This window comes from Vanellus vanellus, assembly GCF_965231255.1.
Source record: "Vanellus vanellus genome assembly, chromosome: 1".
NCBI classification, from domain to species: domain Eukaryota; kingdom Metazoa; phylum Chordata; class Aves; order Charadriiformes; family Charadriidae; genus Vanellus; species Vanellus vanellus.
The window spans coordinates 82,337,962-82,410,050 of record NC_138905.1 but is presented as its reverse complement, the minus strand read 5'-3'; the positions used below and the strand labels follow the sequence as shown (position 1 = coordinate 82,410,050).

The 72,089-nt window shown below is 40.0% G+C and overlaps 2 protein-coding genes across 2 annotated transcripts in view; one reads left to right on the top strand and one right to left on the bottom strand.

The window, feature by feature from the left end:
- Nucleotides 1-3,657, top strand: part of MANSC4 (MANSC domain containing 4) — a gene marked incomplete at both ends in the record, with an annotated part of 6,673 nt that extends 3,016 nt beyond the window's left edge. The window contains 2 exons of the mRNA XM_082498293.1: nt 1,830-1,964; nt 2,975-3,657. Coding sequence (XP_082354419.1) covers nt 1,830-1,964; nt 2,975-3,657 — 818 coding nt within the window. The remainder of the gene's footprint in view (nt 1-1,829; nt 1,965-2,974) is intronic.
- Nucleotides 3,658-12,166: 8,509 nt separating this feature from the next.
- On the bottom strand, nt 12,167-41,649 carry MRPS35 (mitochondrial ribosomal protein S35; the record flags this gene model as incomplete). The annotated part of the gene is made up of 8 exons (XM_082480072.1): nt 12,167-12,692; nt 24,436-24,505; nt 26,142-26,251; nt 34,229-34,368; nt 37,601-37,661; nt 38,064-38,231; nt 39,460-39,503; nt 41,496-41,649. The coding sequence occupies 8 exons, from the start codon at nt 41,647-41,649 to the stop codon at nt 12,414-12,416; spliced, it is 1,026 nt and encodes a 341-aa protein (XP_082336198.1). The 3' UTR covers nt 12,167-12,413.
- Between the last annotated feature and the right edge of the window lie 30,440 nt (nt 41,650-72,089).

Genomic DNA, 72,089 nt, shown 5'->3' with positions numbered 1-72,089 from the left:
AGCACTTCTGCTGTGATTTTTTCTTTCATAGAGCTGCTGAATTTGTATTGTTCAGAGTGCATTTTCATTGCAAATTTTTATTCAATTAATTATATGCATTTTTTGAAAATAATGCTTCTCAGAGCAGATAAGTTCATTATGATGAAAAAAAAATTCAGTGCTTGCTTTCAGTGTGTTCAATCTTTGATGCGGTATTGAGGCTAATAGATGAAAAAAACCACAAAAAATACAAAAAATATAGTAAGCACGGGTTTAGTGTATTTTCTTCTTTTTCTGGTTTGTAGATAGGTTAGGGATTTATGTTTTTTTAGTTACACATAAAGTGGAAAGAGTTTCAAGACTTTTTCTTTTGTTCATTGCATAAATATTACAGATTGTTTTTATTACTTACAAATGTGAGAAAAAACATTTGGAATAAATATGTAAGTAAATAGAATACATTTATAAAGCTAGGTAGTTTCCTAAAAATGTATGTAAAAAGAAGCTTTTTCATAAGGGTGTTACACAAATATACTGTAACTAAAATACTTTTCCAATATTTAAGAAAAAATAAAGATCACAGAACTATTTTAGAATTGTTTGCCTGAAGCAACTCTTCAGCTCTATTAATTCACGTTCTACACAGTTACCTTAACAAATACAGATCTTATCTTAAAAACTTATTTCATACACAAATTGTCCAATTTAGAGTTGGTATGCTAAGTCGATAGAGTAGGTATGCTACAATTTTCTGAAGTGCAAAGCTTGAGAGTCAGACTCAGTATCACAAAATTCTCCTTAGCTGTTTAAATAATTTACAGCATTTTTTGATATTGGATATGACCCCTGCCCTGCCCATACTTTTTTGAATTGCAGGTAGCCATTCAGGTTATTAGTTCAGGTACAGAGGTTACATTCAAGGCAGGTAAAATAAAAAAAGTAACCCCAAAATACTTCATACAACTGAAAAAAAAAAACCCTCACATTAATCCTGCTCCAAGCACATTGATATAAAAGAAAATTAACTTTTGACTTGATATTTTGACTTGAGATTTTGATGACCCGTGAGACTGAAAGAAGAATCTTTCCTGCTTTTTATATAGTATGACTCTAATTGTAAATAATGTAGCATATATTTTCAATCTAAATCTTAAACCACTAGCACTTGGCAATCTACATACTTTTGAAAATTGGGTTTCAGTGACAAGTTGTAAAGGCATTTTTTTCATTATTACTTTTACCCTGATTACCTATGTGGGAAGATAGAACTGAACCTCCAAACATAAATAAAGAATTGTCTAAACTACTTTATTCACAGAAATACAACAGCCCTAAGGCAAACAAGAAAAACGATTGGGAACTGGCAGCAGGGCAGAATGTCACTTACTTATTGTAGTTCAGGATGTTTTTTTAATAATCTGGGTTAAACGAATGGTTGGAATCCAATTTTAAGTAGACACATATATTACACAGGAGCAAACATCTCAAAGTTGTCTTCCTTGATAACTTTACTTGTCAAAATGGTCCACTCACAGCAGCCGAGATGTGAAGGAAGGCAACTCATAGGAAGACTACAAGCTAAAGCCTATGATTCCTTTTTATCAGAGGCACATTTTGAATTCAGATGGCTAATCTATTCCTTCTTCTTAAAATAAGAATATAGTTATAAGTAGTTCTGCTTTACTGACTAGGTGATTAATTAGTTTGCATGATAATGAGAGAACCACAGATTTAACATAGTATGGAGCTGCCCAGTATTAATGATCATCTGATGTTAAATAATGTAATATCATGCAAAATGCAATGTTCATTATGCTGACAAGCTCAACTTTATTCTTTTTATATTACAGTTTCCTGCAATCTAGCAGTGTTCTACCATGGAGCTATCCATGAGAATAAAAATTGTCTGCACATGTGTTGCCCAGCATTGGAAAGTTGCATACTAAAGGCTAGAATCAATGTCATTTTGTACAACATCACAACAGGTAACTAAGCATTTCATTTATAAAGGCTGAAAACATAGCAACTGTAGGAAATGTTAAAATTATACCAGGTCAGTTACTGTGCTTAAAAGGTCTTCTGAAGAAACATGCAATGCTAAACAAGCGTAAGACTTTTTTCCTTTTTCATTCATGCACCTACTTTTAGATTACTGCCCCCTTTTCTTCCATTCCATATTTGAGAAAGGACCTTGAAGATACACCCTGCCTTCAAGATTCAAGTGACTCTGATACCTAATCAACACTATGCTTGAGGAAAATACCATACCAGATCTGAGAGACAGAGAGGCGAGGCTGTCCACTGCTCCATGTCCCCAGACCAAACCAGAAGCAAGGCTGAAAATGTATTCCCATTAGGCACATGCACAAAGAACACACATACGTACCACAAGTATACATATATAACATGGCCAGCCACACAGGTTACACAGATATTGCATAAAGGAGACACAAGAACATAGGCAGCAACCAAGAGCTGCATCCCCTTTTCTGTGGCTGCATAGGATTGAGATCTGCTAGTGAAGTATGTATATACACATATGTGCAATGTGAATTCCCCCCAGCAGCTAGGCTCAGATGCTCAGTCGGTTCAGTAGCTACCCCTGGACCACAGTCTCTCCTGTTGCTGTTGCCCAGACATATGAGCCCCTAAGAGCAAAGCCCCTCTCCAGTTGCTGGTGCAGACTGTCACTCACACACACACACAAACAGAGCTGGCCAGGACTCCACTAGCCCCCAGTAGCCTGGATCTCTCCCTTTCCTCACCTTTTGTTCCTGCCCTAAGCATCCCACAGTAAGTCCTATGCAATCCCAAAATGCACTTTATCTTGCATACCATAAGGTGTCCCATAGTCCTAGGCCGTGACCCCCCAGTCCAGAAGGTGTTGATGGGTATTACCTGGGCTCCATGACCTGCCATGGTCTCCATGTACTCCTTTAGTCGGTGTGCAGATGAGCTTTTATCACGTAAACTAACATTGTTCATGATTTAATAGGGATTGACCCAGATCTTCTTATTTTTGCAAAAATGGCATCCAAGGAGCCAAATACTCACTCCTCACCGAATAAGCATGAAAGACAAAACAGTACAAAGGCCACTGAATGGGAAAGATGCCAGCATCGTAATGCCACGTCGAGTTCTCTTCTGCTCCAAGCTCCATCTTCTACCACTAGCCATGGCTTAACAGCAAACGCTTACACTTCCAGGACAAGCCAGATGGTCAAAAAACCTGAAATTACTACTTATGCCAGGGCAGAAACTATTCCGGTGGATGATTATTTTGCCGAGAGGACAAGCATAACTTCAGTAAGCACTAAGTCAATCACCAGCTTGGACAAAAAGACTGTACCCTCAACTTCGATATCCAAGTCTGCCGAAGTATTATCCCACATGCGCACTCCTCCTCGTCAGAACAGCAGTAAACAACACTTAAATGAAACCAAAGGCTACAGCGGTAGGAATTACACTTCAGATGAGGCACCTGCTTGGGAAGCTGCAGCTTTGGGTGTCTGGTTGATTCCTGTTGTTCTTTGCTCTTTTCTCATCTTCCTTTGCTGTTGTACCGTTGCTTTCACAGCAGGGCATTGCAGAAATAGGAGAGGCCAGTATAAGCCCGTAAGGAGAAGAACAATGTTGAGACAATTCACAAAATATACTGCTGTCAAAGGTAATTTGTAAAATACTGTCACCATCCTTGCTTTGGAACAAAACGCTTTTTAAAAAATAATTATATATACCAGCTTATTTCTTTTACAGAATCAAAGATAATTGATGATTCCAGAATCTTTCAATTGTAATTTAATTCTCGACAGATGAAACGCAATTCCCCTGTCTCTTCCAGTAAGAAGTACACACTTATAGCTCCCACTGTATGCTTACAGGTGTTAGAACACATTTTCGTTCATAATCTGACCTACTGACTAATGCCTAACAAACAGTATACACTAACTTAAGAAAGCAGATTCACTGCAGCTGTATGTATTCTTTCCCCCGACTTCAAACCAACCTCAGAAAATTAAGTGCAAGTGCAATCAGTAAAACTGACCGAAGCTTTATAGTATCATAAAATCATTTAACTGTAATCATCCTTTAATTGTCTCAGATCTAGTTGTTTCTACAAACTGTCCATTTTTCTCCAAGTTCTAGATTGACCTTTTTTCCCCATTTATCCCTAATATTGAGACAAAACAATTTAGCCAGCACTCTTTACTTCTTCAAAGAAAAACACCAAAACTGATCCAAGTTCCCAAAACCACTGAATCCATTAACTCATACCCAAATGTCTGATCATTTGAACTTTATGCTTTACTTTCCCTTCCCTTCACTTCACTCTTCTGATGACAATCACTTCAAATGTTTTTCAAGCCCCTCTAGGAGCACCTTCAGAATTCAACTGCTTTTGTAAACTTACTTGCTCTGCAATGCATTGACAAATCCATTGTTACTGGCTAAGGAAAACACAAATGTGGTCAACATTTGTTCATGCCTTGCAATTAGCATATGTTATCCACCTTGACTTGTTTTTTCTTGCCTACTCATATTTATCCTTTACATCATTAGCTTTTTAGAATAGGAATGTATGTATTTAATGTATGTTGCACACGAACAGACAAAATGTTTTGAAAGCTCTAGAAGTTAGCTTTATCATAAAAAGTCCTTTTTTGTCTTCTCATCCTGTATATTCTGTTCATAAAATGCTCCTCCTGAACATAACTCAAGTGACTAGATCAACAAGATGGCAAGATATTTCCTTGCCTTACCTTACTCATGTGCTCATCATTTTAGGGTAATAGTCATGGACCTGACCCTGAAATGGAAAAGTCTCAGGTCTGATTCATTTCATTAGAAAACAAAGGCACATGTATGTCAGAAGAGGAACTTGGTTTCTCAACCTGTAGGTTACTGTGATGTGCTTTATATCCTTTTGCCACAACTTGCACTGGAAATGGTGATGTGCATCAAGACCGTCAGTACGATCTTTTTTTAGACTAGGAGCTGCAGACTCAGTGGATTCTCTTTGTACATTGCTCTACCAACAAAATTCTGAAGGAAATGTTCATGGCTCAGTGAGACACCTTTCTGTTAAAGACACGGGCAGGCATAACTGATTTCCATCTACAAAGTCTTAATCAGAAAATGAAGTTTGCAAACTACATGTTTTGATCTCTGCCACAGATAACATTCAGGTGCTTCACACATCATGACAACCTGATCAAATATATTAAATAAACAAACTGATTAACCACATGCTCCAAGTCAAGTTGTGGTACTTTTCATCTCACTCAGTACTGATGACAAGCACATTTTGTCAAAGGATTCTCCCACAAAACACTTCAGCCAGCATTGTCACATCAATTTGCAATGAGAGTGCTTTTTAAATTACTTTTTTCTCCCCCTAATTTTTAAAATCATGTATCCAAGAAAAACACATTTTAAAAACAACGTAGATCTAAAATCTAAAGATATCTCAAAAGCAGATGTAAAATCCAGCTAGTCACCCTTCTGCTTGTCTATTTGCTACCACATGAATGAATAAACACCCAATGCAATGCAGTAATGCATAAACGTCTTAAGAAATTGTCTCTTTGTTTGAAATGGTCCAAACAATAAAAATGGTGAAGCATATGTTCACTGCCAAAGACAGACTCAGTAAAACCTGCACTTTGAAGAACTTTGCATTTTTATATGAATAGGAGTTAAAAAGCCTAAACCTAGACTCAGAAAAATACTTTGTAAGAGAGCTAGATCTGCACTTTGTGATACCTTTCTTTAAGCTGCATGGAGCCATTGAAATTCTGCTTGTGTTCATGTTATAGTCTCAATAGCTCCGAGACAGAGGTGTTACTTGAGAAATTAAGGCATTTCAAACTGCACAAACTTTATTTTGAAGACCTTGCAGCACTGAATTCCACATATAACTTATCCTGAAAATCAGGGAACATACTAAAATTATTATTGCATGTAATTTTTTGCATACAGGTCCAATTCAGGTAGAAAAATTGTGTTCTGTTCCCTAAAAATTCCCCCCTACTTTCAGCAGCATTTCATTTTCCTTAGCCTAGAGGTTGCTAAGCATTGTTGAATATTATTTATCTTCAGTTACAGAGGCATATGCATTTTTTGTTATATTTAGTTATGTTATAGTTTGGATTTTTTTTTATTTGAATATAAATATTTTTCCCCCATTTTCCAGGTTTCAAAGAAAAGAGAGTGTAGAACACCTCTTTCTTCCTGCTTCACTTAATAAGATTTGCTGAACTGTTTAACAGTTTGAGGCGGTAGTATTGTAAGAGAGTGCCCTTTACCCATGAATTTATTGTACTGAGAAGAATGCATTTCTGATTCAACTCATTATTTAATCATGCCTATAAAATATGGGAAGATGTTTAAATCCACAATATATATTCATAATATATCGCTGAACTTGAAGCCACATAAGCAAGATGTCTAAGACATGTCTAAGACAACATGTCTAAGACATGTCTAAGACAACATAGTTCTTGCAGTATTGGTATCTTGCAGTACCAATATGATACTGGGTAACATTGAAAACAGGAAACATCAGAAGCAAAAGTGAACAGGGGACATCCCCTCTCTCTTCTTCCTGTACAATTAAGATATTGCTGTTTTCAGATAAATATTATGCAATTTAATTAAAAACTGAGACAGATTCTAACATATTGCAATACCTTTATTGTACAAGACTTGCACTATTTTCATTCTCCAAAATCCTTAGTATCTATTGTTACCCTGACTTTAACTATTCAGGCTGGGCTGCTACCTAAAAGCCCCATGAAACATCTGCTAACGGTCTGGAGTGCTGCAAAATCAATAGTGCTATACTACTTCTAGCCTGTTTAAACCTTCCTTTGCTATACATGATCCTCTATAGCAGCTTGAATCAAGAAAAAAGAAGAAAAGCTAGTTGTAAGGGATGGATGCTACTAGCAGAATTGATTTTTTTAATAAATAAACTACTGAAAAAGTGAGAACTTGCTATTCTTACACCAGTGATGTTGTGTACTTACAAATGAAAAGACTAGCAAAGAAATCCTTTCACTGGACATGATACACTCCAACATGCCAGAAACACAAATCTCCGCAAGAAGGCATTAGTTTTAATAGAAGTCAGTCATAGGTAATATACTATTTATTTTAAAACAGGTGTGTTTTCACCTCATTTCCTCTCAGAAAGGTAACTTCTACCTGACCTATCAGTTGTGTGATCTGCAGCCAAGTCACAGTCATCCTTGCTGTCCGTGGTTTCCTAATCTTCAGACTAGTGACTGTACAGTGCACTTCATAGCACCTTGATGCTCCTCTGATACTCACCCTTAACTTCATGTTGTGTAGAATTCTATAATGGAACTAGGACCCCAATACTCACAAGAAAAAGCAAATGAGACAGAAGTGAAAATTTCTGTGTCCTATGCACAAACACTTCTGGGGCAGGACGGAATGACTAGAACATATAAGACTACGTTCTGCAGAGCATTCTTGATTTGTTGGCATATAGAGAAAAAAAAAAAGGCAGGAAAAGGGTTATATGAAGCACTGTAGCAAAACTATTTAATTATAGACAGGAGAGTCACAAGAAAATAAATACATGCGTTTTTAAGTATAAGGGAAACGGAAAAATGGGTAGAAGGAAGGTTTGTCCAGACAGCACATCCCTTTTAGGCAACTGTCCCTTTATCCTCTACTTGTGCTTGTAGCAATGCTATGCGTGAAAACAGGGCAATAACGGTCAACTCCAGTCAGGAGTATAAATTGGTTCCCTGAAGACCATGTTATCTGTAGGGGTTTACCTACTCTTCACACACAGCCAGTCACATTCAGGTCTTGGGGCTCGGTGAAGTTACAAGTAGTTGTAAGATCAACCCTCCTTGCCAAAGACTGAACTATGTCTCTGTACAGGCCACCTTGTCTAATCTGAGCAAGAGATTATGCTTAGTGTCCGATAGCCCTTCTTTAAGGGGCAAAAGTGCGACAGAACATAGACAAACAACCTCAAGAAACTATCTAGCAACACTGAACGTTTCACTTCACAACTCTTAGCACGCTGTTTACTAAAGACATCTTATGCTGGTGATAACAGTAGTTTCTAGATGTAAAAAGTTAGCCAGAATACTGACAAAGCAAGTTCTTTTCCACTTTGACCAAATGCTAGAGCTCAAGCTTTCTTTGGAATGTTTATATGGGAGACAAAAAGAAGGTTAGTCTCCTCAACAGCATCAGCAAAACTATGCATCACAACTATTCCAGGTGGCCAAGAACTTAATTGGTGTGAGTTTTCTTCCATTGGAGGCAGCTTAGTTTTCTTTGCCATAAGGAACTTACTTTTCCAGTTTGCGGGGGCAAGTGTTTGGATTTGAAATGAGACATCTGCTACTTGGAGGTTAGAACAGTGACAGCAAAGAATCACATATAGTAGCCTTTCTGCTCAAGTTTCAAACTATGATGGACATGGTTGCCTCAGGTCAAGGCTGTCATGAACTAGCTCCATGTTCCTCTTGGCCAGTAAATACCAGTAAAAGAATTACCTGTGGAGACAGCCAATGCCTCTAGATATTACATGTGTGTCGTGGTTTAAGCCAAATCCACCACTGGGGACCCGAGGGACCCCAGACGGGACCGACAGATGCCCCCCTCTACAAAGAGAGAGGCAGAGGAGGAAAAAGAGACTTATGAGTTTAGAAGAAACTAAACTACTTTAATGAAATATTAATAATAAAATAAAAAGAAATAATGAAAAATATATACAAAACCGTATAAAGCTCCCGAGATGACAATCACGTCACCGGCTGGCACTGGGGCAGTCCCAGGCTGGACTCGGTGACGGACGGGAACTGGATTCTGGATCTGGATTCCAGATCGGGATCAAAGGCAGACAAACAGAGTCCTCCTCAGACGTCGGCCATTGAAAGAAGAGCCCGTGACCCTTTGATCCCTCAGCTTTTATACTGAGCATGAGACAGATGGGATGGAATACCCTGTTGGTCAGTTTTGGGTCACCTGTCCTGTCCGCTCCTCCCTGCAGGTGGGACCCCACTATGCTTTTCCGCTTCCGACCCTCCAACGTGGCAAATAACAAAGTTGGTTGGCCTTGGGTGGTATAGCAATGAGTATAAGCAGGAGCCTCTCTGCATACCATGCCTGGGCATCAGCTATAAACAATTGGCCTTATCACTCTGAGAGAGTGAACATTGTCTGCACAATATGCAGTTAATTTCAGTTGTTAGAAGAGGCCCAGCTAAGAAGCGAAGTTACTGAACAAAATTGGTTCTGTTTTACCTCAAACCAGGACAGTGTGGTTTTTCACTCCTCCTTCCTTCTGAATTTATGCACTGGGGGGCCTAGCCTGCTTCTTAAGTGTTATTTATCTACATTTCTATTTAAAAGTAACATGAGCACTTCCGTGTAAGAGAAGAATGTACATACACACAGGTTTGTATAGATAGATACACACCTTAGTCATGCATTTATGTTATAATGTACATGATACATTAATAATTGACTATTGCTAAGGACGCACTTATTACTGTGCTGTATATTTGCTTAACCTCTAAGTCTATTACTCTTTAACTCTTCACAGTTTTTAAGCTTCAGTGCAGGTTTCCAATGAGATGGTCTGCAAGAGTATTATAGGAAATTAAAGATGCGTAGTTTAGTTTGTATAAACACATGCTACATTATACATCAACTATGTTGGAACACTCCCACTGGAGTCAAGATCTCAGTGTTCTAGGTATTCTATATTCTCTACAGAGAAATGCCACCACCCTGAAACACAAACAGTTTGGAGGGAGAAACAGAAAAAAAAAAAAAAGAGAAACATCCGAGATGACAAAGAGCTCGAAACATAATCCAGGCTACCTTTGATCCAGTTCACTGCATTAGACAAGTCCTGTACTATTTCCAGCAGCTTGATTGGGCACTTACAGGATTAAAAACCTTTTTAATTTTGCTCCAGTGTTCCTTAGCAAGGAGAGGAAGCAAAGACAACATTGAAAACCCAGGCTGAAGAGCAATCTTGCAGATTTCTAAGCCCAGCTGGCTAAGTGTTGTATAGACATAAGGTGACTAAGCCAGATACTACTGGAAAACTAGTATCTTTAATTCATTTCTGGTGGTACGTGTTGGATGTGGCTAGGGACCACAGTGAATTAGTCCCTACATTGTTCTTGGCCTGTTGGTATAGACTATTGCTGGTAGAGACATTTGGGTATCCTGGTACTCAGGAGATAGCCACCTTTTATCCCAACTGTTTTTCTTGAAACATTTATAGAATGCATATAAGCTAGGCTTGAATGCTTCAGAGGGAACTGTAGAAGCCTGTGCATTTTAGGTTTTCCATGCATTAGCTGTGAAACTAATGAAATGCTAATGTAATAAAACGGAAAAATCGGTTTCCCTTGCTGTGCTGTTCTTTCTACCAGCCATTATTATTAGTAAAGTCAAACTGTTATTTTAACTACAACTTTCTTAGAGAGTTCTGCTTAGGTCCATTTAGAGTCTATGAAGAGCAAAGGAAAATTGAATTGTCCTCTGTTTTATCAGGTCCTCATACGTCCTGAGTACATAAGGACAACTTTATGGAGAAAAGCAAGCTTATGGGGTTTTAGGTTTCTTAAACCATTTAAGGGCATTACTCATGACAGTCCGGTACGAGACATGCCACTGTAAAACAGAAGTTAGTTACGTATGCTTGCTAGTATGCCAGTCTTTCTGCAATCACTGACAAAGCTAATTAAGGAAACAAATTTCTCTTATGTATAACTCCACTACCCATACCATTCTCCGAGTCAAACTGAAGTTACTTCCCCAGTAATTTTGGTTTCATAGCTATCCAAAAAAATTAGGACAGAGGTACTATTTCAAATGAGAATTTTAAATTATCCCTGAATAAAGGGACAACCTACTTCTGCTAAAACTTCACATTAATACAAATCTAAGAGGAAGGACCACTAAATAACCAAGCTGATAAGTGCAAAATTGGGATTACAGGAAAAACTTTTCTCAAACTTAGCTGCAGCTCTAGCAAATTCTCATAGGGAGTAAAAAGCTGCATCAAACTCAGTCTCCTGCCATATGAAAACAGTTGCTACCTAAGAATAATCCTTCCAAAACTAACAATGTCTTAGAAATAGGAATACATACACTCTTTGGCTGTATGTAAACACAAAACAAACAACGCAAAATCCTACTAGTGAGTTGAGACACAGAGAACACTCCGCAAAAATCAATTCCTCTTCAGCTTTTGATATCCTTATTCTTATGCTGTTTCCTCTGAACAAGTTGCTGGCAGGGCCACAAGCTAGGTTCTTTTATAGGAATGCAGAATCCTTAAATCTGATGAATAAAAACTCCCTCTGCCCCTTTCAGAAAATGAAGGCTTCCTCTCTAAGCTGAAACCATAGTAAGCTAGGAAGGTACAATAAAAGCAAAAATGGAGTTATTTATGTCCTTTCCAGCTGATTTTTTTTTTGCTTAACTGTGAGAAGGCAATAAAAATTGCCTGATTTCAGTGTTTCAGATCAATTCCTTTCAAATACAAATTACCAAATATAAAGATAAACATCCATATGATTTCTCTGTGCTTCACAGAGATGCTACAAATGTAGCAGTAAGCTAGATGCTACGAACGTTATTTCCTTGAAGAGCCAGAGTACATTCAAGAGACACCTCTGCATGCCTCAGGGTACCAAGAATCAGTCCATTCCTATTTAAGGTCGCCTCACTACTCAGCAGCTCTCACTTTCAGCAACTCTCATCATTCTTCCTTCCCCATGTACTTTGGTATCCTATAAATAACTGCTAGTTCACCTTCCAACTACCATCCCATTTTATTTTGTTCCATCATTTTAGAGACAGGTATTTTTACATAGGGTATTTATTAGTCCTCATGATGACAACCGAGAACCATACACTGCTCAGTGTGCTTCAACACCTCTCCAAAAGTTAAACTACTTAGGCAACATTATCTTTGTTTTACAGATAGGAAGTACAGATAGAGAAAAAACTGAGTGACATTTGAAAAGCATTTAGGAAGTTTAGAGCTCTTAAATTTCAGACTCTTCATTAACAGAACTCAGAGCTTAAGTAATTTCATTGTTTTTGACACCGCTGCTCCAGGTTATATGCCAAAAGAAGTTGTGTGAATTCAGAATGTGGTTAAGCACAGAACAGAATATTCAAGTCACCAATATGACTCAAAACGTACTTTATTCAAAGAATAAGATTCATGGACAGGAAAATTATGTTCACAAGAAAATTCAGTAGTAAAGAAAAATCTGATTGCTAATGAAATTAACTCATCAAGTTTCATATTTTTGGTTAAGGTTCCAAGTAATTATATATCCACGTCATATAGAAATATTAACATAGTAGTTTAATATTTTTGTAACAATCAGATATACCTGCAGAGTCTGCTCTCACAGTAATGCTTGTATATTCAATAGTTTCTTCACAGATTCCTTATACCGAGACATGTTATCTTCTGTTTCACCTTCATTTTTAAGTGCAATTACAGAGTTTCTGTAATTCTTAACTACTTCGGATGCAAGCAGCTCTTCCTTGGTTACATTACGGACATTCTCTGAGGCTTTTATTCGAAGTAGTGTTTCTACTGCGTTTTTCTGAGAGCAGCTGTTTTCCCAGATATACTCTTCCATGTCTTCTTCTGTCTTCTCACTCTCCCACATCTCAGTTTTCTGAAAGATATACACCATCTTAAAAATCACTCAGGAATGAAACAGAGCTACAATAATTTGAAGAAACTTCTCTCTCATACCAATTCGCTTTAAAAATTACTTTGGTCTGGGAAGATATTTCCCCTTCTTGGACTTTAGAGTCCAAGAGTTTCTTTCCTCCCGCTTATCAACTTCACTACGTATCTGGCAGATATAACTAGACAAGTCAAAATGGGAAGAAAAGCTTACGGATTATACATAATGAATAAGAAAAAACCTTGTAAAAGTATTAATTTTAAATTAACCCCAATGCTCAAGCTTTGGAAGTAGTCACATAGCACGTGATTTTGGTATGCCTAGATGTGAAGTAAGACAGCTCAGAACAAGGAACCTATGATGAGACACAGCAATCCTTCACCATTTGGGAAATGTTTTAATTGTGACTCATAAGGAAAAGGACAACCAATTAATCCATTTGATCTTCCTGCAAAACAAATTGTTCTTCAAGAGAATCTCTATCCACGAGGTGCTAATTTTTACCTAATTGGTGTTGCAAGATTAGACAGGATCAAAAGTTGAACACAGACAGAAGACATCATCCCCGTGCCTGTAAATACTTGGCTTGTGCATTTGTTCTGTATAAATTTTGTATTTGAATATTTCTCCAGTTCAGCAGGCCTTCCCCTAGCTTCACAGACTAAGGGATATTTCAAACGTTACAACCTGCTATTTTTGTATATTTAATTTTTATTGTACTTTTGTAAATATATATGCTTTGTAGATATATTTGTATTTTTAGATATTGTACATTTATTTGTACATTTGTAATTATTTAGTACTTTACTGATGTAAACAATACATAGCATCCTTATATTATTTCAACTATATAAGAATCACAATTTGAAGTATTTTTGGTGGTCATGTTTTTCTTACAATTGTTGTAGAAGTCATGTCTAAACAAAACTTATCTTTTTCTGGGAGTAAGTTCAAGAAACATTATAGTAAAGCATTTACACCATATGGATTTTTTCCTTTCTTTTCTTTGTTTTTTTAAATCCCTTGCCAGAAAGAGCTCTTCAGTAAATTTTTAGCTATGCTATGCAGAATCCAAATAAACCTGGCAATCATGAGAGGGTTGGGGTGTGTGTTTTTTTGTTTGTTTGTTTGTTTTTTTTGGGGGGGGGGGGGGGGGGGGGGGAGGAGGTAGGTTGTTAATGCTTTTTCATTTGTTTATTTTACAGTATTCTGTCCACTAGGCAACAAGGCCGCTGCAGTCAAACCATAACATTTCATAACATTTAATTAAGACCCAAGATTATTTTTTACCCCTACAACTCTGTGTGCTTAGGCCTGTCTATCTGAATTTAAAAATACTTTAACAAATGCTGCATCCTGCAGCTGGTAAATGGAACCTCTTGTCTTTTAAATCCCCGAGTCCACATGTTTAGTCAGAAACAGTGATTAACACTACTAAAAGGCTCATATGACTGACATTAAAACCTGGACACAATAAAGCACAGAAGTAAAAGAATTTATTCAATTTCTACAGAGGAAAAACAAAAACAAACAAAAAAAACCCACACAGAAGTACTGTAGCCTGTATTGCTAAAACAGTAGCAGAACAACTTGTTATAGTAAACTATTCCTTGAATGTTTGAAAAACACTGCAATTCAATGTGGAGATTTACATAGTTTCAAATTAACGACACCATCCTGTTTTACATATCCCTTGTTTATCTGCATAATGGCTATCCTAAATTCCAAAAGAACTTTAAAGCAAACGCTTCTCTCACAGGGATAGAGTTTCTCAAGAGTAAGGGAATATGGGTATCGCTCCTGGTCACTCCCTGGATCAAACTCATGTTTGAAGTTCAAACAAAAGATCATTGTGAGGCTTTTAAACACCTTCAAGTTATAACAGAGACAAGAAGTACTAGTTACAGTTATTACATTTATCTCTTTGGGAAAATTCTTCTCTGCACTCACAGGATTTCAGAGATGCACACTGACAAACAGATTAAGATCTCCCTGTCTCTTTTGAGCTATACAGAGTAAGAAGATTTTAAAGGAGGCCAAAGAAACTGTTAAGTATTTCTTTCTTGGAATCCTTCCCAGCAGAATGGTGTGTCAAAATGTCTTTTAAAATAAAATCTGACTTCGGGGGGGGGAGGGGGGGGGGAGGAAGGGAGATTTGACACTAGGGGGAAAATTTCAAAATCCATTCCTCAGCCCTGCTACAAGAAGCCAGTATCTGTTGCTGCCATGTTGATGGCCATACCTCAAAATGAGAAGTTATCCTACTGTACACAGGTCCAGATATACATCACAAACAGGAAACTGAACAGAAATAACATTTTTGCATATTGAGTAACTATATTGAGTGAAACTTAAATACCTTTCCAACCAGATTTAGTCAAGAGAAAAAGCGAATCTGGAATTATATTTTCATTTGAAAAAGCACCCTAGGTAGAAAAGGACCTATGAACTCTGAATACTGGAAATCTTACAAGTATTATAGCCTCATTTTAAAGTGTTGTGAAGAGAACTGGTAAGACAATGAATGAAACTTCAAAAATGAGGTCTTAATCACTCAGAGTTTTGTTAGTTGATTATTTTTGTCCCCTGCAAATTTTAAATGTTAGTAAACACTACAGTAAGTCTTACAAATGAAATAAAACTGTGAAACCTGGAATATAAGTGTAGCATTGTGTAACATTTTTCTAGAATACCCACTTAGAGAACGAGGTTAAAAATCAAGAATGTATGTTTCTTCAATTAATTCACTAAAAATGATTACTTCATTCTATCACACCTAAGACAGATTCTCAGTAAGTATTAAGCAACCGCACTGAAGATGCACTCAGACGATAATTTCAACTGTTTCTCTTACTAAAACTAAGAACATCTCCCTTCCCTCCCCCCCAAAAAAACCCCCACCACCAGAAAGCAACTTTTCATACAAAGTCAAAGCACATAAACCTATTACTAAATAGGCACAAAAGAGTGACTGTTTTTTTCCACCTCCTAATGCAAACATATAGAATTATTTTTTAACACTAAAAACAGAATAAGAATTTCTTTCTAAGCAAGTATTTTATGTGACAGTTTAAGCCAGTATTTTGGAAGGTTTATAAGCCTTTACAGTGCTTAATCTGAACTGCTGACACAGTATAAATACTAAAATAGTACCCTGGCTAGTGAAATTGCTTTTTATGTTAAAGTCATTAACAAAAAGCTCCAATATATATTGCACCCTTAGGCATAGAAAAAAGGAAAGCATTTCACCATCATTTTTCTTTGGTTTTCTCCCAGTCTAACTTTCATAATTTTGCTGTCACAGCCAGGATTAGAATTGTCAGTTCTCTGGTGTTTCTTTTGGGGAAGACATTCTAACTAAAATTTGTAAGTAGCAAACAGAAATCTTCAAGGCAACTAAAAACATGACTCATGTTAGTCAATTTTCTTGTCAGTGGTTTGAACAGTTAAAATTTTAAAGCTGTTTAGCAAAGACTAAGTATTTTAGTGGGATTTTTTTTTTTTTTTGAGGGGAAGGGAAGTTTTCTAAGTTGCAAGTCAAATTTCAACCTCTGTATAGCCTGGAATAGATACATTTCTCAGTACTTCATTGAAATAAATGATACACTGTGTGGTACAATAATCACAGATTTTCAGGTAATAAATGACAGCTATGATAGCATTTTCCAAATTATCAGGTACCTTCAAGCCAAAGAGAAGTATCTAATTGTTTTGGCAACTCATCTCTTTGGATTCATTACACCTTTGAATGGTATTATTTAGTTAGCAACTTAAAAAGAAATATCAACATAAATTTGTAAATAGGCAAAACACATTTGTATCTGATGAGATTGGATACAAAAAGTTTTAATTGCTTGGTGATGCAGATAGGTTAAAATACATTCTTCTGAACGAGTAGAACATTATTTTCTAGGACACAGAAATGACACAGGGCGGATAAGACCTCTAGAGCATGAAGGAAAATCAAGAGAAGGACTGTGAGGACTAAACATTCCAGCAAAGTAAAAATGTAAAAGAGAAAAGAAGAACAAGCAGAGAAGAAAGAACAGAACTTTGCCTCAAGAAATAATATTGGATGTAAGATACTCTTACTTGATACTCACAGGCTTAATCTCTGGTTCTGTCACTAACTTAAGAGTCCTCAGCAGTCACCATAATCTAGATTGCCTCTTTCAAAAATGAGGACACCACCTACTTTCTCTGGGCTGATGTGGCTGCATGTATTTCCTGGGAAATCCAAGCTTCTGTAAGGGTCATTTGAAAGGTATTTATCTAACTCTGTTTTTTGAATGCTGATCAGATAACATTCTGACCTCATCAAAAAAGATCAGCGATATTAAGAATCCAAATCTTTGATGATTTTCTGTTCATTGTGTTAATATCTATGCCCCATAAGACTTCAGTTCACTCCAACATTGAGATTGAAAATTAAACAGCTGTAAAAAATATATTTATGCATTAAAAAGGAGCCTTGTTTCTCCAGCAACTAGTAACATAGGGCTTAGACACAAGGTATTGCAAAAAGCCTACTACAGTCTGAAATAGTACAAAACCAATTTTTAATTCAACCTTTTGCCTCAATTTTCATCCTTTGTGGTTCCAAGCAAGAAGTACAAAAAAGTTTAACTTTCTCTAAAGTTTATTAAATTTAACATCTACCATGCCACTTAGCTTTATCTTTTCTGACTCACATTAATAATGAAGGTTCTTTCAAGTTGTTAGATTTTGAGCACTGGTAAGTGCATGATGAAATGTAATACACGCTTCAAAATAAAGTATATATTACAGCATTTAGAGACCATCCTTACTTCAGACTCAGTTTCCATTACTGAAACCATAATGACATACTGAGAAAGAACACTACTGTGGGAAGGGTACAATTATATCACACTTAATTATTCTAATATCTCAAAATCAAAATCAGGATATTTACACTAAGCAGTCTTCAGTTAACACTAAATGGTGCCCAGAGCTCTAAATCTATCTCTCCCAGGTACATGCTCTAATTACTAGGCTATGGCCCTCCTTTTCAGTTCATTCAGTCTTGAGTTTTCTTCTGCCCAGGGAGGCGGTTTCAGCAAGACTTAAGAGTGTCTCCCTCCACCTCCCATTTTTATCTTACAACCCACAGGTCATAACATCCTGAGAGTTCAGAACACAAAGTTAAAGCACGCTTTTGGAACCTAAGTAGCCAGAGACCTGCTCAAGTTTCAAAAGTGGACTCATATCCTTTCACATATTTCAGGCTGAATTACAAGGTAAATTCCTACTACAGAAACTGCACAACCTGAAATGATAAAAATTATGCTTACTTGCAGTGGCTTAAAATGACTCTAGATGAAAAAAAGACAATACAATTTAAGTGTTAACTGAAGTCTAGAGAAAAGCTATACACAATGGACTAGGATTATCACCAACAGTTATGTAAAAATATTCATTCAGCTGCACGCATACAGACTCCCCACCCTACCAGTGCCTTACAGTTGGATGCCATCTTGAATAATGAATACAAAAGCAATGTGGGACACTTTCCTCACATTCAAACTACACAGCTTTGGTGTTCATAAATTTCAGTTAAGCCTCTAGTTTCGCACTGTCTGTCCATTCTGTATTTTTTTCCTTCCCTGACCTTCCTGCTTCAACTTCCCTGTACTTTCATTTCAAGTATTATTAACTTCTACAACCCAAGCACATTGCAAAGAGATGCACCCAGAAGAATCTTCAGCTACTGCTGTACATTTTCAGTAGCCACATTCCACTTATCTCTACTTCTATATTCCTCCTTCCTTACTGCTCTTTTTAAGTCTTGAATCTATTTTATCAGACTCCTGCAACTACCCTACCAGAAAAAGCAAGAGAGAGTTCAAAAGTGCGTACAGCATTACTTTATTGTTATTCTTAGTATGTCAGATTAGACCTTTTACTGTAAGAAATACATTGCAGAATAGAAAATGCAAGGGCAACTTTTCACTAATCATCTTTCAAGATCTCAGCTGTGTAGATGATACTGCCAATATTCCGAACTGCTTCCCATAGTTGTTATGCTTTACCATGTATCTCATTTGAACTTGTGATAACAGAGGGTAGATCAAGAATCAGAGCATGAATTCACATTTTTCCTCTCTCTTCCTTCACTTCCCTTATTAAAACAAGCAAGCAGAATGATATCCTCCACTTTTCATCATCTTGCATTTGCGTACATTGAAAATCATGTGGAATTGGACCAAGCAAAATTGTTGTCTTGTCCAGTCTTGACTGGTTTAAAATAACTGTGAGTTATTTCCTTCTCATTCTGTCTTTTTCAGATTCCTCCCTTTTACAATGACTATAAAGTTTTTCCTTGCTGGAAAATTAACTTCCTGTTCCACTTGTTTCTCCTTCCTGCTTTCAACTCGTAACAGAACTTTACTTTTTAGTGATAACTATTAATCTGAACAGAGTGTGAAGAAATCAGTTTATGATCTTTTAAACAACTTGAGGGCAGCAAACACTTACACCATAAAATTTTTTTTAGAGCTGGTGTTACAGCATTCAAGAAGCACCATCAGGTAAAGTAGCAGAAATACAACTGACTGAGCTACTGTTTAACAAACTACCTAATCTATCTCACCTTTCCACTGATGAACTCAATCCAGGTGCAATCCTGGGGGAAAATTTGAAAGGAATCAGAGAAAAAATACTAAGATAAGTTCAATTCTTGCCAAGGTGGTGCAAATCACATATCTACCGAATATATTCTAAACCTAATAAAACACAAATATTTGATTAATAACCTGAAAACTATTAAAAATGAAGCAAAAGATCTCCAAGTATTCCAAAATAATAAATGAACATTCAAAAAAATAGATGAACATCCTTGAGTTTTAAAATGTTAATGTTTTTAAGATAACCAAACTCACATTCCTGACATCTATCCGCATTTATCAAAAATTAAGCTGCCAAATACATCAGTCTGGGATCTTAAGGTACACTTCTTGCTTCTTATGCATCTCTGCAAGTACCAGACTTCATCTAAATTGAGCTCTCCATTCGATGTAGGCAGACTCATTAGCTAAGCTGTAATGCAGATAACTCGAACAAGAACGCAATACGTAGATTCCAATTAATACTGCTCCCACTGTTCAGATCCTTCTCAAGAAACAGCACAGTCTTACCAAGCGACTACTATCAATCCACCAATATACTGCCAATATTCCGAACTGCTTCCCATAGTTGTTATGCTTTACCATGTATCTCATTTGAACTTGTGATAACAGAGGGTGGATCAAGAATCAGAGCATGAATTCACATTTTTCTCTCTCTTCCTTCACTTCCCTTATTAAAACAAGCAAGATATTTTTTTTCTGCCAGAAAATAACAAGCACTATAGATTCCCTTTGCCAAAAACAAGGGTAGCATTATCCGCTAGGGGAATGCATTCTAGAAGATGAAAGAAAATCATCACATTTGTTTCTTCAAAATAAAGGGGGGTTATTTAAATACAGATCAAATACCAACTGGTAACACTGCACTGTGTATTGGTAAATTCTAACACAATCCTGAAATGTCCTGAGCACCCTCATCTTTTGCAGGATTTTGCATGGTCAAGTCCATTGATGGCATTTCTGCATGAATATAAGATAAGAAAGAGAGGACAGTTTCAGACCCAATACTACTTTTAACCACCAATCCATAGGGGTTATGTAGCCCAAAAAGCTACCCAGGAGTATTCCACTTCTCCTACAGGTAATCAAATAGCTTCAGCTACTCTCTCCCAAGTCATTCCCAAGTCATGAATGTACTTTTTTGCACTCCTGTCACCTTTGTCAGCTGCTTCATCTTAACTCTGTATTCTGACTATCTATCAACAGTCTGACAATTCTTATCCCTTGTCCATCCCTCCCTTCCACAGCATGGAAACTCTGTTTCTTCTGCTAACACTCACAAAACCAAAACAAAACAGACATTCATTTAGTCCTTCCACCAAAAAAAAAAAAAAAAAAAAAAAAAAAAAATCAAGTAAAATAGCTTCTTCCTTTCAATTCCTTCCCTTTTTCCTATTTCCCCACGCATTCAAAAAAGGGATCTCTCTTACACACGACTATAAAATCCACCTGAATCTCTCTGAAAGCTTCTCTACACCAGGTTCAATCCTCCAACATAACTTCAAAGCCTTCCACAATTTGGCTAGTCTGTCTTCTTGCATCGTCATTGATTGCTAGCAGGTTAAAGGAGACAAAAATGCTAGTTTCATTACATTAACCTATCAATATGCTTCCCTCACTTTGGCTGTGGTACCTCTCAGAAACCAGTTTGCCAAATTTGATTTGGATAACCTTTTATTCATTTATTTGAATGCAAACAAGTTCTCTTCCCCACATTGCAATCCACAGAAAAAGGTTTTCCATTCTTAATATACTTGGAGCCTTAAGGCAGAGGAATACTTATACCATTATCTCATGTTGAGAGAGTTGGTAGGCAAAGTTTTGAGGATTGAGGGTAAAATTTACATGCAGCCAGCTTTCCCTTCACTTCGCAGGAATGGAACACTGCCCTCATCTTTTTATTGAATTCCATCATGCACATCCATAAAAACACATTGTGGCACTACTCTGCTGGGAAAGTCATCAAATGTTGCAATTAGTTATGTAAACAGGATTGCTGTTACTGTCTACATGAAAGGCCAGGCCCCATCCATCCCCCTGTAATTTTAAATTTTGTACAAATTAAAGTAATACATACATTGTTTGCTTATGGTTTACAAAACTTATCCAAACTATCTTTCAGCAAGTTATTAAAAGCATAACCACATGGAAAAAAAGAACAAACACCACAAACACAAAACGTCACACAAAGTAAAAAAAACAAACGTCTCAGGAGACCATTAATTTTTTCACAGAAATCAAAGACAATTACAAGTGATTGATGAACTCATCAAATATTAACATGGAAGCTGAACGGTAATAAAAGGGCAAGAGACTTGTGCGTATTCAATACACAGTGAACGTTCACGTAGCAATATCGTATAGCCCTGTCTTCCATCACTGAGTAATGCTAAAGCAAAGGACAGATGTGGTGTTAATCTGTAATTAATAAAATGAGCAGTGTCTAGTTCTCTTATCATTGCTTAATACTAGAAACTGATCTGTCATTAATTTAAGATTTGTAATGCAATGTAATGCTGTTGGGGAGAAAAATATCCATGTGTACAATGCACTTAAAATCTAAAGTAAATGTATCTTTTAAGATATTAGTGTAAGTTGAATTTAATTTGATACACTCTATAATTACAAAACGTATCCCTCAAGGCAAATTCCAGTGAAAGGAAAATATAGCTCATCCTCCTTATTGCGTTTTTTTATGCCATCACTGCAATGATCAAAATCAAGAACACTGAAGTTCATAAAAATGTTAAATATGGAGATTTAATTTAAATACTATAGAACAATTGCATCAAGAAGAGCGTGGCCAGCAGGTCAAGGGAGGTCATCCTCCCCCTCTACTCTGCCCTGCTGAGGCTGCCCCTGGAGTATTGTGTCCAGTTCTGGGCTCCCCACTTCAAGAAGGACAAGGAACTGCCGGAGAGGGTCCAGCAAACGGCTACTAAGATGATTAGGGGATTGCAGCATCTTTCTTATGAGGAAAGGCTGAGGGTCTTTTTAGTCTGGAGAAGAAAAGACTGAGGGGGGATCTTATCCACGCTTATAGATACTTAAAGGGAGGGTGCAGAAGGATGGGACAAGTCTTTTTTCAGTGGTGGCCAGTGATAGGACAAAAGGTAACGGGCACAAACTTGAATATAGGAAGTTCCATCTTAACATGAGGAGGGACTTCGTTACTTTGAGGGTGGCAGAGCACTGGAACAGGCTGCCCAGAGAGGTTGTAGAGTCTCCCACTCTGGGGACATTCAAGACCCGCCTGGATGCCGCCCTGTGCAACTGCTGTAGGTGACCCTGCTCTGTCAGGGGTGTTGGACTAGACGATCTCCAAAGGTCCCTTCCAATCCTGACCATTCTGTGATTCTGCATAATTGAAAACAGTAAGTTTGAACTTTGGCAGCTCATCAACTACAACTTATTTAAAAGAGTACATCTATGGAAATATAGTGACAATGAAGGCTTTCAATGTCCATCTCAATGCGACTAATAACATATTACATTTAAAACAAAGTTAAGTTATCCAGAACATAACTACGGGTTTTCAATAATAATTTTGTTTCAGACTGCTCATTTGTTTTCTGTAGAAAATGGCTGTAAAATTGTTGAAGGCAATACTTATAACCAGCACAATTAACCACGAAAATACAGGAGACAAGGCTGAAAAATTCACTGTAAAAGAAAGATCCGTGGTCTAAAGATATCTTTTTTAATTTAGAGGACTACTTAAGAATTGTAGTAAATTATCAATAAATTACAATAGTATCTTTAATACATTTACATTTGATATTTCACATGAATAACTAACTGGGAAAAAATCCAAATAGGCCATATCCTGAATGATTATATAAAAGTTTACATTACACTTGCTTTGGTAGAAATATTTATATTTAAGAGTTACAATAATTTTATATATTTCTGAGGACACTAACTCCGATGCAATGAAATCCTAAAAGTAACAGAAGGAGGGGAGGATGCCCCTTTTCTTAGCAAAAGCAGCCTAAGTCCTCACTCCTTCCAGCTTGAGGTAAGACTTGTGAGAGAGCATTTGGGTAGCAGAATACTTCCAAATTACAGCCATGATTTAGCACAGCTCCAGAAGAATCTGTCCTTGCTTGGGCTCTAAGTAACAGATAAAAGTTTGGAGTCAGGCAAAATGTAGATACTGTGCTGTATGTTAGTTTTCATAGGTTTAAAGCCAGTAACACACCCCTCTGCTTTTTTGGAATCAGCTTGTTTTCATCTTTAAACGTGGTCACTGTTAAAAATGGACAGATGACAGGTGATAATCACAGAGTACAGCATTTCTCTGGATTCTCAATTCATATCTGAATACTGTGCACAGGCAGCCCAGCATGCTGCCAAACTAAAAGTACGTGTAGGAATCCTAAGAATTAAGGTGTTTTCTGCGAGGGTTAGGGTCAATTTTAGGCTCGTTGTGCGAAACAAAGTACCGGGAAAGGATCTCTTATTAAGGTCAAAAACTAGAGAATTACTGAAAAGAGGCAAACTATACAGAGTAGCACCTGTGAAGTTAAAGAAAAGCACTCTAAGTTGCCTGGGGAATAGGATTCAAACATAAGCAACTTATCTTGGTTGAATTTGAAGAAAAGTGAGGTGGAAGAGGAAAAGAATCTAAGATGATTCACTTTAAGCTGCACACAGCCATAGAACTTTTTATAAGCTAATGTCCCGGTTCCAGCAAGGATGGGGTTAATTTCCCCAAGGAGCCGGGAGGGGAGGCAGGTATTACATACCACAGTGACCATGCCCAGCTATAAGAGGAGCTAGCCGGGGCGAGGGGGGGGCAGTTGCCACTCAGGGGCAGGCTGCAGTCGGTGTGCTGCGAGGCGTACTGTAATCGCGTCCTTATATTCCTTTACCGGTGTTATTGTTTTCCTTTCTTCTTCCCTTTGGCTGTTCTGTTTAATTACGCTATTTCAACCCACAAGTTTTGCATTTTTCTGATGATTTTTCCCATGGCTGTGGGAGTCGAGCAAGCGGCTGCGTGGTTCTTTGTTGCTGCCTGAGGCCAAACCACAACAGCTAGGAGAGAGCACATTAGCGTGCGTGCATTATTCACAATTGCTTACCCAAGATTCATGGTACAAAACCGTGAGGAGGTGTATGCCATAATCGTAGTTCTGCCTTCTTAGTGGACACCTGAAAATTCAGAAACAAAGCTAGTCTTTTTGAAATCAAGCCACTGTAACATCCTTTTGAATAAAACATTAAACTTGCCATCAAAATTTCTCATTTATAATGTAGGAAATCTTAGAGAAATGTGTATTTGATTCACAGGCGTTTCAGAATTACACACAATCAAGAATAACATCATGAAAGCATGAATATTAAGAACATTGGAGAATGGGCACCTGCAAGTCAGGAGGAAAATATACATAATGCAAGAATTTACAGATCTTCGGGAAACATTAAAAACGTTTTTGCCATCCGTGCCATGGTGGAGTCCAACGTACTTTAGTCTGTACTTGCTTAAAACCTTATTTTATTTTTTTTCCCCAGACCTAAAGAAAGGATGATGATTGGTGAAAACAGCCATGAAATACAGTGTAGAACAGAAGATCTAGCCAACAATTTAACAAGAAAAGTTTATGTCGATATAGCTGTAAGTCAAAACATGATCACAAGTAAAATCTGTTGGGATAAGGCACAGTCCTGCAAAAACAGCTTGTGTCTTAAAACTTGTCATCAAAACCTTCTGCTGAGAATTTAATGACATTAATCTCTTCCTCGTACTAATCACCCACAGCCTCCTGTCTCTTTCTCACACTCAACTCTTCCTGCAGGCTCCTTCACCACCTTTTTTGACACAGAACAAATTGAATCATGCGAGACTACACCTCAGATACTCTAAAACCACTCATCTGAATGACTATGGACTGTGACTATTTCAGCAAATAAACTTTAAAAAAGACTCAAGCTTTTGACCTGTATTTCTTTCATAGTGAAAGAGCCTCAGTTTAAAAGTAATCTAAATACCAGCCTGGAAAATCCCATATTAAAGAAATGGATGTCACTCAGAGCGTAGGCCTTAGAAATATCAACAGGGACATTAAAAGTTTATTCTGGAACACGGCATGACAATTCACAGATCCTCTAGAATGTAAGCTCCTCTCAGCTATCCACACGTTTTAGCCACAAAGAAATCTTGCTACAAAAATGAAAACTGTTGGTAGCACAAGCGGTCCCAGTAAACTACCCCGATTTCCAAGTCTAGTCAAAAGAGATATGCAGAATTTTATCTTCCTACCACTGAAAGCAGCTGTGAAATAAAGTGTATTGCGAGTTTAGGAACACATATGTATTTTCTAAAACTCTTCAGAATTCAACACAGAAAACAAGTTTCTCCCATGCAGCCTTCTGAACATAACTGTAAATAACTACAGTGATTTATCTAGAAAATTAAAACATTGAGAAATGTCTGGACACCGATGTCCCAATTTTTCTTGCCTGAAACTCTTCAAGTCATTATTAAAACTAACAAAACCTGTTTGGGAAACATGACGACGACTTTAAAATAACAATTGAGACTTCTAAATACAGAGCTTCAATAACTAGCAATATTTAACAAGAATTAGATTTGACCTTATGTAATTTGTCCATTGCAGTTTTAACAGTTAACAACAGGAGTCCTAGTATGTTTATCTTAAAGTCATATTTTAGCCTTAAAAATACAATAATTTACTAAGACAATAATTGATACTACTGGAAGACACACAGCCCTTTCTATACTGTGACCATTGCTACAGGCATTTTTTTTTCCTTCTTGTAACCGTACCTGTCTGTTGTAATGTTGAGCATATCTCTATCCTTACAGTACCGCTCTCCTACCAGTTTAATGAGCTTCTTCTTTGCATGGTCATCCAAATTCAGGTTGGAAAGTTTAACCTTCAAGTACAAGAGAAAACACCTGTAATTACTTGGATAAATCCAAGCTCTGCACCCTGAAAATATTTTGAGATAAGCACATTTTTTATCAAGAATTAAAGGGAAAGCTGTTAAGTATGCATTTGCAGAATTTCTCCTCATTGTCTCACATGTCAGAAGCGTTAACACAGGCAAGTATAACCTCAACGTTCAAACAATAAATTTCATTTCATACAAATACCAGAGGGGCTGGGGAAGAATATTTCTACTCAAACTGTTTTTTTTTCTCCCCACAAGAAAAAAGAGCTGTCAGTTTAGTTTACGGCTGTATTTCATATTCACATGTACAAAACACCTGCAGCTGGATCTTGTTCTGGTACTGGCTTTCAACAACAAGAGATCGCTTCTTACATTACACTAATGTGTAAAAATAAGATAAAATTCAGAGTGTCTTCTAAGTAAGAATGTTCCAGTGAGAATATACAGCAGGACTTCAGGAGTTCTGTAAAGCTGTCTAGGCCATTGCTTAGTATTTCTAGAATTCACTAAAGATATTAAGCATTAATATAAACCAAAGATTTATCAAGTTTTACATATTAACACCATTCTCCATTTCGTCTTCATGTGCATAAACTGACTTACAAGGTTTCTGTCATAAGGATGCAGATATAGATACAGAATTCAATTAATTAGTCTTAAGTTTGGAGCAATTATTGGACATTGCTATTAAGAATTTTGGCACTTTTTTTTTTCCTTTTTCCACCCACTGTTAACAATGGGATGGATATTCTGTAATTTAAAACTTGTAAAATTAACAAAAATCTTGTGGAAATCTGCAATTGAAAGGTTTATTTCATAATTAGCACTAGTAAGTGAGCACTATCCATCATTCATAAGAATGCACTCTGACCACCAATTGTGTTGAAGTGGATGAAGTCGTCGTGACATGCTGTATTAATAATGAAAAGGTGAAATACATTACAGGTATGTTGTACTTTGAAACAAATAGACGAAAGCTTTGCCTCCACCTGTCTAGAACAGGCAAGGGAATCTTTGGCAGCAGGCTGGCCAACGTGGTGAGGTGGGCTTTAAACAGAAGGACTCAGGGAATGGGGTCCAAAATGGCAATGATCATGCTATCGCATCCAACTGGGGAATAAGACAGGCCAACTAGAGCAGTGACAGAAGTTCCTTAGGTGACTCCCAAGATGAACCAGAAGGCCAACCACCTCAAAGGTGTGTATGGCTATGAAGGATCCTCTTGCACCCCTCCAGGGAAACCTGCATGCTCGATTACCTCTCCGAAATGCCTGTACACCAACGCACACAACATGGGAAATAAACAGGAAAAACACAGAGATCTGTGTGTGGTCACAGGGCCATGATCTCATTGCAATTACAGAGACATGGTGGGATAGCTCATGTGACTGGAATGCTGTCATGGATGACTGTGTACTTTTTAGGAAAGACAGGCCAGTGGGGCGAGGGGGTGGAGTTGTTGTCTACGTGAGAGAGCATCTGGAATCTTTCAAGCTCTGTCTAGGTGTGGATGTTGAGATTTTATGGGTAAGAATTAAGGGGCAGGTTAACATGGGTGACACTGTTGTGGGTGTTTACTACAGACCACTGGATCAGGAAGAGGAAGTTGATGAGGCCTTCTACAGACAGAAATAGACTCACGATCACCAGGCCCTGGTTCTCATGGGAGACTTCAACCACCCTGATATTTGCTGGAAGGCAACACAGCCAGGCACACACGGTCCAGGAGGTTTCTGCAGAGCACTGATGACAACTTTTGACACAAGTGGTGGAGGAGCCAACGAGGAGAGGTACGCTGCTGGATCTTGCGCTAACAAACAAAGGAGTAGTTGGGGGTTTGGAGGTTGAGGGTAGCCTTGGCTGCAGTGACCATGAGATGGTGGAGTTCAGGATCCTGCATGGAAATAGCAGGGCAAAAAGCATGATTACAACCCTGGACTTCAGCAGAGCTGACTTTGGCCTCTTCAAAGAACTACTTGGAGGAATTCCACCGGTTAGGGCTCTAGAAGGTAGGGGGGTCCAAAAGAGCTGGATAATATTCAAGCACCACTTCCTTCAAGCTCAAGATTGGTGCGTGCCTGGTAAGAAATCAAACAGAGGAGGCAAGAGACCTGCACAGATGAGCAAGAAGCTTCTACAAAGAAGGAAGTTTACAGAATGTGGAAAAAAGGACTGGCCACTTGGGAGGAATATAGGAATGTCGTCAGAGCATGCAGAGATGCAACAAGGAAAGCTAAGGCACACTTGGAACTAAATCTGGCAAGGAATGTCAAGGACAACAAGAAGGGCTTATTCAAGTACCTCGGTAGCAAAAAGACGACTATGGAAAATGTGGGCCCACTGCTGAATGAGCTGGGTGCCCTGGCAATGGAAAATACCGAGAAGACAGAGTTACTGAATGCCGCCTTTGCTTCAGTCTTTACTGCTAAGGCCAGGCCCCAAGAATCACAGACACTGGAGATAAGAGAGAGAGACTGGAGTAAGGAAGACTTGATTGTCAAGGACAATCAGGTTAGAGATCATTTAGGAAAACCTGACACCCACAAATCTATGGACCCCGATGGGATGCACCCATGAGTGCTGAGGGAGCTGGCAGATGTTATTGCAAAGCCACTCTCATGGGAGAGAGTTCTCATGGAGAACGGGAGAGGTGCCTGAGAATTGCAGGAAAGCCAATGTCACGCAGGTCTTCAAAAAGGGCAAGAAGGAGGACCTGGGAAACTACAGGAAAGCCAGCCTCACCTCCATCCCTGGAAAGGTGATGGAACAGCTCATCCTGGATGTCATCTCCAAGCATGTGGAGGAGTGGTCAACATGGATTCACCAAGTGGAAATCATGCTTGATCAATCTGATAGCCTTCTATGATGGCATGACTGGCTGAGTGGATGAGGGGAGAGCAGCAGATGCCGTCTACCTCAACTTCAGCAAGGCTTTTGACACTGGCTCCCATAACATCCTCATAGGTAAGCACAGCAAGTGTGGGTTAGATGAGTAGACAGCGGGGTGGATCGAGAACTGGCCGAAGGGCAGAGCTCAGAGGGCTGTGATCAGCGGCGCAGAGTCTAGTTGGAGGCCTGTAACTAGAGGTGTTCCCCAGGGGTCAGTACTGGATCCAGTATTGTTCAACATATCGATCAATGACCTGGGTGAGGGGACAAAGCGTGGCCTCAGCAAGTTTGCTGATGATACAAAACTGGGAGGAGTGGCTGATGCACCAGAAGGCTGTGCTGCCATTCTGTGAGACCTGGACAGGCTGGAGAGCTAGGTGAAGAGGAACCTAACGAAATTCAACAAGGGCAAGTGTAGGGCCCTGCACCCGGGGAGGAATAACACCATACATGGGCACAGGTTAGGGGCTGACCTGCTGGAAAGCAGCTCTGTGGAAAGGGACCTGGGAGTCCTAGTGGACAAGTTGACCATGAGCCAGCAATGTGCCTTTGTGGCCAAGAAGGCCAATGGTGTCCTGGGGTGCATTAAAAAGAGCAAGACCAGCAGGTTGGGGGAGGTTATCCTCCTCCTCTACTCTGCCCTGGTGAAGCCGCATCTGGAGTCCTGTGTCCAGTTGTGAGCCCCCCTGTACAAGAAGACCAGGGGACTACTGGAGAGAGTCCAGCGGAGAGCTACAAAGACAATCAAGGGAATGGAGCACCTCTCTTCTGAGGAAAGGCTGAGAGACCTGGGTCTGTTTGGCCTGCAAAAGAGAAGACTGAGACGGGATCTCCTCAATGCTTATGAATATCTGAAGGGCGGGTCACAAGAGGATGGAGCCAGACTCTCTTCCGTGGTGCCCAGGGACCAGACAAGGAGCAACGGGCACACGCTGGAACACAAGGAAAAACTTCTTTACTTTGAGGGTGACAGAGCACTGGAACAGGCTGCCCAGACAGGTTGTGGAGTCTCCTTCTCTGGAGATTTTCAAAACCTGCCTGGATGCGTTCCTGTCCAACCTGCTCTAGCAGGTGAACCAGCTTTGTCAGGGGATTGGACTAGATGATCTCTAGAAGTACCTTCCAACCCCTACCATTCTGTGATTCTGTGATATGGAAAGCTGGTTTTAGCTATCTGATTATACAATAGCAAATAATAAGGCTGTGAACCTTAACAGTCTAAACATATATGGTGCTAGAAATAAGTTCCTATTAAGTGAGAGTTGCTGAGGAACATTAAAAATATGAAGACATAATAGTAGTCTCTTACTAATTTGACCATCGTTTTTTTCCTCTATATTCTTTCTACTGTGTCATCACTGTACAACAGAAATGTTAAAAAAAAAAAAAAAAGATCAAGAAACCTCCATCAGAAAAATTAACAAAAGTTGAAGGACTAAAAGAAATTAGAAGTTCCAGTAAAGATCAGGGAAAAAAAATACTACCGGAAAAGTAATAACCCTACTACTAAAAATAGAAATCTGAAGTACCAAATATAGATATAAGAAGGGAGGAGACAACAGGGTTTCTGTACTGAAACTTCTAATTTTGAAAAAACAAAAACAAAAACAAACACTCTAACTACTAACCTCACTACTCCATGGATTATATGTAAAAATGTCTCCTTTTTAAGGAATTACATGCTTATGTATTATGCATGCCTGTAATACTGGTGAGCAGGAGTTCACCTAGCTTTGTTCCTTAGCTCATATTTTGTCAAATCTAATTCTAACAGACCTATTAGGCGCATCCATTCTTTAAGGCAATGATGAAGCTGCAAAAATAGCTGTATTCTTAGTGTGGCCTAAAATGACCATGAACAATCACTTTTGAAGGCACTGTATATTCCAAGGTCCCTATGCACACAACAACCCCTTTTAAGGGTCTGGCAGCCTGCACTCAAGGCTACCTTGCATACAGTGCCATTCCATGCATTGCAGCCACGTAGCCTTGAATCAGTGGTGATAGAAAAAGAAGCTAGGAGAACGTGGGCATACCCCAGCTTTACTGAGAAGCTGCATCTAAGCTGAGGCACTCAGCCTTGGTCTCTGCCTCAGCCACAGCATAGCCATGGCCCACACTGACCCAACCCTGATGCACATCCTTGACTTCCTGGTTTGACCTCACCTACTGCATCGCTATGGCTTGGCTTGACAGTCACCAGACTGTTGACTGATCCTAGTTACTGTCACCAGATCTAATCCTGATCCACTGACTTGTCTTCCCCCTTCGACCTCATACTTGCTTATCATTATGAATTTTTCAGGTGATTAACGGACTGTTGTAGGGACAAGGTTACTATTACCAGACCAGACCTGCTCACCTTGCTCAGGTAGTAGCTGCACCCTTTTTGGGGTGGTCCCTGCCCCTGCCTGCCTTACTGCCCCTGGACCATCTGCCCCAACAGAACAGCCTACCCTCACCGCTGCCTAGCAATGCTCACCAAAATTGATGAGAAACACCTTTTTGTAAAACGCATTGCTCCAAAGTCTAAAGGGTTTCAGACACAACTCTCTAGCAAGCATTGAGCTGCTACTGCATGTACGTACTTCATGATCATGACTATCTAAACTTAATGGGATACTCCAGCCAGCATTAGCTTGCTTTAACCAACAATGCAAAACAATTTAATTGAGTAGTACCTTTTGCACTGTCTTAAAAGGATAGCATTATCACAGTTGTATCATGCTGCCTTCATACAGTGTGATCATCTGAAATTTACTGTTAGGAGAGCTATGATTTTATTCCACACAACTTGCTTTTCCTATAAAAACTAAAAAGTTATCTGGTCTGTTGCCTATAGTACAGGATCACAAAAAATATGTTGTTCTTACTAATCCAGAGTCACTTTAAAGTGACAAATATTTACATGGCTACTTGCTTCAAAATGGGACAGCAATTGGACAGCTTATAATTGTTAACTGGAATGCTGCAGACTATTTTATGTTGAATTTTAGAAAAGCTAGAGTTCCACAAAGAACAGCAGTTGATTTAAAAAAAAAGTCTCATTTTACATCCTGTAGTCGTCTGGCACAATGTGGACAATTCCACTTGGGAAAAGAGTAGGATAAATTTAATGACAAGAAATATTGGCATTAGGCTATGAGAGATGAAAAACTAGCATTTCCATTATTATACCTGGTAGAAAAAAAGGCACATTTTTTAAATTAAGATTAAAACATTTAGATTTTATACAACATTTAAAAATGGAAATCTTATGAAGATCCACCAGAGAGTTTATGACAGCCTGTAACACAGCACACAGTAAATGCTCTCTCATTGACAGAAACTCAACCATTATCTGACCCAGTGCCATCTGCTTTCACCTTTAAATCCTTCTCTTCCCCCTCCCTAGGCAGATTTTGTTGTCAGAGAAACAAACATCTGTTGTCATTAATCAGAGAAAGAACTTATTAATGAAGTCGGGGATCAGAACACCAGTAACCAAAAAAGCATATGGATAGTTGTTCTGTTTTTGTCTTACGCTCTAACCCCTCCTTTTTTAAATACACATGCCTAACACATATCCACATAATGCCTTACAGGTACCAAGGCCAGTTAACATTAATGGACAGATTTAGATAGGATAATACAGATATGGTTATTTGTATATCATTTTGAACTATACTCTTCACTGCACCAGAGCCAACCACTAGTCCATCATCTTGCATCTCAACAACCACGTTTAACAGAAGATATAAATATCTAGTAATGTTTTACGTGATTCAGAAAGCAGTAAAATTACAATACATTCACCCCCTGCTGTTTTTGATGGGAGGAGATTCAAGGCTGTTCGAGCAGCTGAGCTCTTCCCCCTACCTGCGATACCATGCCCAGCACTGACTTGCAAATGTCAGTATTACTCCATTCAAGACAACTGAATATGGGAGCAAGGGGGTGTCCAATGTGTGCCTCCTCCACACACATTCACAACCCAGCATGAAGTCAGGGGCTTCTGTTCTCACAGATACACTCAATTTCCTTTTATTTCTAATGCATACAAATTTGTGAAAATTTGCTCTTGATGATGGATCTGAATTAGGAGACAAAAGGCTAAACTCTAGTAGGCAATGACTACAAGGGGATGGTGAAGTTACTGTTAACAGCGGTGTGAACTGGTGTGGAGGTAAGTCAATGACAGACCAAATTAAATTTCAGCCCAGAAGGTTTTCCATAAAGGGAAACAAAGGCAATGTGGAGACTCCTTCAGACAAAATGAACTACTACCATTCAAAGTTGCCATGATTAGATGTTATTTAAGTGTTATGAGCATGTGGTATCATGCAGTATTTTGCCTTCTATACTGACAGAGTAAGAACACAGCTATACTGACCCCACTGCTGCTGCTCTTAAGATAGGCTCAAATTTCATCTCAAAAGGTGTGTTCAAAAGCCACAACACAATCCTAACTTTACTAACATTCCTGGACATCTCCAGCCCTGAAGGTTGTCAAGACCCAACTGCATTAAGTCCCAAGTAACCTGGTCTGATCTCATACCTACCTTACTTTGAGCAGAAGGTCAGACTGGAAAACTCCCAAGCTCCCTTCCAACCTCAAGTATCCCATGATCCTGTGATTAGAAGGATGCTGCTCTTACTGCATCCTACTGACGCCCGGAGGCCTGCCAACTCAATACTTATTAGTAGTGCCGCATTCATATGACCTATCTTTCCATACTTGCACGCTTCTAGGGTCTATAAATTAGCAATGAGAGGGTCTAAGCAAGACATTGAGTACAAAGGCACTTACAGCTTTTTCTATAAGTAGATTCTGCAGAAGGTACACTATTTTGTTTATATCAGAGCTTAGTCTTCATTTATAAATACGTATACATAATCTTACAACCTCAGTTTTAAAATGCTGCAATACACTTAAGGAAATCCACTGCTTTTTATTCAAACATTCAGTAAACCATTTCCCTCATTTCCTTACAATGTATCATACTTGTACATACTTGCACATGCTTTGAAATGAAAGCCAAGCATTTGAGTTTTTGAAACAAAGGCTGTTTACAAAAAAATACTACTTACTCTTAAAGTCACCACTCTTGCTTTGGGATTACGAATAGATGTCCCAGCAGAAACATAATCTACTGTTTCAATTTCAATAGGAAAATGCTGTTCGCATTTCTCATCACTGTCCAAAGCACTTGGCCATTCAGTGCAGAAATCTATGAAATAAAGACAACGCACTCCAATTAATATCTGTTGGTTTGTGTTTTTTTTTCCCACATTTATTGCAATATATCTTTTATAAAGTACTATTTATAGAAACCATACTCATTTAGATCATGCCAAGGTCTCTGCCAGACTTGTTCCAGTATTTCAATGTCTTTTGTACTGGGTTCCCCAAAACAGGATAAAGTACTCCGGATGCAGCCTCGCAATTGCCAGACAGAACCACAGAATGGTTTGTGTTGGAAGGGACCTTCAAAGATCACCTAGTCCAACGCCCTTGTCATAGGTATGGACATCTTTCATCAGATGAGGCTGCTCAAAGCTCCATCCAACCTGACCTTGATTACATCCAATGATGGGACATCCAAAGCGCCTCTGGGGAAGCTCTCCCAGTGTCTCAACACCCTCATCATAAAAAAAAAAAATAAATCTTTCTTACGCCCAATCTAAATATCTACCCTCTTCCAGTTTAAAACTGTTGCCCCTTGCCCTGTCACTACAGACCTTGGTAAAAAGTCTCCCCGACTTTCTTATAACCCCTCTTTACATAATGAAAGGCAGCAATAAGGTCCCCCAAACGCCTTCTCTTCTCCAGGCTGAAGAACACCAACTTTCTCAGCCTTTCTTCACAGGTGTTCCAGCCCTCTCATCATTTGTGTGGCCCTCCTCTAACAGGTCCATATCTTTCTTGTACTGGGGACCCCAGAACTGGATGCAATACTCAACAGAAGGAAAAGAGTTAATTTCCTGACTGTGGTGGCTACACTCATCTTAATACAACCTGGTATGCAGTTAGCCTTCCTTGCCACAAGGGCACACTGCTGACTCACGTTCAACTTTCAAACACCCACCAGGCTCCACATGGCCTTTTCTGCAAAGCTTCTTTTTAGCTGTTTGTCCCCCTGACCTCATGCTCGTACTACTGCATGGGTTATTCCACCCCAGATAAAGGACTTAGCAGTTGCCTTTATTTAGCTTCACAAGGGTCCTCGCAGCAGATTTTTTTCCTGCCTGTTGACATCCCTCTGAATGGCAGCTCTGCTCTCCAGTGTAGCACTTGTTCCCCTCCCAATTTGTTATTATCTGAAGACCTGTTCAGATTGTACTCTCTACCATTACCCAGATTGTTATACAGCATGTTTTGCATGCTTTGAAATGGCTTCCAGAAAGGTTTGCTTCATAATCTTCTAGGGAATGTGATGAGGCTGACTAACCTGCAGTCCCCTGCACCTTCTTTCTTGCCCTTCTTGAAGATAGTCAGGCAAAAATCTGTTCCTCCTGGGCAGTCTTTACCTGCTTCTACATTCCATGTACTTCCTTTTTGCATCTCGGGTCACTCAGGACTTCCCTGCACACCCATGCTGCCCTTCTGCCATACCTGCTCAACTTTTTGCCCACTGGAGTGGGCTATTCTTGCTTTTTTAAGGAGGTTGAACTTAAACATCCACCAGCTCTTGTGGGCCACTTTGCTTCCCAGGAGAGTCCGCCATGAGACCTGCCAAGCAGATTCCTGCACAAACCAAAATCACTCTCCTGAAATCCAGACTGTAGTTCCACTGTCTGTCTTGCTTGCTTATCTCAGGTTTTTAATCACCACAGTTTCATGACCACCATTACCAAGGATGCCCCTAACCTTCACATACTTGGCCAGTTCTTCCTTGTTTCTGAACAAATCCAACAGAGCATGTCTCCTAGTCAACTCATCCATCATCTGCATTGATAAATTGCCTCACTCCTCTCAAGATCTTAAACTACACGATCTTCTTTGGCTGCCAGCAACCTTGACACCTCCAACCAGTTCTTCCATACTTGCAAGTGGCATGTGCAACACAGCACCTTCCATAGACAGTTTGTCCAGTTTCTGCATCAAAAAAACACACTCCAGAAATCTCCTTGATTGCTTCCATCCCATCCTGTTACCCTTCCAGCAGATGTTGAGATGGCTGCAGTTCCCCATGAAAACCAAAGCCTGCAGCTGTGAGGGTTTTTTTTCAGCTGTTCATCCGCTTCCTCTTCTCAACCAGGCAGTCCGTGGCACATGCCCACCAAGACATCCTTTTCGGCTTCTCCTCTGATCCCAATTCTCAAGTTCTTAACCAGCTGGCTATGCATCTCATGGCAAAGTTCTGCATCTGAGCTGCTCTTCTGGGTACAGGCCAGCTCCTCCTCCACATCATCCCTGCTTGTACTTAATCATACAAGCTTTCACTCTGCATTTCTATGACTCCTCAGACTTCTAATTCCTCCTGTTTCCTACGCTGCATGCATCTATATATAGGCAACTCAAGACAGGCCTCTTATCTCTTATAATACAGGCCAAGGGGAAACCTTATCACTCTCTGCAACTACATGAAAGGAGGTTGTAGCAAGGTGGGTGTTGGTCTCTATTCCCAAATAACAAGCGATAGGACAAGAGGAACAGCCTCAAGTTGTGCCAGGGGAGGTTGTGATTGGATATTATGAAAAATTTCTTCACAGAAAGGGTTGTCAGGCATTGGAACAGGCTGCCCAGGGAAGTGGTGGAGTCACCATCCTTGGAGCTATTTAACAGACAGGTAGATGTGGTGTTTAGGTTTAGTGGTGGACTTGGTAGTGTTTGGTTAATGGCTAGACTCGGGGATCATAAGGGTCTTCCAATCTAAATGACTCTATGATTCTATCTCCTTCCAGTCCCATTGTGTCTCCAATTCTCTTTGGACTACCCTCCACATTACATTCTCCTTGCTGTCTGGCAGGGATGCTCTTGGTCTTTATTAGACCCTGTATCTCCCCAGCAGACCTTGCTCTCAGAGGGTTACATTTATTAATAGCATTTTTTAAAAAAAAATCATGCCAGAATGACTACTGATTGAACCCTGGTTTAATCACAAATAATCTTCTGAGAACTGAGTCACATTCATTACTCATCTTCCTAAACTATAAATTCTCCAGTACCCAGTGGAAAGGTAAAATTAAAGTCTTACTAGTGTGCTGAAAACCTCCTAAGATATATCATAGAATCATATTTGCCTACCGCCTGTATGACTCAATGTAGCAACAAGAAAGCATACAATACTAGCCAAAGCCTGACAAATAACCAGCTTCAGATGTGGACCACGTCTCCCTTTCTACTCCATCACATACAGTTACATTTTGCATAGTCTTAAAACTCCAAGAGATGTTTTTTCAAAACAGAAAAAAGAAAAAAAACAAGCAATCAAACAAAAAACAACCCCACACCCTCACCTTTAAGAGCTGCACAGTGTTTCTTTATTGCAGGGGGAGTCAGATGCAAAAAATTGGGAATCTGAAACAGACATATTAAGAGTTAGCAAAATAATAGCTTTTTGTCTCTTCATAAATAAAGGGGCTTACTAAAATCTGATTACACTTTTAACATGTTAAGCTAGTACAATATGCTTAATAAAATACTCAGATAAGAAGACTCTTCCCAAGTCTGATTTAGCAAAAGACTTAAGTTAGTCCCATTACAAAAGTCACAGGCATGATAATCCTAAAAAAGTCTCCTGATTTGGTTAATTTGTTACTTACATTTGTATTTGTTACCATGTAATTTAGAAATTAAATAGAGTATTATCCTATTTAATCATATAAAACAGTACCCAATACAAATATTACAATCAAAGCAGTGCAGTCACAATGAATACTAATTTTGAAAGTTACCACAAACCCATGGCATGTGTCTTACCTTTATAAGTTCTAAGTTGCCTTCTTTTGGTGGAGGTACTCCTCTCTTTACTGGGTAACCCATTCGAATTGGGAGAGGAACAGAGGCAGGTTTAAAAGCAGCTGCTGTTGGATAAACACTGCTCCAGTCCTGATCAACAGCCATCCTCTCAGTTCTGGGAGGTACATGCTAATAAATTGAAAATTATAGAAGTTTGATGGGAGATACGCTGTTTTGTGAGACAAAGCAGGAGCAACACACATAAGTTATTTCAGGAATAAATTCACACAGCTAGAAATTTCAAGATATTTTTACATCAAAAGTTAGTGCTCATTTGTAAAGGAATTTTTAAAAGATAGCCTCTCAAAGCTTGGCTAGCTCACCTTTCCTAATCTTCAATTGCATTTTATTTCAGGAATACTTAGAAAGAAGAACTTACCATCTTCTTGCATTGTGATAAATCAGCAGGGGGAAGAAGGGGAATCAAACCAGTATTTAATTGTAAAGTCTATTTCCTAAAGTGCCTAAGTATTTGGTGGGGGACAAGAAAAAGAGTTTTAAAATTCTAGAATCCTGAAATTCTGAAGAAGTTCATATAAAAAGAAATAGATATTAATAACTCCAAAATTACTTGCTATGGAAATTCCAGTATAGGAACAATGTATTACTATATTACAGAAATAGCTTATATCTTCCAATAACTGACCAAGGTTTCAGTCAAATGCTCTTCAAAAGAAAAAAAAAAAAAAAAAAGAAAAAAAGCAAGTCACTGTTTCTTTCCCCAAAACCTTAATTTTTAATTTAGATACGGTTATATAAGTGGATATATGCAGTCAGCTGGTCTGACTAGTTTGGTGTATCATTAAATCTGCTCTCGGAAGTTAAACAAAAATTTAATACATGCCAGCTTCACTTTTACTATTTGCCTTTAAAAATCGTGACACATAATATGCTATTTTGAAATTTATGTGTAGAATATGAAAATTTTCAGTAATTACATGTTCAGATATCAGTTTTCATTCTACTGTGCCAAGAACAATTTCACTTATGCACAGTATCAGATTTTTATTACACCAGAAAGGAACCACTACAAATCCTGTAAACTCATACTGAAAACAACATTAAAATGACTGTTTTTATTTTAAATCCAACTTTAAGTTACTTTTAAGACCTGCAATACATGGTGTCGATACAATCTAACTGTTAGCTTGCTATTGTTAAAGTTTTTGCCTTATGTGAATACAGACTGAAAACAGCTGGGAGATTAAAGAAACTAGGTGCTGGTTCTGGAACAGTCACAGTGGATTGTTTAACCAGGTTTTGACTGCAGAGGGGTTCCTGTACAAACTGTTAAGATATAGCTTAAAAAACTTTTTCAAACACCTCTGAGTTAACTGCAAATAGTTCCAGTACTTACTGATCTTATGAACTGTGGTGCCCTGCCTCTTCTCCGTGTTGAAGCTGAAAGAAAAAGAAACATTTTCAATACAAACTATTATATGGTTTTGTGGGGGAAAAAAGCAGCACAATCCTGTATGCTTTTTTTCCTTTTACAAAGACAATATATATTAATACTTCCCAGTCTTTATGTAGAAGGGGAAGATCAGATACTTATACTGCAGACTGCTTATTTATTTTTTGAGACTTAAGATAAAAAAAAAAAAGCTTGGAAGCCATTTTGCCTGGGTCTATCCTAGAAACACATTAACAATAAATTAGTCGTTACATGCCTAATTGCATTTTTCTAACATCAATTATTCCAGCCTGATGCAGGAGGAAATAAAAATGAGATGAGTGGAAGTACACTTTTGCCTTCATTACTATGCTTCCTTTGCTCTTTCCCACATAGCTGTTAAGTCACAAATCACCTTCCACCAGCAGTACAAAACTGCTAAACCTAACAGTTCACTGTTACCACAAGGAGAATCCCATGGCTCCATTCCATCCTTCTGAGAGCAAATCTTCACACCCTGCTCTGTGCCACTCTCAAGCTCATCTAACCTCTGTATAAACAGTCTAGCACATCAAAATGTTTTTCATCTTGAGTTGCGGATGGGAAACAAACCAATGGGTTTGTTTTCCACCATTTTACCATGTTGATCTGGTTTATTGAGCAGTCCCAGAGAAGTGAAAGAGTTTACTCCCTTTTAGCAGGCCTGAGCCACCATTTGGCTGAACTTTTTAGCCAACTGATTTCAGGGACTCAAAAGGATGCACCAAGATACCAAATACCACTAGATTTTCAATCTAAATGGAGAGTTTCACTTCTTGTCTTAATTTCCTCCCCCTCTTCAAACTCTAATTTAATTAATTAAGCCCCTCCTCAAAAAGAAACCCAACATCAAAACAACATGGCCTGTGTAACAGTCAGATAAATGAAGGTGAACCTGACGACATCTATTTTCAAGTGTCTGTTTGAGCTTGGGGGCAGAGGGTGGGGTGTTTGGTTTTTAATTGTTGCCACATTATGATACAGTATACAATTAGCAAGAAACAGTTTAGGAGCAGATGTTTGGGTCCTATTTGCCTCATTTGTTTGTCTTACAACCCTATCCTACATAAGCCTTGAAAAAACTTCTGAATTTCAGTTCTTTTATTTTCTTTATCTAAACATTTTATGGATCCAATTCTGTTTGTCCTCTTCTTACTATATAAAAACTTAAAGTGAAAAATACATATTGGGCTCTGCAACAGCTAATACACAGCATTCTTTTATCCCTTGATTTACCATTTTTTGTGGTGCTTTCAAAACCAGACACACTTAATTCATACCAATCTTACTATTTCTGTTACAAACATCTATAATTCCAGGTCAGGACATCTTTTACTCCTGCTATCAGCCACAATATCAGACATCACTTAAAGGCCATTTCAGCAACCTAGCCTGCTCCTGAATCTGTAGATGACAAATGCCCACCCAGACGTTGCAAAAATGTTGGCACAACTCCGACCAACAGTTTCCATTTACACTTGGAACAGCCTGAGCAGCTCAGCTTGAGTCCAGGCACGAAGTGAGTTTAGTGTGAGTATATATCCCTTAGAAAACGATGAAATTCTCACTGGGAATACCTAAAACCAGACAACGCATTGAAAGTCTACTGTACCACTGTAATCCTGAGCTGAAAATCTGTCTAGCAAACACCCATTTACTCACTTCTTTCTTCAGACTATTTATAGTACTTACACAGCTAAAATATATACCCTACACGGTAAAGTTCTTCTATTATTGTTATTACCAAAGACTCTCTGGCCCAGGAGCTGTAACACAAAACATGTTTTTACAGAGTCCCCTGCACCCAGGAAGTGAGGAGGGACGCGTGCCCGAGCTCCCCCGCCCGTCCCCAGGCCTCGCCATCCTGGAGCCAGGCGCAGCCTGAGCCCTGAACCCCCCGCCCCCGACCGGCTGCACGCCTGCCCCCGCCAACACCGAAAAGCCGGCCGGGCCGCCCTCACCTTCTCTCCGCTGGCCTTCCCTGCTGCTCACCGCAGGCGCGGAGGAGTAAGCCGCGCTGCCGAAGACAGGCGTCACCACGACCCTCCCGCAGCACCGGGAGAACACAGCCCAGTTCCCCGCACCTGCCAGCGCCGCCCCACTAACGGACGCCATCTTCGGAACCTGCCGCGCGCGACTTCCCCCCCCGCCGCCAATAGCCTCCCGGCAGGACGGCAGCCGGCTCGGGCCAAAATAGTTAGAAAGGCGAATGGTCGCCCTTCCCCGCCCACTAGCGGGAGGGAAGAGGGGAGCGAGACGGCCGGCGAAGGGAGGTGCAGAGCCGATGGAGGCGCCCGGGGCGGGACAAAACCCCGGCAGTGAGATTAATGCCTCTGGGAGAGGGGCGGAGGGCGAGTAAGGAGTGGAAGAGCGGTGTAGTATCATGCTCAAAAAGTGCCTTGCTCCTGCGTCTTGGTGCCGGCTCTCTTGTCAAGTAGCTCCTGCTCTGGCCTTGGGATCACAACCAGCCTCCAGATTGGGATGGGGATTTCTGCCGGTGGCTTTTTCCCGAAGTCGTTTTTTTTTCTGTCACAGGTGAAAAAACAACTTATCACTCTCCACGTGCCTTTGTATCCCCAAAGTGCGGACAAGCTCTTTCAGCGACCATTGTAAGTGAAGCTCTGTGGATTTCTCCAGCAAAATGCAAATGGGTTCAGCCTTGTCATACAATAAAAAAAAAAAAAAAAAAAAAAAGATTTTGCTGTCATGTTTGTAAATCTGGGCTAGATAGTGCTGCTTTTCTTAAATTTAACCTTTTTTTTTTCTGCTTCTCAGAACCTGTATGTGCAGGTGTTAGAGATTTTATAGCAACATACTTGCATCCCCTGCCAGGCTGAAAGCTTTCCATATCACAGAATCACAGAATGGTAGGGGTTGGAAGGTACTTCTAGAGATCATCTAGTCCAATCCCCTGACAAAGCTGGTTCACCTGCTAGAGCAGGTTGGACAGGAACGCATCCAGGCAGGTTTTGAAAATCTCCAGAGAAGGAGACTCCACAACCTGTCTGGGCAGCCTGTTCCAGTGCTCTGTCACCCTCAAAGTAAAGAAGTTTTTCCTTGTGTTCCAGCGTGTGCCCGTTGCTCCTTGTCTGGTCCCTGGGCACCACGGAAGAGAGTCTGGCTCCATCCTCTTGTGACCCGCCCTTCAGATATTCATAAGCATTGAGGAGATCCCGTCTCAGTCTTCTCTTTTGCAGGCCAAACAGACCCAGGTCTCTCAGCCTTTCCTCAGAAGAGAGGTGCTCCATTCCCTTGATTGTCTTTGTAGCTCTCCGCTGGACTCTCTCCAGTAGTCCCCTGGTCTTCTTGTACAGGGGGGCTCACAACTGGACACAGGACTCCAGATGCGGCTTCACCAGGGCAGAGTAGAGGAGGAGGATAACCTCCCCCAACCTGCTGGTCTTGCTCTTTTTAATGCACCCCAGGACACCATTGGCCTTCTTGGCCACAAAGGCACATTGCTGGCTCATGGTCAACTTGTCCACTAGGACTCCCAGGTCCCTTTCCACAGAGCTGCTTTCCAGCAGGTCAGCCCCTAACCTGTGCCCATGTATGGTGTTATTCCTCCCCGGGTGCAGGGCCCTACACTTGCCCTTGTTGAATTTCGTTAGGTTCCTCTTCACCTAGCTCTCCAGCCTGTCCAGGTCTCACAGAATGGCAGCACAGCCTTCTGGTGCATCAGCCACTCCTCCCAGTTTTGTATCATCAGCAAACTTGCTGAGGCCACGCTTTGTCCCCTCACCCAGGTCATTGATCGATATGTTGAACAATACTGGATCCAGTACTGACCCCTGGGGAACACCTCTAGTTACAGGCCTCCAACTAGACTCTGCGCCGCTGATCACAGCCCTCTGAGCTCTGCCCTTCGGCCAGTTCTCGATCCACCCCGCTGTCTACTCATCTAACCCACACTTGCTGTGCTTACCTATGAGGATGTTATGGGAGCCAGTGTCAAAAGCCTTGCTGAAGTTGAGGTAGACGGCATCTGCTGCTCTCCCCTCATCCACTCAGCCAGTCATGCCATCATAGAAGGCTATCAGATTGATCAAGCATGATTTCCACTTGGTGAATCCATGTTGACCACTCCTCCACATGCTTGGAGATGACATCCAGGATGAGCTGTTCCATCACCTTTCCAGGGATGGAGGTGAGGCTGGCTTTCCTGTAGTTTCCCAGGTCCTCCTTCTTGCCCTTTTTGAAGACCTGCGTGACATTGGCTTTCCTGCAATTCTCAGGCACCTCTCCCGTTCTCCATGAGAACTCTCTCCCATGAGAGTGGCTTTGCAATAACATCTGCCAGCTCCCTCAGCACTCATGGGTGCATCCCATCGGGGTCCATAGATTTGTGGGTGTCAGGTTTTCCTAAATGATCTCTAACCTGATTGTCCTTGACAATCAAGTCTTCCTTACTCCAGTCTCTCTCTCTTATCTCCAGTGTCTGTGATTCTTGGGGCCTGGCCTTAGCAGTAAAGACTGAAGCAAAGGCGGCATTCAGTAACTCTGTCTTCTCGGTATTTTCCATTGCCAGGGCACCCAGCTCATTCAGCAGTGGGCCCACATTTTCCATAGTCGTCTTTTTGCTACCGAGGTACTTGAATAAGCCCTTCTTGTTGTCCTTGACATTCCTTGCCAGATTTAGTTCCAAGTGTGCCTTAGCTTTCCTTGTTGCATCTCTGCATGCTCTGACGACATTCCTATATTCCTCCCAAGTGGCCAGTCCTTTTTTCCACATTCTGTAAACTTCCTTCTTTGTAGAAGCTTCTTGCTCATCTGTGCAGGTCTCTTGCCTCCTCTGTTTGATTTCTTACCAGGCACGCACCAATCTTGAGCTTGAAGGAAGTGGTGCTTGAATATTATCCAGCTCTTTTGGACCCCCCTACCTTCTAGAGCCCTAACCGGTGGAATTCCTCCAAGTAGTTCTTTGAAGAGGCCAAAGTCAGCTCTGCTGAAGTCCAGGGTTGTAATCATGCTTTTTGCCCTGCTATTTCCATGCAGGATCCTGAACTCCACCATCTCATGGTCACTGCAGCCAAGGCTACCCTCAACCTCCAAACCCCCAACTACTCCTTTGTTTGTTAGCGCAAGATCCAGCAGCGTACCTCTCCTCGTTGGCTCCTCCACCACTTGTGTCAAAAGTTGTCATCAGTGCTCTGCAGAAACCTCCTGGACCGTGTGTGCCTGGCTGTGTTGCCTTCCAGCAAATATCAGGGTGGTTGAAGTCTCCCATGAGAACCAGGGCCTGGTGATCGTGAGTCTATTTCTGTCTGTAGAAGGCCTCATCAACTTCCTCTTCCTGATCCAGTGGTCTGTAGTAAACACCCACAACAGTGTCACCCATGTTAACCTGCCCCTTAATTCTTACCCATAAAATCTCAACATCCACACCTAGACAGAGCTTGAAAGATTCCAGATGCTCTCTCACGTAGACAACAACTCCACCCCCTCGCCCCACTGGCCTGTCTTTCCTAAAAAGTACACAGTCATCCATGACAGCATTCCAGTCACATGAGCTATCCCACCATGTCTCTGTAATTGCAATGAGATCATGGCCCTGTGACCACACACAGATCTCTGTGTTTTTCCTGTTTATTTCCCATGTTGTGTGCGTTGGTGTACAGGCATTTCGGAGAGGTAATCGAGCATGCAGGTTTCCCTGGAGGGGTGCAAGAGGATCCTTCATAGCCATACACACCTTTGAGGTGGTTGGCCTTCTGGTTCATCTTGGGAGTCACCTAAGGAACTTCTGTCACTGCTCTAGTTGGCCTGTCTTATTCCCCAGTTGGATGCGATAGCATGATCATTGCCATTTTGGACCCCATTCCCTGAGTCCTTCTGTTTAAAGCCCACCTCACCACGTTGGCCAGCCTGCTGCCAAAGATTCCCTTGCCTGTTCTAGACAGGTGGAGGCAAAGCTTTCGTCTATTTGTTTCAAAGTACAACATACCTGTAATGTATTTCACCTTTTCATTATTAATACAGCATGTCACGACGACTTCATCCACTTCAACACAATTGGTGGTCAGAGTGCATTCTTATGAATGATGGATAGTGCTCACTTACTAGTGCTAATTATGAAATAAACCTTTCAATTGCAGATTTCCACAAGATTTTTGTTAATTTTACAAGTTTTAAATTACAGAATATCCATCCCATTGTTAACAGTGGGTGGAAAAAGGAAAAAAAAAAGTGCCAAAATTCTTAATAGCAATGTCCAATAATTGCTCCAAACTTAAGACTAATTAATTGAATTCTGTATCTATATCTGCATCCTTATGACAGAAACCTTGTAAGTCAGTTTATGCACATGAAGACGAAATGGAGAATGGTGTTAATATGTAAAACTTGATAAATCTTTGGTTTATATTAATGCTTAATATCTTTAGTGAATTCTAGAAATACTAAGCAATGGCCTAGACAGCTTTACAGAACTCCTGAAGTCCTGCTGTATATTCTCACTGGAACATTCTTACTTAGAAGACACTCTGAATTTTATCTTATTTTTACACATTAGTGTAATGTAAGAAGCGATCTCTTGTTGTTGAAAGCCAGTACCAGAACAAGATCCAGCTGCAGGTGTTTTGTACATGTGAATATGAAATACAGCCGTAAACTAAACTGACAGCTCTTTTTTCTTGTGGGGAGAAAAAAAAACAGTTTGAGTAGAAATATTCTTCCCCAGCCCCTCTGGTATTTGTATGAAATGAAATTTATTGTTTGAACGTTGAGGTTATACTTGCCTGTGTTAACGCTTCTGACATGTGAGACAATGAGGAGAAATTCTGCAAATGCATACTTAACAGCTTTCCCTTTAATTCTTGATAAAAAATGTGCTTATCTCAAAATATTTTCAGGGTGCAGAGCTTGGATTTATCCAAGTAATTACAGGTGTTTTCTCTTGTACTTGAAGGTTAAACTTTCCAACCTGAATTTGGATGACCATGCAAAGAAGAAGCTCATTAAACTGGTAGGAGAGCGGTACTGTAAGGATAGAGATATGCTCAACATTACAACAGACAGGTACGGTTACAAGAAGGAAAAAAAAATGCCTGTAGCAATGGTCACAGTATAGAAAGGGCTGTGTGTCTTCCAGTAGTATCAATTATTGTCTTAGTAAATTATTGTATTTTTAAGGCTAAAATATGACTTTAAGATAAACATACTAGGACTCCTGTTGTTAACTGTTAAAACTGCAATGGACAAATTACATAAGGTCAAATCTAATTCTTGTTAAATATTGCTAGTTATTGAAGCTCTGTATTTAGAAGTCTCAATTGTTATTTTAAAGTCGTCGTCATGTTTCCCAAACAGGTTTTGTTAGTTTTAATAATGACTTGAAGAGTTTCAGGCAAGAAAAATTGGGACATCGGTGTCCAGACATTTCTCAATGTTTTAATTTTCTAGATAAATCACTGTAGTTATTTACAGTTATGTTCAGAAGGCTGCATGGGAGAAACTTGTTTTCTGTGTTGAATTCTGAAGAGTTTTAGAAAATACATATGTGTTCCTAAACTCGCAATACACTTTATTTCACAGCTGCTTTCAGTGGTAGGAAGATAAAATTCTGCATATCTCTTTTGACTAGACTTGGAAATCGGGGTAGTTTACTGGGACCGCTTGTGCTACCAACAGTTTTCATTTTTGTAGCAAGATTTCTTTGTGGCTAAAACGTGTGGATAGCTGAGAGGAGCTTACATTCTAGAGGATCTGTGAATTGTCATGCCGTGTTCCAGAATAAACTTTTAATGTCCCTGTTGATATTTCTAAGGCCTACGCTCTGAGTGACATCCATTTCTTTAATATGGGATTTTCCAGGCTGGTATTTAGATTACTTTTAAACTGAGGCTCTTTCACTATGAAAGAAATACAGGTCAAAAGCTTGAGTCTTTTTTAAAGTTTATTTGCTGAAATAGTCACAGTCCATAGTCATTCAGATGAGTGGTTTTAGAGTATCTGAGGTGTAGTCTCGCATGATTCAATTTGTTCTGTGTCAAAAAAGGTGGTGAAGGAGCCTGCAGGAAGAGTTGAGTGTGAGAAAGAGACAGGAGGCTGTGGGTGATTAGTACGAGGAAGAGATTAATGTCATTAAATTCTCAGCAGAAGGTTTTGATGACAAGTTTTAAGACACAAGCTGTTTTTGCAGGACTGTGCCTTATCCCAACAGATTTTACTTGTGATCATGTTTTGACTTACAGCTATATCGACATAAACTTTTCTTGTTAAATTGTTGGCTAGATCTTCTGTTCTACACTGTATTTCATGGCTGTTTTCACCAATCATCATCCTTTCTTTAGGTCTGGGGAAAAAAAATAAAATAAGGTTTTAAGCAAGTACAGACTAAAGTACGTTGGACTCCACCATGGCACGGATGGCAAAAACGTTTTTAATGTTTCCCGAAGATCTGTAAATTCTTGCATTATGTATATTTTCCTCCTGACTTGCAGGTGCCCATTCTCCAATGTTCTTAATATTCATGCTTTCATGATGTTATTCTTGATTGTGTGTAATTCTGAAACGCCTGTGAATCAAATACACATTTCTCTAAGATTTCCTACATTATAAATGAGAAATTTTGATGGCAAGTTTAATGTTTTATTCAAAAGGATGTTACAGTGGCTTGATTTCAAAAAGACTAGCTTTGTTTCTGAATTTTCAGGTGTCCACTAAGAAGGCAGAACTACGATTATGGCATACACCTCCTCACGGTTTTGTACCATGAATCTTGGGTAAGCAATTGTGAATAATGCACGCACGCTAATGTGCTCTCTCCTAGCTGTTGTGGTTTGGCCTCAGGCAGCAACAAAGAACCACGCAGCCGCTTGCTCGACTCCCACAGCCATGGGAAAAATCATCAGAAAAATGCAAAACTTGTGGGTTGAAATAGCGTAATTAAACAGAACAGCCAAAGGGAAGAAGAAAGGAAAACAATAACACCGGTAAAGGAATATAAGGACGCGATTACAGTACGCCTCGCAGCACACCGACTGCAGCCTGCCCCTGAGTGGCAACTGCCCCCCCCTCGCCCCGGCTAGCTCCTCTTATAGCTGGGCATGGTCACTGTGGTATGTAATACCTGCCTCCCCTCCCGGCTCCTTGGGGAAATTAACCCCATCCTTGCTGGAACCGGGACATTAGCTTATAAAAAGTTCTATGGCTGTGTGCAGCTTAAAGTGAATCATCTTAGATTCTTTTCCTCTTCCACCTCACTTTTCTTCAAATTCAACCAAGATAAGTTGCTTATGTTTGAATCCTATTCCCCAGGCAACTTAGAGTGCTTTTCTTTAACTTCACAGGTGCTACTCTGTATAGTTTGCCTCTTTTCAGTAATTCTCTAGTTTTTGACCTTAATAAGAGATCCTTTCCCGGTACTTTGTTTCGCACAACGAGCCTAAAATTGACCCTAACCCTCGCAGAAAACACCTTAATTCTTAGGATTCCTACACGTACTTTTAGTTTGGCAGCATGCTGGGCTGCCTGTGCACAGTATTCAGATATGAATTGAGAATCCAGAGAAATGCTGTACTCTGTGATTATCACCTGTCATCTGTCCATTTTTAACAGTGACCACGTTTAAAGATGAAAACAAGCTGATTCCAAAAAAGCAGAGGGGTGTGTTACTGGCTTTAAACCTATGAAAACTAACATACAGCACAGTATCTACATTTTGCCTGACTCCAAACTTTTATCTGTTACTTAGAGCCCAAGCAAGGACAGATTCTTCTGGAGCTGTGCTAAATCATGGCTGTAATTTGGAAGTATTCTGCTACCCAAATGCTCTCTCACAAGTCTTACCTCAAGCTGGAAGGAGTGAGGACTTAGGCTGCTTTTGCTAAGAAAAGGGGCATCCTCCCCTCCTTCTGTTACTTTTAGGATTTCATTGCATCGGAGTTAGTGTCCTCAGAAATATATAAAATTATTGTAACTCTTAAATATAAATATTTCTACCAAAGCAAGTGTAATGTAAACTTTTATATAATCATTCAGGATATGGCCTATTTGGATTTTTTCCCAGTTAGTTATTCATGTGAAATATCAAATGTAAATGTATTAAAGATACTATTGCAATTTATTGATAATTTACTACAATTCTTAAGTAGTCCTCTAAATTAAAAAAGATATCTTTAGACCACGGATCTTTCTTTTACAGTGAATTTTTCAGCCTTGTCTCCTGTATTTTCGTGGTTAATTGTGCTGGTTATAAGTATTGCCTTCAACAATTTTACAGCCATTTTCTACAGAAAACAAATGAGCAGTCTGAAACAAAATTATTATTGAAAACCCGTAGTTATGTTCTGGATAACTTAACTTTGTTTTAAATGTAATATGTTATTAGTCGCATTGAGATGGACATTGAAAGCCTTCATTGTCACTATATTTCCATAGATGTACTCTTTTAAATAAGTTGTAGTTGATGAGCTGCCAAAGTTCAAACTTACTGTTTTCAATTATGCAGAATCACAGAATGGTCAGGATTGGAAGGGACCTTTGGAGATCATCTAGTCCAACACCCCTGACAGAGCAGGGTCACCTACAGCAGTTGCACAGGGCGGCATCCAGGCGGGTCTTGAATGTCCCCAGAGTGGGAGACTCTACAACCTCTCTGGGCAGCCTGTTCCAGTGCTCTGCCACCCTCAAAGTAACGAAGTCCCTCCTCATGTTAAGATGGAACTTCCTATATTCAAGTTTGTGCCCGTTACCTTTTGTCCTATCACTGGCCACCACTGAAAAAAGACTTGTCCCATCCTTCTGCACCCTCCCTTTAAGTATCTATAAGCGTGGATAAGATCCCCCCTCAGTCTTTTCTTCTCCAGACTAAAAAGACCCTCAGCCTTTCCTCATAAGAAAGATGCTGCAATCCCCTAATCATCTTAGTAGCCGTTTGCTGGACCCTCTCCGGCAGTTCCTTGTCCTTCTTGAAGTGGGGAGCCCAGAACTGGACACAATACTCCAGGGGCAGCCTCAGCAGGGCAGAGTAGAGGGGGAGGATGACCTCCCTTGACCTGCTGGCCACGCTCTTCTTGATGCAATTGTTCTATAGTATTTAAATTAAATCTCCATATTTAACATTTTTATGAACTTCAGTGTTCTTGATTTTGATCATTGCAGTGATGGCATAAAAAAACGCAATAAGGAGGATGAGCTATATTTTCCTTTCACTGGAATTTGCCTTGAGGGATACGTTTTGTAATTATAGAGTGTATCAAATTAAATTCAACTTACACTAATATCTTAAAAGATACATTTACTTTAGATTTTAAGTGCATTGTACACATGGATATTTTTCTCCCCAACAGCATTACATTGCATTACAAATCTTAAATTAATGACAGATCAGTTTCTAGTATTAAGCAATGATAAGAGAACTAGACACTGCTCATTTTATTAATTACAGATTAACACCACATCTGTCCTTTGCTTTAGCATTACTCAGTGATGGAAGACAGGGCTATACGATATTGCTACGTGAACGTTCACTGTGTATTGAATACGCACAAGTCTCTTGCCCTTTTATTACCGTTCAGCTTCCATGTTAATATTTGATGAGTTCATCAATCACTTGTAATTGTCTTTGATTTCTGTGAAAAAATTAATGGTCTCCTGAGACGTTTGTTTTTTTTACTTTGTGTGACGTTTTGTGTTTGTGGTGTTTGTTCTTTTTTTCCATGTGGTTATGCTTTTAATAACTTGCTGAAAGATAGTTTGGATAAGTTTTGTAAACCATAAGCAAACAATGTATGTATTACTTTAATTTGTACAAAATTTAAAATTACAGGGGGATGGATGGGGCCTGGCCTTTCATGTAGACAGTAACAGCAATCCTGTTTACATAACTAATTGCAACATTTGATGACTTTCCCAGCAGAGTAGTGCCACAATGTGTTTTTATGGATGTGCATGATGGAATTCAATAAAAAGATGAGGGCAGTGTTCCATTCCTGCGAAGTGAAGGGAAAGCTGGCTGCATGTAAATTTTACCCTCAATCCTCAAAACTTTGCCTACCAACTCTCTCAACATGAGATAATGGTATAAGTATTCCTCTGCCTTAAGGCTCCAAGTATATTAAGAATGGAAAACCTTTTTCTGTGGATTGCAATGTGGGGAAGAGAACTTGTTTGCATTCAAATAAATGAATAAAAGGTTATCCAAATCAAATTTGGCAAACTGGTTTCTGAGAGGTACCACAGCCAAAGTGAGGGAAGCATATTGATAGGTTAATGTAATGAAACTAGCATTTTTGTCTCCTTTAACCTGCTAGCAATCAATGACGATGCAAGAAGACAGACTAGCCAAATTGTGGAAGGCTTTGAAGTTATGTTGGAGGATTGAACCTGGTGTAGAGAAGCTTTCAGAGAGATTCAGGTGGATTTTATAGTCGTGTGTAAGAGAGATCCCTTTTTTGAATGCGTGGGGAAATAGGAAAAAGGGAAGGAATTGAAAGGAAGAAGCTATTTTACTTGATTTTTTTTTTTTTTTTTTTTTTTTTTGGTGGAAGGACTAAATGAATGTCTGTTTTGTTTTGGTTTTGTGAGTGTTAGCAGAAGAAACAGAGTTTCCATGCTGTGGAAGGGAGGGATGGACAAGGGATAAGAATTGTCAGACTGTTGATAGATAGTCAGAATACAGAGTTAAGATGAAGCAGCTGACAAAGGTGACAGGAGTGCAAAAAAGTACATTCATGACTTGGGAATGACTTGGGAGAGAGTAGCTGAAGCTATTTGATTACCTGTAGGAGAAGTGGAATACTCCTGGGTAGCTTTTTGGGCTACATAACCCCTATGGATTGGTGGTTAAAAGTAGTATTGGGTCTGAAACTGTCCTCTCTTTCTTATCTTATATTCATGCAGAAATGCCATCAATGGACTTGACCATGCAAAATCCTGCAAAAGATGAGGGTGCTCAGGACATTTCAGGATTGTGTTAGAATTTACCAATACACAGTGCAGTGTTACCAGTTGGTATTTGATCTGTATTTAAATAACCCCCCTTTATTTTGAAGAAACAAATGTGATGATTTTCTTTCATCTTCTAGAATGCATTCCCCTAGCGGATAATGCTACCCTTGTTTTTGGCAAAGGGAATCTATAGTGCTTGTTATTTTCTGGCAGAAAAAAAATATCTTGCTTGTTTTAATAAGGGAAGTGAAGGAAGAGAGAGAAAAATGTGAATTCATGCTCTGATTCTTGATCCACCCTCTGTTATCACAAGTTCAAATGAGATACATGGTAAAGCATAACAACTATGGGAAGCAGTTCGGAATATTGGCAGTATATTGGTGGATTGATAGTAGTCGCTTGGTAAGACTGTGCTGTTTCTTGAGAAGGATCTGAACAGTGGGAGCAGTATTAATTGGAATCTACGTATTGCGTTCTTGTTCGAGTTATCTGCATTACAGCTTAGCTAATGAGTCTGCCTACATCGAATGGAGAGCTCAATTTAGATGAAGTCTGGTACTTGCAGAGATGCATAAGAAGCAAGAAGTGTACCTTAAGATCCCAGACTGATGTATTTGGCAGCTTAATTTTTGATAAATGCAGATAGATGTCAGGAATGTGAGTTTGGTTATCTTAAAAACATTAACATTTTAAAACTCAAGGATGTTCATCTATTTTTTTGAATGTTCATTTATTATTTTGGAATACTTGGAGATCTTTTGCTTCATTTTTAATAGTTTTCAGGTTATTAATCAAATATTTGTGTTTTATTAGGTTTAGAATATATTCGGTAGATATGTGATTTGCACCACCTTGGCAAGAATTGAACTTATCTTAGTATTTTTTCTCTGATTCCTTTCAAATTTTCCCCCAGGATTGCACCTGGATTGAGTTCATCAGTGGAAAGGTGAGATAGATTAGGTAGTTTGTTAAACAGTAGCTCAGTCAGTTGTATTTCTGCTACTTTACCTGATGGTGCTTCTTGAATGCTGTAACACCAGCTCTAAAAAAAATTTTATGGTGTTAAGTAGTTTTTAAAGAGTAAGTGTTTGCTGCCCTCAAGTTGTTTAAAAGATCATAAACTGATTTCTTCACACTCTGTTCAGATTAATAGTTATCACTAAAAAGTAAAGTTCTGTTACGAGTTGAAAGCAGGAAGGAGAAACAAGTGGAACAGGAAGTTAATTTTCCAGCAAGGAAAAACTTTATAGTCATTGTAAAAGGGAGGAATCTGAAAAAGACAGAATGAGAAGGAAATAACTCACAGTTATTTTAAACCAGTCAAGACTGGACAAGACAACAATTTTGCTTGGTCCAATTCCACATGATTTTCAATGTACGCAAATGCAAGATGATGAAAAGTGGAGGATATCATTCTGCTTGCTTGTTTTAATAAGGGAAGTGAAGGAAGAGAGAGGAAAAATGTGAATTCATGCTCTGATTCTTGATCTACCCATTCCCGAGAATGGAATTTGAAATGAACAGAGGAGTGTTCTCAAATCTTTTCTATTATTTACCATTCAAAATATTTCCTAGCATTTGGGTTCCATATTATTTCTTTACGTTTCTTACATGACTGATGAATGCTTTTCTTCACAAACAGAACCCCCAGAGGAGACATTGGTGATACCGGTGGAAAATGGGTTTGGTCTTGTGTTTAGGATAGTTTCCTGAGAAGTGTCTCCTTGTCAATAAGGGTTCAAATCTGCATCTCAAAACCAGACATTTCCTTGTGCTTCCCATCCTGGCCTTTTGGTTATAAGTTATCATACTTACTGTGCCTAGTGCTAAATACAGTCATTGTGGGGTAGATGTGCTCAGCATGTGGGCTGCATCAGGCACATCAGGATTCAATGTGAGATAAGTGAGGCCAGCCATAAAAGCCAAACTTTTGTATACATGCAGTTGCTCAGCTTTTTATGCTTGTATAATTTTACTGGTGAAACTTTCAGCATTAGACATTCCTGAAATCATACGTTTCCATTTCACGTAAGTCATAAATTAGGTGACTTTTGAGAGTTTGACCCAAAGATGTGATATACTATATTTTGAAGCGTGTGTGAAGGAATGAGTTCATGTCTTCCAAATCTCAGTCTAATAAAATCTTAACTCTAAGTCATTATCTTTTCCTTGATCAAGAAATAGGAGTCAGATGCTCTGGATTATATTTCTGCAGTGGTTTCAGACCTGCTGCTATTATGTTGCGTTTCTGTGTTTGCAATGAAGCTGGGTACTACTATTCTCACAATGTAAACTGATTTTAAACCCTAAAATATCCAAGATAATTATTGTTATTTTTTTTAATGCTTTTTTCCTACATACTTTGGCTATTTATTTAGAGCTTGAATGGTTATATTCATGAGAGGTCATAGGTGTGAACGAACAACAATATTTGCATTTAGGAAATTACTATCTGGAAAAGTTAATACAGCAAAGTATTAACTGATGCAGAAGGCCTTTTAAGGACGAAGCATGAGCAAAAGCCTGGAGAAGGATTTTTCTGGCTCCAATCTGGTATTAGTCCTTCTGAATGGCTCACCTAAGGTACTATCTGGAATACTGTATTTGTAATAAGTAATTTAGCAAAGTAATTTTGCTTCAGCTAAAATGAATGTGTGCTTACTATGGCTTCAGCTAAGATGGGTGTGTGCTTGCTATGTGTTTGAAAAGGGATAATGTTATAGATAGGATATCAGACAAAAGCAACAGTTGGAAGTACCGAAACTTGCAGAACAAAGGGTAGTGTAGTTAGCTAAGATAACCACAGGATTCTAAAGAATGAAGAAGGCACAAGAGGGACATGGTGATAAAGACTTCAAGCCTCCCTCCAATGACTACCAGGAAGAACCCTGAGGAAGCATAGCACCTGCGCTGCTGGAAGGGAGAGGGTGTGCTCGGGGCTAGGCTGCATTCCAAGAACTTATTGATTATGTAAATTGGGGATGGGTTGTGTTCCAAAACCTCATTGATTATGCAAAATATGTTCCAAGAAGAAACATGAATAAGTATAAGCAATACAAAATAAAAACAAGTGTTTGTGAAGGAAAAAAAGAGTCACCAGAGGAGAAATCCCCTGTGTAACTCCCAGCACTGTAATAAATATTCTTTGCTCCACCGAATTTGCCCTGGACTAAAATTCAATACAGTGAGCATGTTTCTCACAGTATTGAATTCTGTGCACAGTGTAAACTGAGAATCACACAGCATCCAAGGACAATGTTTTGGAGGGGTTGATTTAACTAAGAACAGGGTTTTTTTTTTCAGTGGCATGGAAATATAACTGGAAAACTTAGAGTAACTTTCTGGGATAATCTTTCCAAGGAGTGAGACATCTCAGCCCTGTGAACAATTATGATTGACGTGCGGAAATGAAACTCCAGAGACTCCACAACCGAGAAGGTTGTAAAGTAGGTATGTTTATTCAGTGCTGGGCAGCACAGGGGGTCGCCCCACCACAATAGTGCACGCCCAGTGCAGCGGCCTTCTCAAATATATATAGTACTTAATTACATAATCATAAGATTTCCCAATACACCTATACATATGCATAACCTGTCCCCGCTTCGTATTAAAATTAGCTCTAAGAAGTCATTTTCATAAACTCCTCCCAACTGCGCTTGCGCAATGCCTCCTGGTGGTGGTCGCTGAGGGTCGTGACGATGAAGGCTGATGATTCCTCTTCATCAACGCAAGTAACTTTGTGTCCTTGCGCAGACTCAGTTCTTCTTTGGTCTTTGTCCAGACCGCAGGGTTAGTTTCAGCTGCTTTTCAAGGCATACTCTTATTTGTTATCAGGAGCTGTCCTTGGCAATCTCAAGACTTCTTGCTTCGTCCATTTTTATCAGCCCTGTCCTTTAGGTTATGAATCACTACCAGTCAATCAGTATGCAATGTGTTATTGTCTCTATCACATACCCCTGACTCAGTCCCCCCTTTTCTAACGCATTAGTAAATTCTTTTACTATATTACTACAACAATTCTTTATCTAACATTTTCTCAAAATATTTGTCCAAATGCCATAGGCATCCCCAGAACTCTGGCAACACAAAACAAACACTTCTAAAATTACACAAATTAATATCTCAAATATTAGTATTTCTACTAATGCCATAAATAGCGAACATAGCCACGCAAAATTGGGAATGCTTCTGGCCAACCTGAAAAGGTATCAGTTAATACCAATAAATATCAATAACCCTCTTTTCTTGGGAGTTCTGAAAAATCAATCTGCTATTGTTGCCCAGGCCCATTTGCCTCTCCTGATTTGGCCTATTTCTGGTTTGGGATATTCTTAGGGTTAGTCTGGAGGCACAGATCACACTGCTGAGTCACTTGTCTTACAGTGGTGTATAAATTTCTAGCTACGATCTCGCTAATTGGGTGTTTATATCTTCTGCCCCCCAATGCCTTTTCCTGTGTGCTTCTTTTACCAGAGACTATGTTACATAGGAGGGAATGATTAGTTTCCCTTGTGGGGTGAGAGCCCACCCCTCTTTATTATATGACCCTTCTAAATCCGTGATAAGCTTCTGATCCTCCTTGGTATATTCTGATTTACCTTCTAGGGAGATTTGCCTGTCAGGGACCAGAGCCCCTTCTGTTTTTACCTTTATTTTGGCTACCTGTTTTGCCTCTCTGTTTGCCAGCTCATTTTCTCTTCCCAACTCTGAGTTTACTTTCTGGTGAACCTTAATGTGCATGATCACCACTTTTTAGGAAGTTGGACTGCTTCCAACAGTTTCAGGATCTCCTCTGCATGCTTGATGTTCTTGCCCTGTGAATTCAATAATCCTCTCTCCTTCCAGATAGCTCCATGCGCATGCGCGACTCCAAAGGCATATCTCGAGTCTGTATAGATAGTCACGGCTTTGCCTTGAGCCAATTGCAAGGCATGGGTCAGAGCAATTATTTCTGCCTTCTGTGCAGAGATATTCATGGGCAAAGGCCCTGACTCTATTATTTCTTGACTGGTAGTGACGGCATATCCGACATACCTTTTACCGCTTAGGACATAGCTGCTCCCATCTGTAAACCAGTTTTCCATGTTTTCCATAGGACTGTCTTTCAGGTACGAACGGCTCAAATATGTTGCTTTGTTGGTCTCCAGACAGTCATGATACACTGGTTCTCCTGTATTCCCACTGAGGTAAGAAGCTGGATTGACAATGTTAGTGACTACAATTTCCACATCATCTTGTTCTACCATTATAGCTAATATTTCAAGGACTTCTGTGGAGAAAGCCAGTGTCCACCTTTCACTTCCAGTACTGCAGATGTTGTATGGGACACTAACACAGTCATTTTCTGGCCCAGGGTGAATTTTCGGGCTTCCTGGATGTTTAATACTACGGGCGCGACTGCTCGCAAGCATCCAGGCCAGCCCTTTGCAGTTGTATCTAGTTGCTTGGAAAAACAGGCAACTGCTCACCGATACGGGCCTAGATCTTGCGCCAATATTCCTAGGGCAATTCCCTGTTTTTCGTGAGAGAAAGGCAAAATGGCTTACTTGCATCTGGGAGTCCCAAGGCTGGAGCTGACATCAAAGCCTTCTTTAGCGACTCGAAGGCCTGTATGGTCTCTTTAGTCCATTTAAGGGGTTTCTGTTTGGTAGTTGTCAGTGTCTTGACAAGCAACCCATAATTATAAATCCACAGCCGACACCACCCAGTCATCCCTAGAAAAGTTCGTAACTCTTTCACTGTTTGCAGTCTCGGAGTTTGGCATATTGTCTCTTTTTGGGCCTGTCCCAAAGTCCTCTGTCCAGCACTGTTTTCATAACCTAGGTAAATCACCTTGCACTGCACTATTTGAGCCTTCTTTGGGATACCCAGTGTCCCTGGAGCTCCAGAAAATTCAACAGACTCACCACCCAAGTCATACAAGCATCTTTTGTCGTGGTGGCAATCAAGATATCATCCACATATTGTAACAGTTTCCCTTCTTCAGGAAGTGGGGCTTCCCAGGACTCTAGATCTTTTGCAAGTTGATTACCAAATATAGTAGGGCTATTTTTGAATCCTTGTGGCAACACCGTCCAGGTAAGCTGGGTTCTGCGCCCACTTTTAGAACTTTCCCATTCAAATGCAAATAATTTCTGACTGGCTTCTTGGAGAGGGAGGCAAAAGAAGGCATCCTTCAGATCTAAACTGTAAACCAAGTTAGCTCAGGTGTTAATACAGTCAGCAAGGTGTATGGGTTTGCTAATACCAGGTAAAAGTCTTCAGTTATTTTATTTATTGCCTGTAGGTCTTGGACCACCCGGTATGACCCGTCAGATTTACAGACAGGTAGTATAGGAGTATTAAAATTAGATTCACATTCCTTTAGCAACCCCAGTTGTAAGAACTTCTCTATTATTGGCCAGATTCCCTCCCTGTCCTCCTTCCTCAGAGGGTATTGTTTGATTCTTACTGGCTGTTGTCCTTCTTTGAGTTTGACTTCAACCGGTGGGGCATTCTTTGATCTCGTGGGCACATCAGTGGCCCAAACCCCAGGATACACCTGGTTCGTGACATCTTCACTGATTTTTCTTTCTGTGGGAGGACCAGCTAAGGATAAACTCATTATTTGGATATACTGTTGATCGTTTACCTCCAGAGTAATTTCCCCGTTCTCAGGCTTAATCACCGCACCCAATTGTTCTAGTAAATCTCTCCCCAAGAGTGCTTTAGGAGATTTGGGCATGTACAGGAATTTATGGATGCCCCATTGTTTTCCTAATTTATACTTCAAAGGTTCACAAAAATATGACTTTTCACTTTGGCCAGTTGCTCCTTTTACCACAATATAGTCATTCCCCAAAGGCATCAAAGCTTGGTTTAAAACTGAATACATAGCTCCTGTGTCTACCAGAAATTCCTCTTTCTTTTGTTCCTTCTCTAGTTTCATTATAACCAGTGAATCCGCTAGGGTAGATTCCCCTGGTCCCCATCAATCTACTTTCACGTGGCCCAACACTCTTCCTTTCTGATTATTTCGTCCCTTTTCCTTATTTTTTCTTTTTTTCTGGACACTTATCTTTCCAGTGTCCAAATCTTTTACACAACGCACATTGATTCCTGCCTAATCAAGGCAGTCCTTGTCTGGATTTTCTTTCTTCCTCCTCCCTGATGATTGCCACCACCCTTCTTTGTCCCCGTTTATAATCCTCTTCTCTGTTACAGAACACTCTCCATGCCTCATCCAGCAACACCTCCAGAGTCCTGCCTTCTGTGGGACTCAACTTTTGGAGCTTACGCCTAATATCTCCTGTAGACTGGCCTAAAAACAAAGAAACTAATTGCTGTATTCCTACTTCTAACCCAGGACCCAGCGGTGTACTGCAGCGCATCGCATCCCTCAGTTGGTCTAGGAACTCAGATGGTGACTGACTTGGAAGGGCCTTGTTTAATTGCATATAATGCTGACCAGTTGATAGTCTTGGGAATGGCCCTTTTCATTCCCTTTATAATCCATCCTTGATATGCTTGTAACCTTTCCATATGTGCTGACCTATTCGGGTCCCACTTTGGATCCTGCAGGGAGAGGTGTTTTTTTAACATCCCCTCCTGTAAACTCCTGTCTTCAGCTAAATCCCTGGCAACTTTTAAAATTAATTGGTTTTCTGTTTCCGTCATAGATTCTAATAGTAATTATAAGTCATTCCAATCGGGATTATGTTGTTTTATAATAAACTGGAAATATTTGGTTACACTTACTGGATCATTTCTGTAATCCTTGGCAACCCTTTTCCATGCTTCCAAATCGGTAGTGGAAAAAGGTACCTTGATTAACATTGTCCCTCCGTCAGGCCCTACCGCCTCTCGGAGCGGTGCCTGTAAAACTGTATGCTTTCTCCTAGTACGGGAGGATACAGGGCTGTCTGGAGGAGAGGCGCCTCTATCCGAGTCCACTTCTCGTTCCTGTGACCGAGGGGGAGGCTTAAGCAAATTAGTTAGATCTTGTTCTGGTGCTTGGTGAATCTTGTCTATTTTAGTACACCTCTGTCCAATACTACATGCCGAGCAGCACCACTTCAATTTACCCTTAAGTTCTTTATTATTCTCTCGCTCGAGACTGAGTACCATAGGGTCCTGCAGCGGCACCATTCCACAGTCCCTTTGCCACTCCGGATGGTTTTGGAGGGTAAAAAAACCATATCTGCATATGACACTTCATCCCACTTCCTTTCTCTTCTCAAAAATAACATTAATTGCAAAAGAGTATTATAGTCTAATGATCCATTCAGCGGCCACTTAGCTCCATCTTCTAACTTATACAGTGGCCACCACTGATTACAGTATTTAATAAGGGTCTTTCTGTTCTCCGTCCTCTGAGTTCCAGCAATATCCTTCCAGTGGGCAAGCACACAGCCCAGGGGACTCTTTCTAATGATACTTCCTTGACTATTGTCCATTATGATTCCGTCGCTCTTTCGACTTCCACACAAACCTCCTTTTACAACGTTCTTTCATCTTTTCCCAGTCCTCCTCCCACACGTCCCAGGTGTCTGGGACCAAATTCCTCTTTCCACACACCAATTTCAATATACTAGCAGCTTGTTGATCCTGTTTCTGACTACGGTAAGTATTCGGGGATCGACACTTAAAACACTCTGCCTCCCTTCTCCCAGATAAGCAATACCACCTTCTTCCGCAATTTTTACATTCCAGCTCGGATGCCAGCCGCTGGTCAGTTTATGAATGGGGGATACTCCACACTCGAGGCAAGGGATAGCCCCACAGTATCCATTAATCAAGGGGTTTAGGTCTGTGAGGTCGGTGAGTATATCTACAATGGGTTGCTCCCAATCGAGAGCCACTACTTGATTAGCAGGGGTAACATAAACTCCTTTCAGGTAAACCAAATTCTCTCCCCACCTTTCCCAACCTCCTCCTTCATTTAGATATTCCCAGGACTCACGTCCGAACCATTTGAGGAGAGATCCTTTCTTACCTTCCACCATGAATCAGATGGCTCAGACACTTCGTCTGTCTCTGGCTGGTCTCCTCGTGGAGGACACGGAACTGCGGATCAGGACTCCACACTCACTTTGCAACTTTGTTGTGTCTCACACACACACACTCTTCGTCTCACACACACACACTCTTAGACATACATATATACCTGTACACACAAAGTTCTTAACCTACAATATCCGGACGCTTCAAACACAGAACATTTTGCTCCACCCAAGATATTACCTTTCTAGCAGCTGCAAATTATGTGAGGCCCGCTTACCCTTCTCCTGCTTCTTATACAGTCATTAGCAGGTCCTTCCTGGCTCCCGTTGCCGGGATGCAGCGGTAACCTCGGATTCACTCGATCTACTCCCAAGATCGCTAGCGGCCGCTCTATCGGTCAGCAAATCCCTTCCTGGCCCAACAAACAGGGTACCCTCCGCCCCAGGGGACTACGCTGCACGCCAGATGTCTCTGCGCGATTTGCCAGCAGCCCCAGCCAAGCGTATGACTTACTGGCCCTTCTTAAACATACCGTTTTTCCACGGCTTCAGGAGGTTGTTGTCTACTCCAGCGGTGAGCAGCTGGGAGTGGAGGCTCCTCCGAGGAAAGTACTTGGGGCGTGCCTAGGGGCATCCGCTCCGCAGTTGACCCTGCAGCCAAGCAGAGAGTCTCCTGCCTGGCTCGCCATAATGACGGGCGGAAATGAAACTCCAGAGACTCCACAACCGAGAAGGTTGTAAAGTAGGTATGTTTATTCAGTGCTGGGCAGCACGGGGGGTCGCCCCACCACAATAGTGCACGCCCAGTGCAGCGGCCTTCTCAAATATATATAGTACTTAATTACATAATCATAAGATTTCCCAATACACCTATACATATGCATAACCTGTCCCCGCTTCGTATTAAAATTAGCTCTAAGAAGTCATTTTCATAAACTCCTCCCAACTGCGCTTGCGCAATGCCTCCTGGTGGTGGTCGCTGAGGGTCGTGACAATGAAGGCTGATGATTCCTCTATTTTCTATTACAAAACAGAGAAAAAGAGAGAAATAATAGGATTCACTTTCTCCTTCCTGATTAGGAAGTTCAACAATAAAATGAGGAATTTGATGCTGGAATGGTTATGTTTGGGATTCTCTTCCTCATCAAATTATTTAAAAAAAAAAAAGTTCAGAAAGGCAACAACAATAGTGAACTCTGATTTTCCATTACTTAATGTAACATAATGAAGTGCTACTTTTGTTTTTTCCAAAACTTCGATGGAATAAAATAAACAACTGAAGATGCCTGTTTAGACTTACCCAATATGAAAGCCTGCTGCAGAGCCACCAGCTAGCTACAAGCAACACCTAATTCAATTTTTTAAAAGGTGTGAAGTAAGGAAATGCCACTCTTAACCCATTGCAATTAAGTGTATGCAGATAAGAAAAGGACTGGGAGGGAAAGGAGGGCAATCCTCAGCAAAATTAAGCTGTTGCTTGTGATTGCTGTTTTTGACAACAGGAAGAAGCAGAAGTAACTCCTCCCTGAAACTGTCAAAACTGTTCCCCGGTTCTTTCTCTGCTTTTCCCCAGGGCAGCCATATAAGGCAGATAAAAGGGAGGGACCCTGCCTTGCTCAGGGTGGGATTTGACAAGCTGGGGGCAGTCAGGCAGCAGCTTCTCTCCCTGTACCTCTCCAGGGAGCCTGCTGTATGGAGCTGAGGGAGTAGCAAAGAGGAGTAGAGGGACATTTGACAAGAGAAAGTAGGTACTGTTTGCCAGCTGGTTTCAGTTTTTTCTGTGCTTTCTGTCTGTGTGGGATCCCCTGTTTTGATTAAGCAGGCTAGCAAATGTGTTTCAAGTAGCTTTGTTGGCAACTGCTGGGTAGCCAGCCTTCGTCTACGTAGCCTCAGAGCCTTAATGTGAATGATACAGAGGGAGGGTACTTCTCATAGGGGTTTCTGTATGGGAGCACTCAGCCAAACCAGTTTCAGAGCACAATTCCTAATGTGTCGCTACCTCTCCAGGAAAACCTCCAGAAGATGAGAAAGATAGCTGAAGTGACACATGAGCTGCAGGACCAAATAAAGGACACTTGGCTGGGAAATATTTTTGCTAGAATAGGATGGGTGTTTTCTGGATGGATTACTAACTTGTTGCAAACATTGATTGTTATAATAATTTGCATTATTGTAGAATGCTTTGCTGTTAGTTGTGTTAAAAGAATTATTGCAAAATCTATCTCTCAGGTAGGAGTCCACCTGGAAACTGGGGAATACCTGGATCTACTTAAACACTTAGATGAAAATTATACAGACACATTGGGTGATGATGACATATCTGTGGTGGATCTGTGACTCAGGTCACGGGGTGGAATGTATGGGAGCACCCAGCCAAACCAGTTTCAGAGCACAATAGGTGAGATGCAGGGAGTTGTCATCCGACCCAGCTTCATCTCTGCCTTGCCTTGTCTATGCAGAGATAACTTGGGGGGAGCTGCAAAACAGCTCAGCCCGAGGTTATCTCAAGATTGCATATAAGAACCGAAACTAAATGGCCTTTAACAAACAAAATGCCCTGAGTCCCATCCCACCACTATTCCCGTGACTTTGAGCGCTAGACATCACAAATTGGCAACAGAGGCTTAGCTATCACATCACCAGAGGTAAATATCTCAGATAGTGTAATCCACTCAGACATAATCCTGCACCCTAAATATAAACCGCAGGGTTTGGGGAGAAAAATGGGGAATCTTCCAAAGATACAGCTGGCCTGTAGGAGATCTCTTTCCCCCCTGTTCAGGATGCTGTACAGGGTAACTTCCCAGGGATTGAGCGACCTTACCTGAGAGAGAGTAAGTGACTAAGAAACATACATACGGTATATGGCATGCTATTAAGTTTGTAAGTGGTGCACTTGGTGCACTCTTTTAAGGTATTAATATCTAGCGCGCTTGTAGTGTGTTGTTACTTGTCGGGATCATTTGTAGCTTACAATAGTGTATCCCGCTAATTTATTTTAAACTGCAATAGTGTAATTGCCATTGTACACCTAGAACTTACGATAGTGACGTATTGGACCTGTGAGTGAAGTCCAAATAAATTGTTAATTTGAACCTCTCAGTGAAGTCCTTTTTTCCTGTTTCGTCACAGTTTCTTATGTTCTTGTTGTGGATTGTCTTACATGAAGGGCTTTATGTTTTAACTTTAATGTTTGGTCCCTCCAGCTTTTTGTTGTTAAGAGAACTGATGAGGGAAAGGTAGTATTTCTCTGTCTGCCATAGGACTAATGTAGAAATGCATCAGTCTACCTTACCATGACCAGCATTAAGAAATGAGTGTATTGTAACAAGTCAACTATTCCATATAAATATTTTGTGGAATAACTTAGAGGGCTGTCTTCAAATGTACTACAATGGGAGTTCATCCACTACACATGAGGATCTTTAAGCAAGAACAAAAAATAGGCTGTATTTAAAAAGAAGGGGTGAAGGCTGAAATTATCTCTCTCTAAATTACTCTATTCTGATGAAGCTAAAGTAACTCAAAATGTGGGTGTGAGTCTCTTCTGACAGAGGAGCAGTCAGCATGTGGGATTTATGTTGCGGATAACAGCACACTGCAATATGACATTACAGACATAATTTTGACATTAACATCAGCAGTGCTTTGAAGTTAAAGTAATCTTTTAATATTCTCATATTTTCACAATACTTTCATATTTTTATTTTAGCTGAGCATTTCAAATAAGGAAGCTTTTCATGGTAGTGTGTAAGAAATGAGGCAGTACAAAAAATGACACTGCAGAAAGACAGCTGCTCTTACAAAATATTTAATATTGCTGCTAAGTATCCATGTATTAGCATCAATTTAAGTCTGCCTCATGAAATATATATTGATCTATAAGAACCTTATTTTGTATTCTGTCTTCTCTAGGTACTTTCTTGAGAGTAGCAAAGTGTTATGGTTTGAGAGACCCATAACAATTTGTTGTCATTTAGACAATCATTCTATCAGCCGATGGCCCCTCCCCACCTGGGAAAGGGAAATCGGGAAAAACAAGGAAACCCGGGAGCTGAAGTATAAACATATTTAATAGAATAAGATTTGAAAATTAACATTAACAGCACTAAAGAACTGATATTGATCCCGACACCAATACAGAATATGCAAAGATTATACTCAGCCAATTATATCAGTAGGAAGCTGTGCACTCCCAGCAGTGGACAGCAAATGTCGGACACTGTGCGTGCTACAGCTTCAGGAGGAAGGGAAGGCCTCAGGGCTCTGGCACCAGGGCACGAAGTTCTCAGGATGGCAGCCATCAAGGGAGAGAGAGAACTTTGCAGCAAACTTTCTAATTTATAATGAGTATGACGTTGATAGTATGAAATAATCCTGTTGGCCAGCTTGGGTCAAGTGCCCGGGTCTCGCTCTTCCTCATCCCTGTACCTGGCGAGCTCGAAAACACTAAGACCTTGAGATCCACACAGCATAGCTGGCTGTAAAGTAAATATTTTCACAAGTTCAGACACTGGAGTCTTCTAAAAGTGCAGTTTTCCCAAGTATTAGATGAGAAATTAGTCCTGTGTGTCTCAAACTAGGACACAAAGTTAGCAGCAAACATTAAATGGCTTGAAGAAAATCAAGAATCAGGCCAGAATTCTCTGATCTTTTCCCTTGTAAAAATATTAATCTTTCAGTGATAGTTATCGTTAATGACGTTCTCCTTCTTACACTTGAGAAAATTGTTCCTGAGTACCATGGACGGCAAGATCAGATCCCATGAGGTGACTGAAATAATTAATTCAAGCCCTGAAATCTTTTCTGTAACATTGACACTCTAGATAAGATCTCTTGAGGTGTAGGTGTTGAAGTTCAGAACCTCAATCCAGTGTGTTTCAGGGAAGAGCAAGTTTATAAATTGCAAGAAATTTTCACAGTTCCACCTCTAATCAGGACACCTCAAGAACTGCTCAGCTTAAAACAATACAGTTGGATCCACTGTCAAGACAACTTTGCTGCTGTACTAGTGTTGCACTATTTAAATAGTTTGTAGCTTCCTTCTTAACAAATGTAACTTTGAAAGTCAGGGGAAATTTAAGCAATATGCAGTATCCTTCTGTGGCACTAGTTCCCAATACCCCAGTGAATAATGGATCTGGGATTGCCCACAACTCTGAGAAAGGCACAAAGGCTGCAGCCTTGACAGAAAGTGAAGTCAGCAGGGCCTGTACAACAAAGTGTTGCCATAGATGTTACTTAACTAAAACTAGTACACAGGAAGATGTCTACCAATTCCTGGACAGGCCCAGTGGATGGAAGTGTTTTATCTATCACTTTACTGTGTAAGTACCTACATTTTCACGTAATCTTTGGTGTAAGAAAAATTTGAAACTGTCCACTTAATCAGCCAGAAACCCTAGGACTTGGAGATCTCAGGCTGAAAACCCGTTTCATGACTATTCCCATTGAAAGCAATGGAAAAGATGGTTTCTCAAAGGATCAGCTGCTATAACCATTAACGTTTCCAGAGGAGGGCTTTTTATTCTTCACTTGGTATTTGTCTTCAAAGATGTACGCTGTATATTTGATATTTCTGAAGGGAAGTCCTATATACTCATGGCAGTTTTTATTGCTGCCTTAGCTGCTTTAGTTCAGACACTGCAGTTTTTAACATGAGATGTGGAAGGTTTATCTGTGATCAGACAAGTCATGTTTTTGTAAGTCCATTTTGCTCATGCTGAAGTGCCAAAACAATTAATTTGTTGGACAAATGTTTAATCATAGCATTACTAATTTGAATTAATTTACAGTTGTGATCACAGAATGAGTACAAATTTAGCAAAAAGGTTTTCATTATACCATGCACATGGTATGTGCATGGAGGAAATTAAGGCTTCCATTTACTCTTCTAAAACAGTGGTTAATATATTAATACAGCTGTTACTCTTTTCTTTGAGGTGCTTATGGTATCTGCCATGTTTAGCAAGACCTCAATCACCGTTTTGAATGCTCTTAACAAGATGATAATTTGTCATCTTAGCTATAGAAAGGGTCCAATTATGCTCTCATTGAGGCAAGAGGAAGTTTTACTGGCTATAGTGAATGTAAACTGAGCCAAAAGTCCTTGTTTATATTATAAAATTAGCACATGTCCTAAAGAAATGCAGAATTATTCTGTTTGTCTCAGATGAACTTTTCTATGGCCTGACTGCATGTTGGAAAAAGCATTATAAGTTATTGCAGTCAGGAACTGCCCAGAGAAATATATGGTAATTATAAGAACAAATCATAAGGCTTCTATTTGGCATAAAACAGGTGGTCTTATTAATACTTGCTTCCTTTGACCCCTCAAAATCATATATGGGGTTTTAAAAGGATTTCTTTGATTCATGAAATCTTGCCAAATGAAAGGATAAGGCCTCTTTCAAGGAGTATGCTTATTCTATATAACAATTCCTAAGGCTTAAACAGCTGTAATTTGTGTAGATTTAAATATGTGAATAGTCATGATTTAAGCCTATTTGAGGTTAGGACTTATTAATCTTGCTAAAATGCATTTGTTTCATCATCTGTGTTGCTTTTGTCTCGGACTAAGGTTTACCTTTAATATGTACTTATATTCTGCAATGGGCATTAAAATAAAATAAAAATAAAAAATCTATACACTCCACACACACACTAGAAAACTGGAGAAAATATTGGTATTACTAACAGAAAACTCTTTGTTTTTTTAATGGTACAGAGATTCTGAACTTAAATGAAAGAATATGAAAATTGACCTCTTTTAAAAGCTTGTTCTTTGAAATTGCTTGAAAGGAAACTTTTAAACATAGTTTTTGGCCAGCATTTTGTCTTAAGTATTGTCCTGATAATTATCCCAATAACTACTTGGTGTGTTCATTTATATAACAAGTTTCTGTTTTGGAAAGAACATACTATAGAACATTATATATCATTAAAATTAAAAATTGTTAAATGAATAAAGTGCTAATCTAAAATACAATTAATTTAAAATGAGAACAAACTGTAATTTATTTTAAAAAAGGTTTCCCATGTTATATCTGTGGGTTTGGGGAAATTTATGTAGAGTTGATCTTATGATGACTATTTTCATAACAAATCCAGTCTTCCAAGTATGGAGCTGATATTTGTGTAGCCTGGAGGAACTGGATGTCTGGCATCCCTTCATTGTCCTTTTGTCCTTCATATGCCACAAAGATGACATAACTCATGTACAAACTTGTAGGAAATGTCTATCCAAGAGGGACTGGATTCTGTTCTGATCTGGAGCCCGTTCTGCTAGAAAGAACGTAACAGGCAAGGCAAGGGAACAGCAACTGCTTCAGGAGGTGACCTTCTCTTGCATTCTGAAATAACCAAAGTAGTCTCATCTTCTGTGACATTTGTTGTATGCCTGATACTTCAAGTTTCTTTTAAGGAAGTAAACTCATGCTTCTTAAGGAACTTCATAATATATGTTAGAAAAGGGAAATATTTTTTCCCAATTAAATCTGGAATTTGTGTTATTTTAGTGAAGTTATTTCAGACTAAAATTGTGGTTTCAAAACAAATCATTTGAAGAGGTGAGCCCCTTCCCAGTCCTGAAAACCTTCTCTCAGGTAATTTTCAGCTTCACTGGCCGTACTGTGAGATACTTAATTCCTGAAATCCCCAAGAACAGGCTAGAGGACAAGACAGAAAGAGGTGAGGGCTTGAGAAACAGCTATGACATGCAATAGCAGTACATTGATCCTAACCAACCAGTTCTTCCAGCTATGTAAGAGCCTCAAGGTATTGGATATCAGTATATGTTAGAGTCCAGCTGTTTGCCATATGGTCCTCAGTTCAGAAAAATAAGTGTGTGCTTGATTTGAATTTGATTTCTAAACTCAGCTATGCATATCACATCTGCATATCGGGATATTAGGGTATAACCCTCATATTTTATCTTTTGAATTAAAAATACAATATGTATTGGTGATAAGTTGTTTTGAATTAAAAGTACAATATGTATTGGTGATAAGTTACCTATGGTAAGGAAGTTACTTGGCAAACCCCCACATTTAAATAATTTAATTGTAAGGGGAGCCTTATTCATGTGATGAGTTTACATTTCTGAAACATATATATGTTTCATTGTAACTGGAATGGCTCAATTATAGTCTTGAATATTGTGTTCATTTGGCTAAAATGTTGTGTTCACATACATGTGAATGGAGTGGGGAGGGGTAAAGCCAGGCAGTTTTCCTCATAATAAGATTATTGACCCCCATTGAGACACCAGGTAGCAATGATCATAAACCAGAACCAGAAACCAATGTACATGCTCAAAATGCTAGAATGTAATTGTGGTGGGGAATGCTACACTGCCAAGTCTTTGCAGGCCACCTTGGTCATAGGCAAAGGGTGGCATTGGTCCAGCTTTTCTGCCGCATTTGTAGAGGCACAGAACCAGAAGTAAGAAGGTGTAGCTCAAGCCAATTGAAAGAAAAGGATCGCTGTATGTCCACCCATGTGCGCTCACACACATAAGTGGTGACTGACAGTAGGAGAACAGTATGGTTTCACTTGTGTGCAGAGAATTGGTAACTGCTTGCTATTATATGTTAATTTGTTCTGAGTGTGAGTGACAGAGGACACCCTGTGTCAGCTGAAGGCTATGTCTACATCACAGTGGAGCCCTGTGCTGCACAACTGCTCCAGCTCAGGGCCTGGGGACAAAACAACAGAGTCTGCAGATTTGCACTGAGGCTAACTGGCTGTATATCTGAGCAAGAAAGTTGGATCCATAGTACCTTTTCCGCTCAGATACGCCCTGTTGATTTTTTGTTCACTGCAGTCCAATCTCCTTCTCCTATCTTTTCCATTTCTCTGGAAATGGAAACTTCTAATTTTTGTCTTTTCAGCTGCTGTTGGCTGGGTAGCTGAATTTTTTAGTTAAAACCCCAAAGCTTATAGAGAACCTGGGTAGGCAGCATATGGACTAGGAAGTGAGGAAGTAGAACAAATGGCTACACTGAGTCTGGCAAAACAGAGACAAGAGGAGAACCTGGGATGGAGAGACAGAAGGGTAGATTGGATTGTCATAGAAACTGAGACTGGTGCCAGTGATGCTGAAACTGGAGATACAAGAACAAGACAGATACAAGACAGACTAGCTCAAGAACCAAGAGAAGCAGACTTAAGCAGGAAGGACAAAGAAACAAGGACTAGCACCTCTTGGAGATCAGAAGGCTGGAACTGGGCAACAGCTGAAAATGGTCAAGAAGCTCAGAGAGAGCCACTGGGAAGAAGAAGGGGTAAGAGATGACAGCTGGAAGCTAGGGGAAAGAGGGAATGTGGAATTCAGGACAGGAGAAGGAACCTTTCACCTGTAGGCAGATGGTTTGAATCTCGTCCAAGTCAATAGTTAAGAAGTAATGACTGGGGAGATACAAAAGGAGCTGTTGGTTTCAGTCCAGTTCTTAACAAATGGATGTTAGCATCATCGCTGGAGTTAGCACAGCTAGAAGGCTTCCTGGCAGTCATGAGAGAAACCACAGGCTGGTTGAAAAGGGAGGCAAGTCTAAGGCAAGAGGAAGGCCCATGAAAGGGGCTCTGAGATTGTGTTCTCAGGCCTGCCACTTTCTTGTCGTATAGCACTGTGAAAGTTCAAGTGAGAACTTGCAGCTGTTCCAGGTTACTTTGTGCAGATTTGGCCATTTGTTAAACAAGTGTTAGATCTTGTTCTCATTTAAAAGTTAAACCAATCTTTATATTCCATAACTTCCCATGGGATAGGGTGAGCCAATCTAACAGCCCATTGTTAACAGACCACCTCCAGTTCTGCTTCCCTTACCTGCCTTATCTGTTCAGCTTGTTCCTGCCAGCTCTATTTGTCCTTGGATATCCTTGGATATCCTTGGATCACTGAGCCGTTTTATTTATTAAGCCAGCAGAAACCTAGCCCAGCAGGAAAAAGTGGATGGTCTTCTGTTAGGTTAGTAATACACATTCAACATCTTGATGTACTGTCCACTACTGTTCTCTGTTGCTCCTAGTGGATCATAATCACCTGTTAAATTTCATATAAAATTGTGTGGAATAATTGCAAAGTAACACTGCAAATAATCTGGCAAGTATTGCAGACCACCTGGTTTGACTGCAAAACATTTCACAAATTCAGAGTTTGCCTAGCAAAAAAAGTCTGCTCTCCAGGCTCCCTTATGATTTATGGGGAAACAACTCCTCCAAACAATGTCTCAGAGAGAATAATGGCTATTGCTTTGAATTCTTCATAGGGGATGCTGTCTGTCTCTCTGAGGGCTGCATGGGAAAGATAAGGAGAAAGTCCTCAGAGTATGGTTTCACAAGAGCTGGCATAATAGATTACCAGTACCAAAAGGGGAAGGCTCTCTCTCTCACCTTCCTATCTTCTCTCCTGGCCACACGTTTCTCCTGCATGATGTCTGCTGCTTCTGGCACTCTCAGTAGCCCTCCTAAGCTAAGTCAACTCACTGTAATGGTGAAAATCTAGCCCAGCAAGCAAGTAGCTTTTGATACCTGAAGGAGTTAGAGCACGTCAGCGAATGGTTTGATGGTGCTGGAACCAGTACTAACCAGTTGGCCAAGACTGGAATGGGAAGAGGGAGAGCTGTCCTTTTTGCCACCAGACAACTGTGCTGTTGGCTCAGTTGCATATGAAAACATTCCCTAATT